This window comes from Bufo bufo, chromosome 3 (genome assembly GCF_905171765.1).
Source record: "Bufo bufo chromosome 3, aBufBuf1.1, whole genome shotgun sequence".
In the NCBI taxonomy this organism is placed as follows: domain Eukaryota; kingdom Metazoa; phylum Chordata; class Amphibia; order Anura; family Bufonidae; genus Bufo; species Bufo bufo.
Window position 1 is genome coordinate 99,571,445 of NC_053391.1, and position 72,089 is coordinate 99,643,533.

Consider the following 72,089-nt stretch of genomic DNA (forward strand, 5'->3'; position numbering starts at 1 on the left):
ACAGTGCCCTTGCATCTGCCTCCTGAGACTGAAAGCTGCTTCCTCAGCCTATACACCAACACTAGTGTGAATGACTCTGCCTGTGAAAAGTGGAAGAGAAAATACCCCCTGGTAGTAAAAAACCCCAAACCAGGTGAAGGCATAACCATATATCCCGGTAACTACACCTGTTACTTTAACCGTGGCAGTCAGAAATTCTTGGGCAACTTCACAAAGGGGTACTGCTTATCCTACAGCAACCTGTCCACTGAAACACATAATCAGAGGGTATCTTTGGGGGACATCTATTGGATCTGTGGAGACGGAAAAATAAGAACTAGGTTAGAAGGCAATTGGTCCAGTGAATGCACCCTAGCAAAAGCCATAATGCCCCTTCACATACTAGAAGATGACCCCACCGTTAGAGGGTATACTCAAAAAACCTATTTAGGGAGGTCAAAAAGGGAGGCCTCCCCACAGGGGAGCTTTGACCCACATGTGTATAGACGCAATAGGAGTCCCAAGGGGGGTCCCCAACGAGTTTAAGGCCAGAGATCAGGTGGCAGCTGGATTTGAATCCCTACTCCCAATAGTGACAATCAACAAGAACGTCAACTGGATAAACTACATATATTATAATCAGCAAAGATTTGTAAACTACACCTGTGATGCCCTAAAAGGAATTGCAGAACAGTTAGAGGCTACTTCAGATGTGGCCTTTCAGAACAGGATGGCCCTTGATATGATCCTAGCTGAGACTGGGGGAGTTTGTAAAATGATTGGGGAAACTTGCTGCACCTACATCCCAGATAACACTGGCCCCAAAGGGAAGGTAACTGAAGCAATAACCTCTCAGAGGAATTAAAACGCAACTCAGGGATAACAGACCCATGGGATGAGTACTTTGGAAGGTTCAAAAACTGGAAATCCTTCCTCACCCAGATAGGTATGGTGATAGTCTTGATGCTAGTATTAATGTCAGTAGTGTTATGTTGCATTGTACCCTGTGTCTGAAAAATATGTGAAAATATTGTGACCTCAACTACTGAACAGCCTATCATGCTGCTATATGGTGAAGAAGAAATGGAAACCAAAAAATTCAACACAGTTCCCCCACCAATTACGATGTCGTACCGAGATAGGGAAAGATGAATCCCAGGGTACTATCATAAGTCCGATTAACCGGGAGTCTGACCAAAAGGGGTAGGTTGTCGCCACTGTGGGTGAAGAGGATTGCGAATGGTATTCCCAAGGGTTCACTAGGCAGGGAAAGTTCTACAATCAAGAATCCAAGGGGGGACTGTTGTGGAATATAATTGACACTTGCTTGTCACTTACAAAATGGTGTCTGTCCGAGAGACAACCCCCAGTATGCATTCTATGATTGAAACTATTTGCAGCTAAGACTTGAAATGGTCAGGAATTCCTCTGAGTCTAGCAAATAGCATTTATCATGTAGAGAAAGTTACTACAAGGCACTTACTAATGTATTGTGAATGTCCAAATTCCCTCCTTTGCTGGCCGGATTCATTTTTTCTTCACATTATACACTACTCGAATCCAGTGGTTACAACCACCCTGCAATCTAGCAGTGGTGGTCGTGCTTGCACACTATAGGAAAATGCTCCAGCCTATTGCACTAACAAATCCTCCTGAATTATTTTAAAGCAGTGTATAAGTCCATATGTCCCCCAGTGTGTGGTGGAGGAAAGCTTTGCTTTAGTGGGCCCCAAATAAATGGAGTACTCCGTACTTCTGGAACCCTTAATCTGGCCCTACCTCCATATGAAATGGCATTTGCCGGCTCCATCCTGATTCGGAAACCATTCTTCTACTAAACATCTTATGTCCCGCACTCTCCTTTGATATACTTTTAAGTGTGAAAAAATATCATGTAAAACAGGCGGCTGGTCAATGATTCTGCTCCACTCAAATGAGTTCAAAACTTAGTGGAGGACTAAGGAGCATACTGAACCAATGAGGATATGGAGTAATTTGAAACATAGCTTTTACTAGTTCCAAAAATAAAATAAATGAGGCTCAAACGATTAACCATAAATTGGTAATAAGGAAAAAATGTAAATCTTACCATCCTGGATCTTTCTGTCCGTAAATAATAATATCTTGGCGGGACGCTGTGATTGTTACATAGGGACAATAAGTATCTTACCCTTAAAAAACACTGTGTAAGTAGGGAAGGGGCTATATGTCCCTGCCTCACAAACACAGAGCACCCGCCCCATGGGAATAAAGTGAGGGCTTTTTAGGGATACGGCCACTGAAGGGACAGATTCCGGACGAGGTCACCCCTATCGGAGCGGGTGCTCTGTGTTTGTGACGCAAGATTTGCAGGATAATTACTACCCCTTTGGACTTGGAAAGAAAGAATCAGCAACACACGCCAGAGGTGGTAAGAATTTATTTTTTTTCCTTATCACCAATTTATGGTTAATCGTTTGAGCCTCATTTATTTTATTTTTGGAACTAATAAAAGATATGTTTTAAATTACTCCATATCCTCATTGGTTCAGTATATTGTATGGTTTTGAGGAGATTTTGCTGTTGTAATACTTACCAGCTTGAGTGATAACATGAAGACTAAGGAGCAGCATAGCACTGGCAGGGCCGGATTTGCATTAAAAAATCAACTCTGGCACAAAAAAAAAAAAAAAGAAAATAAAAAACAGCCCTTGTCCCCCTCCCCCAAGATATAGTGTAAAAATAAATGCCTACAACCTCAATCTCTGGCTTTATATTAGGAGTAATTTGGATAGGAGAGCGTCAGGGGTGGATTGACCATAGACCTTACAGGGAAATTTCCTGGTGGACCGATGCCCAGAGGGCCAGCCATTGGAAGTTTTTGGGGATGCATTTTGTACTTCTGGCAGTATTTTGTGATGGACTGTGGTATTCGGCTCTGTTGGGGTGATGGTCCTGCCTATTAACTAGTGAGGAGCCTGAGGACCAATCAGATTCAAGCATATGTGATGATATCACAGAAGCTAGTGACATCACCAAGTTCTGAGTCTAGGAAAACCACTGGCTGACTTTACCTTGGCCAAATTAACTGTGAATACACAGAGAGACAGATTGGCTTTTGCTTTTGCTGAGCAAATCTTTTCTTTGCATCATGGAGATCAAGGGTTTGGCATTCTTGCCTATCTTCTTGTCCATATGGATGCTATTAGGTCTCTGTTCCACGACCACCATTACTGTCATCTTAGGCCATTCAAAATATCCATACATCAGGTAAGAGGGGACGGGGGCCAGATTCCTGACTGTGTAGTATAATTATTAGTATTACTGCGGTTTCATTCCTGGGAGGGTATTATTACATTAGAATTACTATTAGTGGATTATTAATAAGCTCCATCTTATTGTTCATGTGGGAAATATCACAATGACTATAAGTCTATAGAACATCAATGTGTCCACTATAAATGTCATAATAATAATAATGGTGGTGATGATAGTAATAATTATTCATTTCTTAACAAGTTTTACCCAGTTCCTCTGCTTCTCCGCAGGGACTATATCACTGGGTGTACTGGGGAAGTAATAGATATATAGCAGGGCAGGTAAAAGTGCATAAATTCTCCTCTGCTCTTGATGAGACATTTCCGACTCATGTCCTAGTAACTTCCAATATTTTGCTTTATTTCACAGTAACACGGGAGAAGAGTTCCCCGAATCGGTGGTCTTCACAGTCGTCTTCATGGTTATATCCATTGTAGGTAAGTGGATGCAGCTTCCTATAGGGAGACTACATGATGAAGATCTCAGTGACTCCAGATCTATGATCACTATCCAGCACTGAGCGGTGGCCATCACTAGAGATTGTAATCATCATTGACTCCTGAAGGTTATTGCAAGTGTTTATAGAAATGACCTATGGAAATCTCTGACTGATAACATGTATTGTCTATTTCAGGAGCTGGCATCGCTTCCGTCAAATACAGGTTCATGATCATTCATTCTGAGCCATCAGAGAAGCGACATATCATCGGCCAGAGAATCCTCTATGCCATGGGATGGCTTGCGTGTATTGGGACAGCCTTGACCGGCGCATTTTCGGTTAGTCAGATTTTATATAAAGTATAAATACACAGAGGAATCAGAACAATTACATGTAGAGGGGTCAATGCTTGGGCCCGGTGTTACATATATACTGGGCTGGGGCCCCATTTAGTGTTTGTTCCAGAGAAAACATAGGGGCGGAATTTCTATTTGAAAATGTGCATTTTGCACCAAAAAACTGGTGTCCATGTGTAGCATCACATTTGCCAAGTGTTTTACACACTTTGCTAAGCTTTTTATGCCTTTTCCGATAAGGAGGAGTGTCGCCTAAAGGAAAGGGGTGCGGCCTAAATGCATCTTCATGTGCGACAAAACGCACCAAAATCTTGACAATTTTTTTTTGTAAAACTATAAAGTATAAGATACATTTCTGTCCTGAATCTGGGTCCATACACCAGAATAGTAAATTTGTCTAATAACAAGACTGTAATTCGTATTCTTAGTGTAAATTGTGACACTATTAGTAAATCTCCCCCATAGTGTCTGATGCTCAGTGGCATAGTGCCGAATGAAGCATACATTACCATGATACCCCCTGGTAACTATCCTTAGGTATTACTGCCCCTGTGTAATTGCACTCCACCTGCGGACTCTGCTCTTCTGCATTCTCAGATCTCCATAACGAGCTCATTGTGACATTTATATCTCTCTCTACATTCTAGTTGAAGACCAATCCCCTCGTCCACAGGATCAGCGCAGGAGTGGCATTTTTCAGTTTTGCCATTTACAACCTGTGTCAATCTGTATGCCTGTACAAGAGATCCCTCAGCAGTCGTTGCATGTGCCACATTAGACTGGCATCAACCTTGGTGACCATTGTGGCACTGCTAATCTGTATCCTTTTATAGCCGGCTGGTACAATTATTTGTGTAGATATATTTGCATTTTAAGTTATTAAGAAATACAAGTTACATTTTAATAACATTTTGGTTTGTCCTAAGCGGGAGTTTTTTGGCGTTTTGGCCTTAGTATATCTATATTGATTTCCCTAAGACCTTCCAAGTGGATAACAATATACGTCTTAATGTTGTGTGCTGGATACACTGGTGATTATCTGCTTCCAGTGACTTCATTGCAGCATGGATGAGACATGACAATATAGAAAACACAATATTAATAGACTTCTGTTACTTCTCCTTAACATCTCCTTCCAGTTGCTGTAGGTTTGGGCAGCTTCTTCCTTCTATGTACCACTGATAGCTGTAAAGAGGTGAGTTTATGTCTCTATTTGCCATCTTAAGTAACCACATGTGTCCTATGTAATAGTGATATAGAAACTCTTAGTGGATATGTGATCCTCCCACCCAACTCTATACCAGAACCACTGGTGAGTACTGCTGGGCACTAATATCTTCTATTCCATCCCTCTCTCTTCTGCAGATCTTCTCTATAACAGGCCTGGTGGGTGAGTGGACGGGATTCTTCGGCTTGACAGTTTACCCTGTCATGAATTATACAGATTTCCAGGTGAGTAGATTATACATGAAGGTCTCATGCACCCAGTAAGCTTTTTAATAATAATATATTGAAGAAAGCCATTTCATGATAAATGACCCTTTTCTTTTATTCTCAGTGTTTGTCATTAGAGTTGTCCCGAGAAGGCATCTCCATCGTTCTGAGGAAAAAGACCCAGGACCCTGAAAACCCCCAATAAAATCTAAGGTTAAGAACCAGGGGCGGAGTGCCAGGAAGACAACTAAAACCATCTGGACATTGCTGGATTTAATACCGAACATGGCATTTACCGGACTTTCCGCAGTTAGATATATATTTTATCTGCTGCATAAAGAGACAGATTCCAGGCTTGGTCTCTGTTCTCACCACTGGACATGGCATTTACCGGACTTTCCGCAGTCAGATATATATTTTATCTGCTGCATCAAGAGACAGATTCCAGGCTTGGTCTCTGTTCTCACCATTGGACATGGCAATTACCGGACTTTCCGCAGTTAGATATATATTATATCTGCTGCATCAAGAGACAGATTCCAGGCTTGGTCTCTGTTCTCGCTACTGGATATGACACTTACCGGACTTTCCGCAGTCAGATGTATATTTAATCTGCTGCATCAAGAGACAGATTCCGGGCTCGGTCTCTGTTCTCAATTCTGGACATGGCATTTACCTGATTGTCCAGAGCTACTTCACATAAAATGTTGACTTTTTACCCCTTTGCCCAGGGGAGGGGCAGTCCTTCAGCCATGGCTCCCTAGAGGTTTCCTCCACTAGGGGTTTTTCCTCTCCTGAGTGTTGAAGGACGACTCTTTGTGAGTTAGGGGTTTTCCATCAACAGGGCCATTTCAAAATTTCTGCCCTTTTAATAAATAAAAGTCACCAGATGAGGTAGCAAACAATGTGTCCGTGTCTCTTTATCATTCATTGTAGGCAACTTATTATAACTAATATTAGATAATAGAGGATGGGAAACTTCTTGGTGGTGACCAGACCAATCTCTGGAAGTGACATAAATAGTGTGGTAATGGCAAGGATAGATTTTTCTATATAAGTAAACAGCATGTAAGCAGTGGTTGTCATTTTATGGGCATTATAAATGACATCTTTTTGGAAAAAAGGTACAAAACACAGAAGACATGCAAATATTCCAATCACAAGTCATCTCTGTTTTGGACCCACTCCTGTTTTCAATTGGCCTTAGCAATACTGATCAATTACTGACCAAATGCTGGAAAAATAAACAGTGACGTCAACACAAACTTACTGCTGACATTCTCTCCACTCTGTCATGGGGGCCATACTTGTATCAGCGTGTAACAGAACTGGTTCTCTAGCAATCTATATGGAATCAGCAGACGGTGTAAAAAGATAGGGCTCTTTCACCCTATAGTAGAATCTTGGGCCACTGTAGGTTAAGTCCTTGACATGTAAGGCTGATTCTAAGTGTGAACTGATTCTAAGTGTGACGCCTGTCAACGGCCTGTCATACGAATGCACAATAATTGTTTCACTACCACAGCGGACTAGCTATGAATGTTTCTGCAATGCACAGTGATGTACACCCATATACACGCACCCTGCAGCCGGCAAATAGCTGAATTTTAACGCGCTTCATCACTAATTAATTCTAATTGAATTTGTTGGAAAAATTCAAGGAAGCGTCCGAATCAAATTTTTGAAAACTTCACTCATCTCTAGTAAAAACATATACATGGATAATTTAATATGACCTATTCTAAGGGAGCATTCACACGACCGTATCCATTTTGCAGACCTCAAATTGTAGATCCGCAAAACATGAATACCAGCCTTGTGCATTCCGCATTTGTGGATCAGCACGTCTTGCCCTTTGTTGGAAATGCTTATTCTTGTCTGCTAAACGGATAAGAATAGGACATGCTCTATTTTTATTTAATTTTTTTTACAGGGCCCACTGTAATGAATGGGTCCCCATCTGATCCGCAAAAAATGCTGATCTGATGTGGACCGAAAATACGGTCGTGTGAATGCTCTTTCGGTGTTTCAATGGAGCCTCATGGTTACTTCTGCTGTTTGCAATATCTCTTTTGTTAAGCTTTACTTTTTGCATATTTTTGCTCTGTGACAGCATATGTGCTTTATTCTTGCGTGTGACATCACAGTTCATATACTTTGTGCCGCATTTTTTGTATTGGCACACATAAGAGGATATTTTTGTACTGTAATGGGATTGAGCTGCAAAAAGGCCATGTGACCAATGGATATGATATCAAAAGAGGAGGACGAGGCTGAGATTCTGGAAGTAAGACTCCTACAGATCACATATTGATGACTTTAAAGCTATTTTTAATTTTGGTGCTGTATTTCTGTAGTGAGCTTGGTTCTGGCACTGTATTTGACTTATAGGCTTAATTCTGGTGCTGCATTTATGTAGTGAACTTGGTTATGGTGTAGTATTTGTGTTATGAGCTTTGTTCTAGTGCTGTATCTACATTCTGTGCTTAGTTTCAGCATTGTAATTATGTAGTTCTAGCACTGCATTTGTGCAGGGCTGTGGAGTCGGTAGATAAATGCTCTGACTCCAACTCCGACTCCTCAGTTTTTGGTACTTCCGACTCAGATTCCCAGACGACTCTGTATTTAATATGCGAATGTATTTTATACATTCCTTGAAGGAAAGAAAGGCAACATACATGTCATTACCACAGAACTACTGGCTAGGAAGCTGCTGCCTTCTCCTTTGTGCTGATCTTCTGCTGAAGATCGGGCTGTGGGGGTATCCAGGACGGGGCAGGGGAAGGGGCATTTATTGTAAAACATGTTTTCCCTAGTAGAATCCCATAGTCATGTTTAAAGTTTAAGCTAACAATCTGAGTTTACAAGGTTTTATAGCCTTAGCTGAATGACAGCAGTTTTTCAAATGGTTTACAGCTTCAGTCTGAACTATTGACTATCCATTCCCTTCACTTATACAAGTGTCTAGTCCTGCAAAAAACATATTTACTTAACCAGTTATCAGTGAGAGGCTAGGTTAACCATGGGCGTTGCGTTCCCTGTAACAGCGGAACACAACACAATGCAAAGTATAAGTATTGCCGCTCCTTAACTGTGCGTTGCGTGCCATATAGTGAAGCATATGAAAAGCATGCTTCTTCATGGTCACTTAACGTGTTCGTTTTGTGGTAACGTGACGCACTGCATGCATTGGCCTTTATTCTTACAGTAAAGAGGTACCGTATTTTTCACAAAAGTGGGGGGAAAATAGCAGTGCGTTTTATGAGGCGATTGCTGCGACCGTCCGGTGAATAGGCTGAGAGGGAGGAGGGGCTGGGGGCCGGCATCTGTTTCTGTAATGGCAGCGGGGCCCGGTGCAGTCACTGTATTCTACTACACCGGGCCCCGCTCACTGTAGTATACAGTAATCATATCTAACTTGTGGGTATTGTTAAAGTATTCCAATCATCTTAAATCTAGCGCTGTACTACTTACTACTAACTTCTTGGCAGTCAGGTGGCTGGGTGGGTGCTCGTAGCGTAGCTCACTTTATTAATAAAGCAGGCACCGGGCCTCGCTGCCATTACAGAAACAGATGCCGACCCCATTCACTACACAGGGACACTGTTATGGGGGGGGGGATCTGTGGATGACACAAGATAAGACGCTATATATGTGTCATCCACAGATGCCCCCACAATGATCCCCCATAACAGTGCCATCCACAGACCACCATTAGTTCAAAACCCACCAAAAGCACACGTTTTGGTTCAAAATATTTTTTTTCTTATTTTCCTCCTCAAAAACCTAGGTGCGTCTTATAGGGCGAAAAATACCGTAATTAATTATAACTTTTTGTGAATTGGGACATTTAAACTTGCTTTTTTTATTTTTTTATTCCAATTTAAATCTAGTAGGAGTCGGAGTATTTTTTGCCGACTGACTCCAGGTACCCAATATTGCCTCCGACTCCTCGACTCCACAGCCCTGCATTTGTGTGCTAAATATGCATCTGATGCTGTACTTTGATCTGAAAATACGGTCGTGTGAATGCTCTTTCGGTGTTTCAATGGAGCCTCATGGTTACTTCTGCTGTTTGCAATATCTCTTTTGTTAAGCTTTACTTTTTGCATATTTTTGCTCTGTGACAGCATATGTGCTTTATTCTTGCGTGTGACATCACAGTTCATATACTTTGTGCCGCATTTTTTGTATTGGCACACATAAGAGGATATTTTTGTACTGTAATGGGATTGAGCTGCAAAAAGGCCATGTGACCAATGGATATGATATCAAAAGAGGAGGACGAGGCTGAGATTCTGGAAGTAAGACTCCTACAGATCACATATTGATGACTTTAAAGCTATTTTTAATTTTGGTGCTGTATTTCTGTAGTGAGCTTGGTTCTGGCACTGTATTTGACTTATAGGCTTAATTCTGGTGCTGCATTTATGTAGTGAACTTGGTTATGGTGTAGTATTTGTGTTATGAGCTTTGTTCTAGTGCTGTATCTACATTCTGTGCTTAGTTTCAGCATTGTAATTATGTAGTTCTAGCACTGCATTTGTGCAGGGCTGTGGAGTCGGTAGATAAATGCTCTGACTCCAACTCCGACTCCTCAGTTTTTGGTACTTCCGACTCAGATTCCCAGACGACTCTGTATTTAATATGCGAATGTATTTTATACATTCCTTGAAGGAAAGAAAGGCAACATACATGTCATTACCACAGAACTACTGGCTAGGAAGCTGCTGCCTTCTCCTTTGTGCTGATCTTCTGCTGAAGATCGGGCTGTGGGGGTATCCAGGACGGGGCAGGGGAAGGGGCATTTATTGTAAAACATGTTTTCCCTAGTAGAATCCCATAGTCATGTTTAAAGTTTAAGCTAACAATCTGAGTTTACAAGGTTTTATAGCCTTAGCTGAATGACAGCAGTTTTTCAAATGGTTTACAGCTTCAGTCTGAACTATTGACTATCCATTCCCTTCACTTATACAAGTGTCTAGTCCTGCAAAAAACATATTTACTTAACCAGTTATCAGTGAGAGGCTAGGTTAACCATGGGCGTTGCGTTCCCTGTAACAGCGGAACACAACACAATGCAAAGTATAAGTATTGCCGCTCCTTAACTGTGCGTTGCGTGCCATATAGTGAAGCATATGAAAAGCATGCTTCTTCATGGTCACTTAACGTGTTCGTTTTGTGGTAACGTGACGCACTGCATGCATTGGCCTTTATTCTTACAGTAGAGAGGTACCGTATTTTTCACAAAAGTGGGGGGAAAATAGCAGTGCGTTTTATGAGGCGATTGCTGCGACCGTCCGGTAAATAGGCTGAGAGGGAGGAGGGGCTGGGGGCCGGCATCTGTTTCTGTAATGGCAGCGGGACCCGGTGCAGTCACTGTATTCTACTACACCGGGCCCCGCTCACTGTAGTATACAGTAATCATATCTAACTTGTGGGTATTGTTAAAGTATTCCAATCATCTTAAATCTAGCGCTGTACTACTTACTACTAACTTCTTGGCAGTCAGGTGGCTGGGTGGGTGCTCGTAGCGTAGCTCACTTTATTAATAAAGCAGGCACCGGGCCTCGCTGCCATTACAGAAACAGATGCCGACCCCATTCACTACACAGGGACACTGTTATGGGGGGGGGGATCTGTGGATGACACAAGATAAGACGCTATAAATGTGTCATCCACAGATGCCCCCACAATGATCCCCCATAACAGTGCCATCCACAGACCACCATTAGTTCAAAACCCACCAAAAGCACACGTTTTGGTTCAAAATATTTTTTTTCTTATTTTCCTCCTCAAAAACCTAGGTGCGTCTTATAGGGCGAAAAATACCGTAATTAATTATAACTTTTTCTGAATTGGGACATTTAAACTTGCTTTTTTTATTTTTTTATTCCAATTTAAATCTAGTAGGAGTCGGAGTATTTTTTGCCGACTGACTCCAGGTACCCAATATTGCCTCCGACTCCTCGACTCCACAGCCCTGCATTTGTGTGCTAAATATGCATCTGATGCTGTACTTTGATCTGATACTATCTATCCACATCTGCGTGGTCGGGTCCTCTGTCACAGATTCTGTCAAAAAGACCAGTCAAAAAAGTCCTGCATGCTGGATTTTTTTTGTGTCTGGTAAAGAAGCAGCATCCAGAGCAGACCCAGTTATAGTTAATGGCGCTTGCTTTGTTCTTTTACTTTAAGATTTGTGCTCAATTTAGCACTTCCATTATATTTGTTCTTCTGCTCCGGTGAAAGCAGAAGACCAGAGTGTGATAACGCTCTTGTGAACCCAACCTAACAGCAATAGTGCTGTGCCCTCTGTATATCTTTTACCCTTCTCTCAGTGCTTAGTTAACGCCCTGCCCATTTATATAATGAGGGGAAGGTACAAAAGATGCCAGACCGAGCAAAAATGCACTAAAAAATGTCAAGATTTTGGTATCATGGTGCTATAGTACTAGCATATTATGTATATAGGTAAAAAACTATTTTTATGAAAAAAACTTTTTAAACAGTTGAAATAAAAGTTGAAAATTAAAATAAAATAAGGTCCCTGCTGTGGTTTACACGGAAGGTTGAAGGCAAAGGTTAACCACTTCCCATCTGGGCCCTTTGCCCCCTTCCTGACCAGGCCAAATTTTGCAAAACGGACATATCTCACTTTATGTGGTAATAACTTTGGAACGCCTTTATTTATCCAAGTCATTCAGAGATTGTTTTCTCGTGACACATTGTACTTCATGATAGTCATAAATTTGAGTCAAAATATTTCACCTTTATTTATGAAAAAATCCCAAATTTACCCAAAAATGTAAAAAAAATCGCAATTTTCTAAATTTCAATTTCTCTGCTTTTAAAACAGAAAGTGATACCTCATAAAATATTTATTATTTAACATTCCCCATATGTCTACTTTATGTTGGCATCATTTTGGAAATGTCATTTTATTTTTTTAGGACGTTAGAAGGCTTAGAAGTTTAGAAGCAATTCTTCAAATTTTTAAGAAAATTGCCAAAACCCACTTTATAAGGACCAGTTCAGGTCTGAAGTCACTTTGTGGGGCCTACATAGTGGATACCCCCATAAATGACCCCATTGTAGAAACTACACCCCTCAAGGTATTCAAAACCGATTTTACAAACTTTGTTAACCCTTTAGGCGTTCCACAAGAATTAAAGGAAAATGGAGATCAAATTTTTAAATTTCACTTTTTTGGCAGATTTTCCATTTTAATCAATTTTTTTCTCTAACACATCGATGGTTAACAGCCAAACAAAACTCAATATTTATTACCCAGATTCTGCGGTTTACAGAAACACCCCACATGTGGTCGTAAACTGCTGTATGGGCACACGGCAGGGCGCAGAAGGAAAGGAACTCCACATGGTTTTTAGATGCCATGTCCCATTTGAAGCCCCCTGATGCACCCTTACAGTAGAAACTCCCAAGAAGTGACCCCATTTTGGAAACTAGGAGATAAGGTGCCAGTTTTATTAGTACTATTTTTGGGTACATATGATTTTTTGATCATTCAATATAACACTTTATGGGGCAAGGTGACCAAAAAATTGGTTGTTTTAGCACAGTTTCTATTTATTTATTTTTACAGCGTTCACCTTAGGGGTTCAGTCAAGTGACATTTTTATAGAGCAGATTGTTACGGACGTAGCGATACCTAATATGTATACTTTTTCTCATTTATTAAAGTTTTACACAATAATAGCATTTTTGAAACCAAAAAATTATGTTTTAATGTGTCCATGTTCTGAGAGCTATAGTTTTTTTATTTTTTGAGAGATTTTCTTATGTAGGGGCTCATTTTTTGCGGGATGAGGTGACGGTTTTATTGGTACCATTTTGTGGGACATACGCGTTTTTGATCACTTGGTGTTGCACCTTTTGTGATGCAAGGTGACAAAAATTGCTTGTTTTGACACAGTTTTTTTTTTTTTTTTTTTACGGTGTTCACCCGAGGGGTTAGGTCATGTGATATTTTTATAGAGCTGGTTTTTACGGACGCGGCAATACCTAATATGTATACTTTTTTTTATTTGTTTCACTTTAACACAATAATAGCATTTTTGAAACCAAAAAAATTATGTTTTAGTGTCTCCATGTTCTAAGAGCTATAGTTTTTTTATTTTTTGAGAGATTTTCTTATGTAGGGGCTCATTTTTTGCGGGATGAGGTGACGGTTTTATTGGTACCATTTTGTGGGACATACGCGTTTTTGATCACTTGGTGTTGCACCTTTTGTGATGCAAGGTGACAAAAATTGCTTGTTTTGACACAGTTTTTTTTATTTATTTTTTACGGTGTTCATCCGAGGGGTTAGGTCATGTGATATTTTTATAGAGCTGGTTTTTACGGACGCGGCAATACTAAATATGTCTATTTTACTTTATTTTTTCTATTTTAATTTTTTTTTTTTTATTCCTAACTTGGGAACTTTTTTTTTTTTTTACATGTGAAACTTTATTTTATTTTATTTTTTCAACCCTTTATTTTTTTTATTTTTTTTTACACTTTTCGTCCCCCATAAGGTCATACAAGACCTCTGGGGGACATTTACTTCACTTTTTCTTTTTTTTTTCACAGTTGATTTCTCCTGTAACTGGGGCTGACATAGTAGCCCCAGTTACAGGACAAATGCACCCCTATAGAGGCTGTACAGCAGCAATCCAGCGCTGTACAGCCTCACAGCAGGGCTGATCGAGGTCTCTGAGAGACCTCACACAGCCCCTGCACTCTCCGGTCACGGCGGTCACATGACCGCCGGGCCGGAACAGGAAGCGCACAGCGCTTCCTGCTCTGCAGACACAGCGCTCGGTGAGCGCTGTGTCTGCAGCGATCGTGAAGGCAGGGACACCTGGGCACTGTCCCTGCCTTGTCTTAGGGTTGCCCTGCTGTCACTGACAGCGGGCAACCCGATCAGCAGCTGCACGATTAGCGTGCAGCTGCTATTTCTGACAGGACGTTTTAAAACGTGCTGTCAGAAATAGACGTCCACCCATAGGACGTTTATATCCTATGGGCGGACGTGAGGCGGTTAAAAACAAGGAATAGAATGGATGAGAAAACATCCAGTGAGGCACTTACTTCACTGGGGGGTCGTCAACAGGATAAGCATAAAACACCTGTGACGATTCCCCCCTGGCCAGGATCGTGTGTAGAGTCTCAGTGAATGATGGCAGCAGGCAGTGTGCTTCTGATCAAATCACCTTTAATGGAAAATATGTGGCTCAACGCGTTTCGGGGATCAAGATTTCTCCTTCATCATGAGCAAGTGGCTATCTGTCACAGATTCTGTCAAAAAGACCAGACAAAAAAGTCCTGCATGCTGGATTTTTTTGTGTCTGGTAAAGAAGCAGCATCCAGAGCAGACCCAGTTATAGTTAATGGCGCTTGCTTCGTTCTTTTACTTTAAGATTTGTGCTCAATTTAGCACTTCCATTATATTTGTTCTTCTGCTCCGGTGAAAGCAGAAGACCAGAGTGTGATAACGCTCTTGTGAACCCAACCTAACAGCAATAGTGCTGTGCCCTCTGTATATCTTTTACCCTTCTCTCAGTGCTTAGTTAACGCCCTGCCCATTTATATAATGGACATGTAGGTCTGTAATTAAGTTATACGTTTAGTGAGTAGGTATGTATAGAGAAGAGTTGGCAACTCTCCTGAAACATACAGGAGGCTCCCAAAAAGGGAAGACCTCCTGAATTCCCAGAGGGGTTTGTAAATCCCCTCACAGGGCATGAAGGACACATCATGAAAGGGGTGGGGGCATACATGGAAGGTGGTGGAGTCTTAGGAAAAGGAGTGTGTCCACAATTTTCAAAAATTTCAGGGTGCAACCACTTATTTGTAGCAGCTCCCGTCCCAGCCACCTCATATCTGCACTGCATGGTTGTGTAGGTTGTTGGATATTGCTCAGCATCCTAGTCTTCTAGACCACCCCACAACACCAAGGCCTACAGATGCATGTACCTTGCGCAAAGTGTGAACACAGCCTTAGCACAGCAAGGTTAAAGAAACTATCTGTATTGGAATCTGTGAAACAATGATTGTTCTTATACCTGCAGTTACAGTTTAGTATGGACGCAGTTTCCTTATAAAATTAGCTGATCGCCGCTGGTCTGGCTTCTCTCACCTCAGGCAGGGGCAGCTGTGGCCAAGCAACATTACATGCTCGTTTTTTATTCAAATCAATGCCTGTTCATATGGGCCCACCAGGAAAGGAGTTCTATGAAGTCCCTATGAAGTAGTAGGACATATGGACAAGGGTTGTTCTGGACATTTATAGCGTATCAACAGCATATGGCAATTATGTCCAATAGGTGCACCTCCCACCTCTTGTACCCACTACCCTCTCAAGAATGGGGCTCCACCATGAATGGAGAGTACACCCCGCAGCTTTTTCCATTCACTGCTATGGGACTACTGAATATAGCTGAGCCCTTGCAGCTCAATTCATGGAAGACTTGTATTTTTGAGACAGATGTCGGTCCAACCTTTTTGGCACCCACATCTAAGGAATATTTATGGCATATCTTGTCGCCATACCACAAATGGTCAGATGGGACAACCTCTTTACAAGCATATACATACATTACAATGTAAGTATAACAGAATATCTGCAGTTTTATCAAGCTAGATAAACGTATGATAAGGATAATATAAAAGTGACAAAAACAAAACAAAACATGGGATAAGGACAAAAAATAAATAAAATTGAGAACCACAATTGAATTTTTTTTAATATAATTTTAAAAACCATTTGCTGCAGAGACGATAATACAGAATGATATTTTTTTCAACTGCAGTCATGCTCACGGATCAGTCCGGCCCTTTGCTGCCATAACATAAAATATGAAATAACAATAATAATAATAATAATAAATGACACAAGGGTGCAACATCCAAACTGTGCCCCATATTTCACTGTTAATTGCTCTTCAAAGTGTACTTTGTGGGACCCTGGAGAAATCCTCAGGGAAGTCAACACTGTATGGTTAAGAAGACTGAAAGACCTAGACCAATCTGAGTCCTATCATAACTCGGAGTGAGTGAAGTCAGTCCGTGGAGGTTCACTAGGTTTCATGAAGATACCTTCCATCACTTTCCAGTAGTTATGTGGACCTGCGTAGGTCATGCCATGCACTTCTCTCTGTCCATTTATAGGACGCCCATATTGTTCTCCTGTGACAGACAGCAGTACGTTTGTAGACGCGTGCTTGAACCTCACTTCTTCATTGCGCTGCCAGAATTCCCCATTGCAGAGTACAGTCCAGTCATCTAAGATATCTCCTTCTCCATCGTCTCCAAATGCACTGACCTCCTGCCAATAAACAAGGGAGAAATAGGTCAGGGATTACAATAAAGGAGTTTTCCCACTGACAATACATATCCCCTTATCCACAAGTGTCTGGTCCCTGAACGGAGGTCCAAAAGTGCCCCATGAGAATGGAGCAGTGGTTTGCATGTATGACCACCACACCATCAACAGTCCCGTAGAAGTGAATAGAATAACTGCTGTGGTCACGTGCTGGGTGCTTGAAAACAAAAGGACCACCAAAGTGTCGGTGATTGATATCCAGGAAGAGGTGAGTGTGTTTCTTTTTCTGCTCGATAACATTTATAGCTGATTTATTTTTATTTTTTTATGACCACATTAAAGTGGTTGTCCACAGCTGAAGAAATATTAGAAGTGATAAAGAACCTCCCTAATCGCAAGTCACCTGGTCCTGATGGTCTGCCATACCTTTACTACAAGACATACGTAGACACCCTCCCTCCGTACATGGTCAAGATATTTAATTCTTTCCTGGAGGGCTCTCCTATACCAGAGACAATGCTTCAATCCTTCATCACCCTTATTCCAAAACCTGAGAAGGATCATATGGATTGCTCCAACTATCGTCCTATAGCCCTCCTTAATTCAGACTTAAAGATATTTACGAAACTTCTGGCGAACAGGCTTGCTAGCCTGCTCCCGAGCTTGATCCATAAAGATCAAGTCGGCTTTGTATTAAATCACCAAGGGGGTGATAACACGAGAAGGGCTATAGATTTGATAGACATCATTAACAGACGGAAACAGCAGGCGTTAATATTGGGCCTGGATACAGAAAAGGCCTTTGACCGCCTAAGCTGGCCTTTTTTGTTTTTTACATTGCGGTGTTTTGGTATAGGGGGGCCTTTTATGAATGCCATTTGTGCTCTTTATACCCGCCCAACGGCCTTTGTAAAAACGACACATGCCCAGTCCAACATGATAACTATTCGGAACGGAACTCGACAGGGTTGCCTGCTATCCCCCCTACTCTTCGTACTCTGCATAGAGCCTTTAGCAGCATTAATACGGGCCCACCCTGATATTCAAGGAGTAGAGGTCAATAAGGTGACCTTTAAATTATCACTCTTCGCTGACGATATACTTCTTGCCTGTCACGGCTGAGGATGGGGAAAATCCTCAGCCGTGCGATGCCAGATGATGATGTTGTGGCTGCTCGGCCAGGACAACAGGATTAGGGAGCAGGTCACCTCCTGAAGCGTCCCTAACGCTGACCCTGTCTCCTACCTGCATGGGCCGACCTTGATGGTAGGAGGACCCATGCGCAGGAACCTCGGATCCCTAACTCACCCTCCGACCGGTCCCTGGGCTAGGAGTCAAGGTAAGATGGCCTGTTCCTACTGGACACGGAGGAACAGGGGTCTCACTGGCCAAGCTGCAGGGAAAAGGGGAACACAAACAGTCTTACGGATATGGCAGGTGAACTATCCGAGTTCGACCTACCTGCCACAGCCTTGCTGACTGGATCCCTGTGCAAACAGGAATCCAGATCCATAAGCTGCACTAAACAACATAAGGAAAATCCCAACAGACATCACATAGACATCACACATAAAGATGAACATAACCTAAATGTGACATTATATTTTGTGAACCACAAGGGTGGCTCTCACTGGCAGTTGGTAAACACAGGAGGCTGCTCCAGCTAAGCATGTCTGGAGCAACCTACTGAGCCATGCCAAACACCAAGGCTATATAGGCCTAAGAGGCCACACCCAACAGTCAGACACACCCAGTGACATCACACACACTGGGAAGGGAGTTAACCCTTCCAGCACCACAGGAAAGGGAAAACACCAACTTAAAGGGGAAGTGTCAAAACGAAAGTCACACTGTGGCTGTTGCCGCAAGCAACGACATGGGTGGCTACCATGTCCTGGGAGTCAGCCCGAAGGCCGGGACACTGCCACCACATGTACACACTATACAAAACGTTGCTGCGAGCAGCCACAGTGAAGGGAAAGGTCTCAGTGCACACGTAACATAAACAGTGCACACCATACATACATACACACACACCTAACAAAGCGGTAGCTAGGTGTAACCGCATGAAGATGCCGCAAGCTGCCTAGCACCAGCTCAGGCTGCTATCTGCAACAATCTGCAAACACTTGTTGCCCGCGGCAACCACAAGTGAGGCCACACACAAGCAGCCCTCACCTGTGGTTGAACAACCAAAAACAAACCGCAGGCAACCGCATGCGGTTAAGGAGTCACGGTCATGGCCATGGCCATGGCCGTGACATTGCCTTGACAAACCTACATACCTCGTTACCAAACCTATTCCAGACGTTAAGGGAATATGGCAGACTATCTGGCTATAAGATTAATACATCTAAAACAGAGGCTTTATCTATTAATATTCCACCAGATATATTGAGTACTCTGCAAAGCAGTTTCCATTTCAAGTGGAATGATACTACCCTTAAATATTTGGGAGTGAAATTAACAAAAACATATAATACTCTCTATGCCCATAATTTTTTACCCATTTTTCGGGAACTTAATTCGCTCATGACTAAGTGGATGCCCCTGCCGATTTCTCTACTAGGGCGCATTGCAGCGGTCAAAATGACCATATTGCCCAAATTATTATATGTGATGGAAACTATTCCAGTTCCCATACCTAAGAAGGATTTGAGAGCCTTGCAGTCTTCCATCCTCAGGTTTGTCTGGCATGGCAAAAGACACAGAATTTCTTGCAGCACTCTTACCGCCCTCAAGTCGCAAGGTGGTCTTGGACTCCCTGATGTAACTACATACTACTGGGCGACACATCTACGTCGTATCCCCGCATGGTCTTCCCTCCTAGCATTCTCTAGATGGATGGAAATTGAGAAGCTATGGTTGGCCCCTACTCACCCTAATGCCCTCCTGTGGTCACCATTACCGGCCAACTGTATGGCCCACTTGTTGGGTCCTATGTCCCTAACATATAATATCTGGAAAAGTTGCAAACAGAAATTCCCATTGGTATCCGATAAATCTTCCATGACCTCGTTTTTATTTAATCCCTTATTCCCATTAGGGTTACAGCACACCTTTTTTAAGCCATGGTTTTCTAACAAACTATTTAGATTTGGAGAAAATGAACAGATGGCTCACTATGAACAATCACGCTAGGTGCTCTGGACAAAAAGAGTCACCCCTTGCTCTTATTAACCACTTAAGGACCACAGGTTTATACCCCCCTAAAGACCAGGCCCTTTTTTACAAATCGGCACTCCACAACTTTAGCGGTTTATTGCTCGGTCATGCAACTTACTACCCAAATGAATTTTACCTCCTTTTCTTCTCACTAATAGAGCTTTCATTTGGTGGTATTTTATTGCTGCTGACATTTTTACTTTTTTTGTTATTAATTGAAATTTAAAGATTTTTTAGCAAAAAAATGACATTTTTCACTTTCAGTTTTCAAATTTTGCAAAAAAAACGACATCCATATATAAATTTTGCTCTAAATTTATTGTTTTACATGTCTTTGATAAAAAAAAATGTTTGGGTAAAAAAAAATGGTTTGGGTAAAAGTTATAGCGTTTACAAACTATGGTACAAAAATGTGAATTTCCGCTTTTTGAAGCAGCTCTGACTTTCTGAGCACCTGTCATGTTTCCTGAGGTTCTACAATGTCCAGACAGTATAAACACCCCACAAATGACCCCATTTCGGAAAGTAGACACCCTAAGGTATTCGCTGATGGGCATAGTGAGTTCATAGAACTTTTTATTTTTTGTCACAAGTTAGCGGAAAATGATGATTTTTTTTTTTTTTCTTACAAAGTCTCATATTCCACTAACTTGTGACAAAAAATAAAAACTTCCATGAACTCACTATGCCCATCAGCGAATACCTTGGGGTGTCTTCTTTCCAAAATGGGGTCACTTGTGGGGTAGTTATACTGCCCTGGCATTCTAGGGGCCCAAATGTGTGGTAAGGAGTTTGAAATCAAATTCTGTAATAAATGGCCGGTGAAATCCGAAAGGTGCTCTTTGGAATTTGGGCCCCTTTGCCCACCTAGGCTGCAAAAAAGTGTCACACATGTGGTATCTCCGTATTCAGGAGAAGTTGGGGAATGTGTTCTGGGGTGTCATTTTACATATACCCATGCTGGGTGAGATAAATATCTTGGTCAAATGCCAACTTTGTATAAAAAAATGGGAAAAGTTGTCTTTTGCCAAGATATTTCTCTCACCCAGCATGGGTATATGTAAAATGACACCCCAAAACACATTCCCCAACTTCTCCTGAATACGGAGTTACCACATGTGTGACACTTTTTTGCAGCCTAGGTGGGCAAAGGGGCCCATATTCCAAAGAGCACCTTTCGGATTTCACTGGTCATTTTTTACAGAATTTGATTTCAAACTCCTTACCACACATTTGGGCCCCTAGAATGCCAGGGCAGTATAACTACCCCACAAGTGACCCCATTTTGGAAAGAAGACACCCCAAGGTATTCGCTGATGGGCATAGTGAGTTCATGGAAGTTTTTTATTTTTTGTCACAAGTTAGTGGAATATGAGACTTTGTAAGGGAAAAAAATAAAAATAAAAAAATCATCATTTTCCGCTAACTTGTGACAAAAAATATAAAAGTCTAGGAACTCGCCATGCCCCTCATGGAATACCTTGGGGTGTCTTCTTTCCAAAATGGGGTCACTTGTGGGGTAGTTATACTGCCCTGGCATTTTCCAGGGGCCCTAATGTGTGGTAAGTAGGTAAATGACCTGTGAAATCCTAAAGGTGCTCTTTGGAATGTGGGCCCCTTTGCCCACCTAGGCTGCAAAAAAGTGTCACACATGTGGTATTGCCGTATTCAGGAGAAGTTGGGCAATGTGTTTTGGGGTGTCTTTTTACATATACTCATGCTGGGTGAGAGAAATATCTCGGCAAAAGACAACTTTTCCCATTTTTTTTATACAAAGTTGGCATTTGAACAAGATATTTATCTCACCCAGCATGGGTATATGTAAAATGACACCCCAAAACACATTGCCCAACTTCTCCTGAGTACGGCGATACCACATGTGTGACACTTTTTTGCAGCCTAGATGCGCAAAGGGGCCCACATTCATTTTATGAGGGCATTTTTAGATATTTGGATCCCAGACTTCTTCTCACGCTTTAGGACCCCTAGAATGCCAGGGCAGTATAAATACCCCACATGTGACCCCATTTTGGAAAGAAGACACCCCAAGGTATTCAATGAGGGGCATGGCGAGTTCATAAAAAATTTTTTTTTTTTTGCACAAGTTAGCAGAAATTGATATATATTATTTTTTCTCACAAAGTCTCCCTTTCCGCTAACTTGGGACAAAAATTTCAATCTTTCATGGACTCAATATGCCCCTCACGGAATACCTTGGGGTGTCTTCTTTCCGAAATGGGGTCACATGTGGGGTATTTATACTGCCCTGGCATTCTAGGGGCCCTAAAGCGTGAGAAGAAGTCTGGAATATAAATGTCTAAAAAATTTTACGCATTTGGATTCCGTGAGGGGTATGGTGAGTTCATGTGAGATTTTATTTTTTGACACAAGTTAGTGGAATATGAGACTTTGTAAGAAAAAAAAATTAATTTCCGCTAACTTGGGCCAAAAAAATGTCTGAATGGAGCCTTACAGGGGGGTGATCAATGACAGGGGGGTGATCAATGACAGGGGGGTGATCAGGGAGTCTATATGGGTGATCACCACAGTCATTGATCACCCCCCTGTAAGGCTCCATTCAGTTGTCCGTATGCGTTTTGCGGATCCGATCCATGTATCAGTGGATCCGTAAAAATCATGCGGACGTCTGAATGGAGCCTTACAGGGGGGTGATCAATGACAGGGGGGTGATCAATGACAGGGGGGTGATCACTGACAGGGGGGTGATCAATGACAGGGGGGTGATCAGGGAGTCCATATGGGGTGATCACCACAGTCATTGATCACGCCCCTGTAAGGCTCCATTCAGACGTCCGTATGCGTTTTGCGGATCCGATCCATCTATCAGTGGATCCGTAAAAATCATGCGGACATCTGAATGGAGCTTTACAGGGGGGTGATCAATGACAGGGGGGTAATCAATGACAGGGGGGTGATCAGGGAGTCTATATGGGGTGATCACCACAGTCATTGATCACGCCCCTGTAAGGCTCCATTCAGACGTCCGTATGCGTTTTGCGGATCCGATCCATCTATCAGTGGATCCGTAAAAATCATGCGGACATCTGAATGGAGCTTTACAGGGGGGTGATCAATGACAGGGGGGTAATCAATGACAGGGGGGTGATCAGGGAGTCTATATGGGGTGATCACCACAGTCATTGATCACGCCCCTGTAAGGCTCCATTCAGACGTCCGTATGCGTTTTGCGGATCCGATCCATCTATCAGTGGATCCGTAAAAATCATGCGGACATCTGAATGGAGCTTTACAGGGGGGTGATCAATGACAGGGGGGTAATCAATGACAGGGGGGTGATCAGGGATTCTATATGGGGTGATCACCACAGTCATTGATCACGCCCCTGTAAGGCTCCATTCAAACGTCCGTATGCGTTTTGCGGATCCGATCCATCTATCAGTGGATCCGTAAAAATCATGCGGACATCTGAATGGAGCTTTACAGGGGGGTGATCAATGACAGGGGGGTAATCAATGACAGGGGGGTGATCAGGGAGTCTATATGGGGTGATCAGGGGTGATCAAGGGTGAATAAGGGGTTAATAAGTGACAGGGGGGGGGTGTAGTGTAGTGGTGCTTGGTGCAACATATTACTGAGCTACCTGTGTCCTCTGGTGGTCGATCCAAACAAAGGGGACCACCAGAGGACCAGGTAGCAGGTATATTAGACGCTGTTATCAAAACAGCGTCTAATATACCTGTTAGGGGTTAAAAAAAATCACATCTCCAGCCTGCCAGCGAACGATCGCCGCTGGCAGGCTGGAGATCCACTCTCTTACCTTCTGTTCCTGTGAGCGCGCGCCTGTGTGCGCGCGTTCACAGGAAATCTCGGCTCACGCGAGATGACGCCAATCGGCGTTAGCGTAGCCTGGGGGAGCCGCAGAGATGACGCCTTTCGGCGTTAGCTTAGCGGCAAGTGGTTAAAGTAAATAGTGAATGGAAATTGGACCGGCACTCAAAACACCAAGAGAGATGTGGAACCAAACTTATTTATTCAAACACAATAAAATAAATCGAGTGTATATACTGGCATCAATAATACAGTTTTATCGATAGAATATCGATTATAAAAAAATTAGAATTTTTTATAATCGATATTCTATCGATAAAACTGTATTATTGATGCCAGTATATATACACTCGATTTAAATTATTTAGATTTGCTGATATAGTGGAGTATAGGACCCTTGAGATTATACCATTTGAGTCGCTTAGGGAAAAATACGATCTACCTGAATCCTCTAGATGGCAGCATATACAAATTCAACACCTGCTTAGAACCTTATTTAAAAGGTTTCTGTCACCCCGCAAAACTCATTTTTTTTTTTTTGGATAGTTAGATTCCTCATAGTGCGATATAGGAGAATATAATGCTCTTACTTACTTTCATGCGGCCGATTCTTTATAAAACGAACTTTTATAATATGTAAATGAGGGCTCTACCAGCAAGTAGGGCGTCTACTTGCTGGTAGCTGCTGCAGAAATCCGCCCCCTCGCCGTGTTGATTGACAGGGCCAGCCGTGATCTCCTCCTCCGGCCGGCCCTGTCAGTAATTCAAAAATCGCGCGCCTCGCGTCATTCGGCGCAGGCGCTCTGAGATGAGGAGGCTCGTATCCTCAGCACTCCCTCAGTGCGCCTGCGCCGATGACGTCTTCTCCTTCGGTGATGTCTGCAGCAGCTACCAGCAAGTAGACGCCCTACTTGCTGGTAGAGCCCTCATTTACATATTATAAAAGTTCGTTTTATAAAGAATCGGCCGCATGAAAGTAAGTAAGAGCATTATATTCTCCTATATCGCACTATGAGGAATCTAACTATCCCAAAAAAAAAAAAAGAGTTTTGCGGGGTGACAGAAACCCTTTAAAGACACGAAGGTATCTACTCCGACAATGTTTGAGTGATTATGTAAACTCTCGACCTCCACCAAAGGTCTCATATCAGACATGTATGTTCTTCTCTCAACTCCGGAATCCCCACGGATTATACGCCATGCATATATGTCTAAATGGGAGAGATATTTGGAGAGGGAAATACCACAGAGTGACTGGAAGCTTATATGGCGTAGAGCGGCAATGACATCCACATGTGTGACTTATAGTGAGAATTCATATAAGCTTTTGATGTTTTGGTATCAAACACCCCAGTTGCTTAAACACTTGAATCCTACTGTTTCTAATACATGTTGGAGGTGCGGCTCTGGTCCAGGGTCTTTGTTTCACATTTTCTGGGACTGTCATGCTATATTCCCACTATGGAGGGAAACCTGTTTCCTGAGGCGATGTGAGGTAATTCAACAAACTTTATTCAGACACAAACAATATAACAAAGGTTATAAACTGTCATATCTATATAGCCTACAGGTGGCAGTAAACATGTTAACATGTATAACTCCTAACATCCTCCCTTTCTTGTGAAATCAAGTAAGAGATAACATAAGATGATTGGATACCACAATACATTCCAAAGGTGACAATGTTTTTTATAATGTATCTTGCATACAAAATCCTTATATCTTGTTGGTGTTCTAATAACCCTAGTTCTAGTACGTCTTGGTGTGGCAGGAGCTTCACATTGTTGCATATGATCATCCATCCCTGTTTCTTTGGGAGTTGTCTCATCTGGAGATGTACCTGGTGTAATCACTTCACTTATTTCAATGTCAGATTTGTCATCTGCAGTCCTCAGAAACTTCCTATTCCTTCTGTACAACTGTCCATTTACTTCCACTTTATAAGATCGTGGAGCAACTTTCTCCAAACAAATACCTTGTCGCCAAATTTCATCTGTTGACGACGGCGATGGTTGTATTCGCACTGGCTGACCAATGCTTAGTTGGGGAAGTTCCTTGGCTCCTTTATCATAATATGCCTTTGCTTTTTTGCGTCTTTCAGTTAGGTTCTCGACCACTCCTTTTATAACCTTTGGAAACAGCAGTTTCTGAGCAGTCGGAAGTAAAGTCCTGGTCCTTCTTGACATTAGCCGTTGTACAGGACTACTGCTGGTGCCTTCTGATGGGGTATTTCTCCAGTCAAGAACCGCTTTCCAGATATCCTTGTCATCTCGTTTAGCTTTCTTTATGAGTGTTTTTGCTATTTTTACAGTAGCTTCAGCTTTACCGTTGGACTGACTGTGATATGGGGATGATGTAAGATGTTCAAATTCCCACTCTCTACAAAATCGTGCAAACTCTGAGCTGACAAACTGTGGTCCGTTATCTGTAATTACAGAATCAGGGATTCCATGTCTGCTAAAATGTGCTTTGCAACAATCTATAATTGTTTTAGAGGTGGTATCAGAAACTAAATCAATTTCCCAGAAATCTGAATAATAATCAACAATTATTAAGTAATCTTGTCCTGTTAAGGAAAATAAGTCCATGCCTAGTTTGCTCCAGGGTAGAGTGGGCAATTTGTGAGTCATCAGAGGTTCTTTTGTTTGTTTACGCATATACTCATTGCAAGTATTACAGTTCTTTATTGCCTCTATAATCTCTGGGCCCATGTGTGGCCAAAAGATGACATCCTTGGCCTTGCGAAGGCATGCTTCTATTCCTAAGTGGCTAGAATGAGTCCTCGCTATCATTTCTGGGCGCATGTTTTTTGGTATGATGACTCTGTGTCCTTTATACAGAATTCCATTTTGTATGCTTATCTCATCTCTAAAGCCCCAGTAGTCCCTGATACAAATCAGTATTTTTTCTTTCTGGTCTGGCCATCCTGTAAGAACAGTAGTTTTTAATGCTTGCAAGACTTCATTTTGAACTTCTGAATTTGTTGTAGGCGCAAATCAGACACTCTTAGATATTCTGCAAAGTTTATCTCTTCCAGTTCCTTAGAAAAGGCATCCTCTGATTGCATCAAGAAAATCTCATAATCTGGGGTGTCCTTGTCCATTGTTTTGTGAGGTAATGCTGCTCTTGATAAGAAGTCTGCAATATACATTTCTGATCCTTTTTTATAAACCACATTAAGGTTGTATTTTTGCAACTGTAGCATCATGCGCTGTAGACGTTTTGGTGCTAGTAGGAGAGGTTTTTAAAAAATGCTCTCTAGTGGCTTATGATCAGTCTCAATGTTAATAATATTTTTTCCATGTAAGTACTGATTAAACTTCTGGCATGCATATACAATGGCAAGATATTCCTTTTCAATCTGGGCATATCTTTGTTCTGTTGAAGACAGTGTACGTGATGCAAACGTCACTGGCTGACCTCCTTGCAAAAGTGTTGCTCCAAGACCTTTTTCACTGGCATCACATTGGACTGTTACTTCTTCATTGACATTGTAGTATCTCAAAACTGGATGTTTAGTAACAATATCTTTTATTTGCTTGAGGGCTTCATCATGGCTGGATTGCCAGGCCCACAAGCTGTCTTTGTCTGTCAGTCTGCGTAGTGGTTCACATACATCCGAAAGATGTGGTAAGAATTTTGAAAGGTAGTTTACAAACCCTAGCAGTCTCTGAACTGCTTGTACATTGTCAGGCTTTGGTACCTCTAAAATTGCTCTGACTTTTTCGAGATCAGGACGCAGGCCTTCTGCTGTGAGTAAATGTCCCATGTATGGTACCGAAGATAGCCTCAATCTCAGCTTCTTTTTATTGAATTTTAGGTTCAGCTTTCGTGCTCTCTCTAAGAGTCCAATCAAATTCTTGTCATGATCCTTTGTGGCCTCCTCTGTAGTGTCACCACAGCCATACACCAATATATCATCTGCAATAACTTCCACTCCGGGCAGGTCTTCTACTGCTTCATGTTGTCTACGTTGATATTCTTCTGGTGCAGTAGCAATCCCAAAAGGCATGCGTAGCCATCGGTAACGCTCAAAGGGAGTCCAGAATGTAGTGAGATAACTGCTTTTAGTGTCCAGTTTTACTTGCCAGAAGCCATCCTTAGCATCTAAGACAGAAAATACTTTTGCATTTGTTAAACTTGGCAGGATTTCCTCTATAGTGGGCATTGGATAATGTGAGCGTTTTAGTGCTTTATTTAAGTCTTTGGGATCGATGCATATTCGCAGATTGCCTGGTTTCTTAACAGCAACCATACTACTTATCCATGTCGTAGGTTCTATGACCTTTTTTATCACTCCCAGTGTCTCTAATCTCTCTATATTCGCCTTTAAGTCTGCTTTAAGTGGAGCCGGCACTCTACGTGGTTGGTGTTGAACAGGAGGTATTGCTTCATCTATTTCTAGGTGATACTCTCCAGGTAGACACCCTAGTCCTTTGAAAATGTCTCTATATTCAGTTGTGATCATTTCATAAGAAAAGGGTTAGGTTGTAGTTGTTTGCTGGTCATCATGTATTAATACATTATGTTCTACATTCAGTGTAAGGAGGCCCATTTTCTGACATGTTTCTGCTGAGAGAAGTGGTTTGTGTTTACCTTGGACAACTTGGAATTGCAGTGTATATGTTTTATCTTTATATGTACAATTTAGATTACATTGGCCCATAGGTATCATATAGGTATCATTGTACCATTTTAATTTGAAATTACTCTTCTGTAATGTTGGCTTTCCTTCTTTAACAATTTTGCAATAGTCTTTGTATGTCATAAGGTTGCAGGTGGCCCCACAGTCTAACTGACAGTGTAACCTTCCCCCTGCTTCTCTGTCAATGCTGAGTTCTAGTGGTACAAACCACTGTGACCCTGGACTGCTTACTGCTCCTATTTTATGAATAATAGTGAATACTGATTCTTCTGAGCTGCTGCTCTTGATCTGTGCAGCCATATGTATTCTGGCATGTGCTTTCTGCCTGCATACTCTAGAAAAATGCTTTTGCTTTTTGCATTTACTACAGGTTTCTCCATATGCAGGACAGTGGTCTCTCCCCCAGGGGTGGTTGTTTCCACAGTATCTACATCTGATTGTTTTTACTTTGCTTTCTTTCATGGGCTTTTTATAGGTTTTAGCAGTATAATGTACAGCTTCAGTTTCACTTTTGCTTTTATGCATTGCTTGTATTTGCATTTCTGTAAGTTCATGGCTTCTACACATATCAATGGCTCTCTGTAGGTTCAGGTCTGGTACTCTGAGCATTCGCTTTCTAGCATTAATGTCTTTTGATCCCAGAACTATTCTGTCTCTGATAAGTTCATCATGTAATACTCCAAACTCACATGTAGCGGCTAGCTGCCTCAGTCTAGTCACATACTGATCTATAGTTTCCAATGGGCCTTGGTTTGTGGTATTGAATATGTACCTCTCATAAATGATGTTACGTGAAGGCATAAAATGGCTCTGTAATGCATCCAGAGTTTTCTCTATGTCCTGCTTGTCGGCATCAGAGAGTGAGAGGTGCTGATAAATACGCAGACCGTCTCTCCCCATCACTGAGCGCAGTGTCGCTATCCTTACCTTGGAGTCTTTCTTATCAAGTTCAGTTGCCACCTCATAATCTTCCCACTGGGATTTGAAATATGTCCAGTTAACTGCCAGGTCCCCTTTACAGTCCATGGGAGACGGCACAGGGAAGTTGTTTGCAGCCATTTTCTGTAACACGGTGTGTCTCTTATTAATAAATTACCAGAGAAACTATTCTTGTTGATCTTTTGTTCTGATATTAGGACTTTAGTGGTTTCTACAACACCAAAGCCCTCTCCACTTCTGACACCATGTTTCCTGAGGTGATGTGAGGTAATTCAACAAACTTTATTCAGACACAAACAATATAACAAAGGTTATAAACTGTCATATCTATATAGCCTACAGGTGGCAGTAAACATGTTAACATGTATAACTCCTAACAAAACCCAACACCTTATTCTGCAACTAACTAATGTAAAATTCTCACTCGACACTTATATGTTTTTACTGAACATGCCTCCAACGGTACTAAAGAAACATGTACTCTACTTAGTGCTTCGTATATTGTCGGCAACTAGACGCCTTATAGCTAAATACTGGAAAAGACAGGACATACCGACTCGGCCTGACCTAATCTCCAGTGTTATGGATGTTAGACGAATGGAACACCTAACCGCGCTTTTCAATAACACTACAGACAAATTTCATAAAGTATGGCAGCCGTGGGACACATTCACAGAGATCATTGTGTAGCATTCCTCCCCCCCCCTCTCTACCCTCTTGTGTCTTGTCTTTTGACCATTGTAACTCAATTGTTATATATTACATAAACATATTCGAGGACTGTTCTTGTCCAGTTATATTACTATTGGGTTCAGCCTCTTTGGTTGTAAACTAGCCTGCTCAAATCTACCTTTCTATTGATTGTGGTTTATACCAATATGTGTTGGCAGAAATGGAACTGCTTGGTATGCATTTTTGAAAATTATTTGCAATGTCAAATCTTTCATGTATGCTGGTCACTTGGATGTTAACAGATTTCACAAAGAAATGTTTATGTTTCTTATATACCGTATTTTTCGCTTTATAAGACGCACCTGATTATAAGACGCACCTAGGTTTTTGAGGAGGAAAATAAGAAAAAAAATATTTTGAACCAAAAGGTGTGCTTTTGGTGGATTTTGAACTAATGGTCTGGGGATGACACTGTTATGGGGCTCTGTGGATGACGCACTGTTATGGGGGGGATCTATGGATGATGCACTGTTATGGGGGGGATCTATGGATGATGCACTGTTATGGGGGGGAATCTGTGGATGATGCACTGTTATGGGGGGGGTCTATGGATGATGCACTGTTATGGCGGATGTGTGCTGTGAAACATAGGACCATGAGGGGGGCCAGCATAAGATGCTATATGTGTGGGTGACACACATATAGCATCTTATGCTGGTCCCCCTCATGGCCCTATGTTTCACAGCATTACAGTACTTTATTGTTTGAATGTAAAATATTTCTTTAATCCTGAATTAATCGCTCTCCTTTTGATAAACTAGCTGACACGGATGTATCGCGGGCCGCTATGCTGTACAGTGTAGCCGGCGATACATCAGTCACAGTGCGGGGATGGCGGAGGGGCTGGAGGCAACTCACAGCGGGGCCCGGTGCAGTCACTGTAGTACACCGGGCCCTGTGCACAGAAGTCTCTTAGTATGTAAAATCTTTCATTAATGCTTTATACCATAAATCGCTCTCCTTTTGATAAACTTTACTAGCCTAATCGCCTGCATCAGTACTCACTATGAATGTAGCGTGCGGTCCCTCCGGCGCATGACTTCATCCTGCTCCTGCTTCATTAATGAAGTGGGAGGAGCGTGACGTCAGTCACACGCCGGCCGGACCGCACGCTACATTCATAGTGAGTACTGATGCAGGCGATTAGGCTAGTAAAGTTTATCAAAAGGAGAGCGATTTATGGTATAAAGCATTAATGAAAGATTTTACATACTAAGAGACTTCTGTGCGCGGGGCCCGGTGTACTACAGTGACTGCACCGGGCCCGCTGTGAGTTGCCTCCAGCCCCTCCTCCCTCCCCGCACTGTGACTGTATCGCCGGCCACACTGTGCAGAATAGCGGCCCGCGATACATCCGTGTCAGCCCTGTAAAAAAAGTCAACCATCGTTTTATAAGACGCACTGTCATTTTCCCCCCACTTTTGGGGGGGAAAAAGTGCGTCTTATAAAGCGAAAAATACGGTACTTCCTTCAATAAAAAGACAATTATAAAAATAAAAAAAAGTGGTTGTCCGGGTTCAGCTCTGTCATTTTTTTCCCTCTCTGATAATATATATTACAAAGTTTCTTATATTCACCCATAGAAATGATTTATACAGTTTGCTGAAGGTACGGTAACCATTTAAAGCATTCCTTAGTTTTTGTAAAACTTTAGCTGTAGTACCACTTTAAATCATTATCCCATAGACCAGGGGTGCACACAACCTTTTTTGGTCTGAGGGCCGCATTGTCACAACGCTCTATTTCAAGGGGCCGCAAATAAAAATAAATGTTGATGAGCGCTCATTTGCATCAGCCTATTACACAGGCCAATGTAAAGTGATTGGGGAGGAGTGATCGCCATCACAGTCCTTCCTCCTTCATTTAGTTATATTGATTATCGGCAGCACATCCCTGATTACACAAAGATGTGCGGCGCGATTATACCGGCCAGTTATTATGAATGAGCGTTCTTATGAAGAGATTTCCCAGTGAAAATGAATTTCGAACACGTTGCTGCAGCATGGCCCCTTAAATCAAAGTTAAACTTACCTGCTCCCCTACCGGTGCGGTCCTCCGCACTGCCCCTGCTGCATCCATTTTCCGGTACCCGCGCTGTTTTCACCTGGCTGTGCATGGCCATGGTCACATACACCTCTCAAGCCAATGACTGGCTTCAGCAGTGATGTGGCCACAAGCAGCATGTCACCACTGAAGCCAATCATTGACTGGAGAGGCGTATGTGACCATGGCCATGCACTGCCAGGTGTAAACAGCGCGGGAACCGGAAGATGGAGGCAGCGCAAAAGACCAGGGCGGCATGGAGCATGTAAATATAAATCTTTTAATTCAGGGGCAGTGCTGCAGGAACCTGTTAAAAAGTCTTTTTTACAGAAAAAACCCAGTAAAAGTGGCGACATTTCCTTCCATCCTGCCTCCTATTCATAAATCAGAGCTTTCCTTTACTGCAGAGGCTGGCGCTCATTGGTTATTACCACCTCCTGCCCCCCAGTTACAGGCGCCATGTATTAACCAGTAAGCACTTTACCTTACTAGTGGGGAAAGTGCTTATTGGTTAACACTTTAATAACCAGGCCTAAACAGTCAATTTTTTTGTGAGCGCACGTGGTGGTTCAAACATTTGGAACTTTATGTTTTATGTGTCGTGACTACCGAAATAATTTTTGCAACAATTTTTTACTTGACACATAGGGCCTTATAATTTATTTATTTTTTTTATTTGGGGGAAAAAAACTGTACAAAACATTTTTTTAAAGTATTTTCAAACTATAGCTCTTTATTCTTTAAATATGAAAAAATTGACACCAAAATAAATTACTCTAATTAGTTCCCTATTTTGTGTCAGTTGTTTTGTTATCTAATAATATGTATGGTTTCACGTGAATAGGGCGATAATGGTGACCGTTTTGGTTGGTGTGGGTGTTTTGTCTTCTATGTATTTTATTATTTTTTTGTGTTTTTAACCTAATTTTTAATATATTTCTGCTACTAAATATATCCCCCAAAAGGTAATAAAAAGACCTTTGGGGGGACACTGACACTTTGTTAATTTTTCACTTTTTCCTTTTATTTGTATTTTATTATATTTTTTTTTATAACTGGTTTATTACTTTTTTTTTTTTTATACACTGCTCAAAAAAATAAAGGGAACACAAAAATAACACATCCTAGATCTGAATTAATTAAATATTCTTCTGAAATACTTTGTTCTTTACATAGTTGAATGTGCTGACAACAAAATCACACAAAGATTAAAAAATGGAAATCAAATTTTTCAACCCATGGAGGTCTGGATTTGGAGTCACACTCAAAATTAAAGTGGAAAAACACACTACAGGCTGATCCAACTTTGATGTAATGTCCTTAAAACAAGTCAAAATGAGGCTCAGTAGTGTGTGTGGCCTCCACGTGCCTGTATGACCTCCCTACAACGCCTGTGCATGCTCCTGATGAGGTGGCGGACGATCTCCTGAGGGATCTCCTCCCAGACCTGGACTAAAGCATCTGCCAACTCCTGGACAGTCTGTGGTGCAACGTGACGTTGGTGGATAGAGCGTGACATGATGTCCCAGATGTGCTCAATTGGATTCAGGTCTGGGGAACGGGCAGGCCAGTCTATAGCATCAATGCCTTCGTCTTGCAGGAACTGCTGACACACTCCAGCCACATGAGGTCTAGCATTGTCTTGCATTAGGAGGAACCCAGGGCCAACCGCACCAGCATATGGTCTCACAAGGGGTCTGAGGATCTCATCTCGGTACCTAATGGCAGTCAGACTACCTCTGGCGAGCACATGGAGGGCTGTGCGGCCCTCCAAAGAAATGCCACCCCACACCATTACTGACCCAATGCCAAACCGGTCATGCTGGAGGATGTTGCAGGCAGCAGAACATTCTCCACAGCGTCTCAAGACTCTGTCACGTCTGTCACATGTGCTCAGTGTTAACCTGCTTTCATGTGTGAAGAGCACAGGGCGCCAGTGGCGAATTTGCCAATCTTGGTGTTCTCTGCAAATGCCAAACATCCTGCATGGTGTTGGGCTGTAAGCACAACCCCCACCTGTGGACGTCGGCCCTCATATCACCTTCATGGAGTCTGTTTCTGACCGTTTGAGCAGACACATGCACATTTGTGGCCTGCTGGAGGTCATTTTGCAGGGCTCTGGCAGTGCTCCTCCTGTTCCTCCTTGCACAAAGGCGGAGGTAGCGGTCCTGCTGCTAGGTTGTTGCCCTCCTACGGCCTCCTCCACGTCTCCTGATGTACTGGCCTGTCTCCTGGTAGCGCCTCCATGCTCTGGACACTACGCTGACAGACACAGCAAACCTTCTTGCCACAGCTCGCATTGATGTGCCATCCTGGATAAGCTGCACTACCTGAGCCACTTGTGTGGGTTGTAGACTCCGTCTCATGCTACCACTAGAGTGAAAGCACCGCCAGCATTCAAAAGTGACCAAAACATCAGCCAGGAAGCATAGGAACTGAGAAGTGGACTGTGGTCACCACCTGCAGAACCACTCCTTTATTGGGGGTGTCTTGCTAATTGCCTATAATTTCCACCTGTTGTCTATCCCATTTGCACAACAGCATGTGAAATTGATTGTCACTCAGTGTTGCTTCCTAAGTGGACAGTTTGATTTCACAGAAGTGTGATTGACTTGGAGTTACATTGTGTTGTTTAAGTGTTCCCTTTATTTTTTTGAGCAGTGTATATTTTTGCCACATAATACCGTATTTTTCACCCCACAAGACGCCCCCCCCCCCCCCCCAAAAGTGGGGAGAAACGCCCCTGCATCTTATGGGGCGAATACTAATGAAGAGCTTCCATTATGGAAGCGCTCATTAGTACCGGAGGACCGGGAAGCGGTGTAGTCTCTGTACTCACCGCTTCCTGGTCCTCAGCTGTCGGCTGTGCAGGGATGCGCACAGAGTGAGTGCGCTCTGTGATCTCACGCTGTGCGCAGCCTTCACAGCACAGCTGACAGCAGGAGGAAGTGGATCGAATTTTAAAGTTTTCTGTGGCATGGGGGCTCATATGGGAGCTACTAAGAGGCATGGGGGCACATATGGTGGCTGCACATAGGCATGGGGGCTGCTAAGAGGAATGGGGGCTCATATAGGGGCTGATGAGAGGCAATGGGGGCTAATGAGAGGCAATGCAGCTCTTATCTGAGGTCTGATTGGGGGTCATTCACATTGGGGTCTGATCTGAGGTCTTATTAACATTGGGGGTCTGATAGGGGCTGTGAGCTGAGGTCTGATTAATATTGAGGTTCTGACTGCTGGTCTGACCTGAGGGTTAATGAAAAATATTTTTTTCTTATTGTTCTCCTTTAAAAAAATATGGGTATGTCCTCCAAGGGGTCATAAAAAGACTGTTGGGGGACAATGAACTGCCTTACCAAACACGGCAGGTGGCAGTCCGGACATCGTTGGGGCACATCAGTGACATCCCTCTTCACCAATAAGAGAGCCTTTGTGATTTATCCAGCCCCAAGCATGGCCTGCCTTACTGTATCACCCAGGACATAGTACATTTGTTTATCTATTTTTTTATCTATGATGTTATTTACAACTATTATCCTCCTCTAACCGACCCCCTGATGAACCGTGGTGGGGAAATGCGTCGGGGTTAAAATTGACATTATTATTTGTGTGAAATTTCTAACGTGCAGGGTTGTACAGGGCCAGACAGGGCAGGCACGGGGACAGGGAGATCCCACCATCATCCCTGGGCAAAGGGTTAACCTAGGGCGGGTACAGGGAGAGAATCATCCCCAGCACCCATCAAAAGTGCCCTAACCTTCCCCCAAAACCTATACCTATCACTAATGTCACAAGTGCCCTTGTGGAATTTGCACTATTTACATCTTATTAATTTCACCTATTCACGGTGGTAGCTGGGCGACATCATGTCCTGATATTTTTCGGTCACCCAGTTATCACAGGGTGATGTGTTTTGCTTTTTAATTGAACCAATAAAAGTTACATTTTAAAGGGTCCAAACCTCTAGGCTAATATTGGGGGACAATGAACACTATTATTTTGCACTTTTTTTTATTTTACTTGTAGTTTATTATTTTTTTTTAAATGTTTTAAATAGTTTTCTATAATTTTTTTTATTTTTATATACGTATATATTTTTGCAACACAAAATGTCCCCCAATGGATCATAAAAATGTTCTTTTATTTATTTTTTTAAAATAATTTTTTAACATTTTTTTTTTTAATATATATATTTTTTCCACATAATTTGTCCCCAAGAGGTCACTGAAAGACCTTTAGGAGACAATAGGAGATTTTTTTGCACTAGTTCCACTGTAACTGGTACATCCAAAGGAGCCCAAGTTACAGGGAAATCAACCTGCTTCGTACAAGACAGAGCTGAGCAGGGTCTCCTGACCCTCCAGGCTCTGCTCTCCTCTGCCTAAAGCCGGGTCCATCCTGCATAGTCCACCGCTCACCTATCTGAGGAGAAGGCAGAAGCGCTGATACACTGCTTCTGCCTTCTCCTTGGCTCGCCTAATGTCACGACAGCCGTGAACAGACCTGCTCCTGTTACAGTGCGGGAGCAGAAGCTGTAATGCTGTCTCGTGTGACGCTCATGGCAGAAACATAGCTGATCACATGATCATCTGTGTTTCTGTCCAGGAGGATGGGGGCGGCAAACCTTGGCTCTGGGGGCCGCATGCGGCCCGCCGGCTGTGCACCCCTGCCATAGACAGTCTACAGGTTTTAAAGGAAAACTAACCTTTTATATAACTTTTTTAAACAATTCTAAATAGCATATGATTAATTTCTGTAATACAATTTATTTTCTTTACTGTTTTATGATAAAATAGGCCTCCGAAATTTAGGCTGCTATAGCTCTTTCAAATCTGTACACTGCTGACATGTATGCCGTGTATGGAGTCCACAAAACTGCATGCACAGTGAGCTCTGTACTGGCAGGAGTGCACATAGCTGCTCTGCCTGTGTCTGATCCTCACAGCTAAAACCTGGCATAACATATAGGCCTCATGCACACGACCGTTCCGTTTTTTGCTGTACGCAAAACACGGAAGCCGCCCGTGTGCCTTCCGCAATTTGCGGAACGGAACAGGCGGCCCATTGTAAAAATGCCTATTCTTGTCTGCAAAACAGACACGAATAGAACATGTTATATTTTTTTTGCGTGGCCACGGAACGGAGCAACGGATGCGGACAGCACACAGAGTGCTGTCCGCATCTTTGGCGGCCCCATTGCAGTGAATGGGTCCGCACCCAAGCCGCAAATACTGCGGCTTGGATGCGGACCAAAACAACGGTTGTGTGCATGAGGCATAAGGTGCAGGTGTCCCGGAACCATGTACTAAGCAGTGCTTTTAGCCGAGTGGACCGGGCACAGGCAGGGGCTCTGCATAGAACACTGCTGCTCCTGCCTGAGCCCGCTCTGCTCAGCTAAAGCCTGGTATAGCACATCGATTCAGGAGACCTCGCACCTACGAGCTATGCCAGGCTTTAGCGGAGCAGAGCGGGCACAGGCAGAAGTAGCAATGTGTGCCCCTATGCCTGCAGTTACAGAGGAAGCTGTACATCGCGTATACATGTCAGCAATGTACAGATTCCGGAGCGCTATAGACACTCTGAACTTTAGGGGCCAATTTGGTCATTAAAAGAGTGAAATAAACACAGTATCATATTTTTCGAACTATAAGACGAAAAAAAGTGGGGGAAAATGGCAGTGTTTCTTATAGTCCAAATGATAATGAACACTTCCATTATGGATGCAAAGGGCACAGGGATCTATAAGGGAAGCGCAGCATTGGCTTTACTCACCACTCCTCTGCACTGTGTCCTGACTGCTTACAGCAGGCGCACACTATAACCTGATGCTGTGTGATGTCACGTCATAGTGCAGCACTGGGCTTGGAAGACGACTAGGGAGCGGCGAGTGCAGGACGAGGCTCCGGTCTGGAGCAGAAGAGGTAAGTTTTGCTTGTTTTTGGTCTGATGGTGCTTGGGGGTTTGATCTGAAGAGGAATGGGGGTCTAATACAGAGGTCGGAGGAATAATGGAAAATATATTATAGCCCGAAAAATATGGTATATTACAGAAGTGCCCTCCGCACTCTCTGAGGGATACATGCGGCAGCCAATGGCTGCACAAATCTGCTGATTATCCATCAATTTTACCCGCAAAATTCTGTGGTCAATGGCTGTTACATATGAGCAGTGTTTTGGCTGCACGCAGATGTCGCACTGTGGTTTACATCCGAAAATTATGTTTATGTGACTGAGAAGTTTTGTGAACATTGAAAGGAGATTACAGGAAGGTGAGGAAGAAGATACGTTCCCCAGATAAACAGTACGATCTTTTCCAAGATTTTAGGAGTGCTCTTGGATTTTTCAATACTACATTCTTGGGAGCCACATCTGTGATTAAATATCACACTAATATTACTTGCTTTGGGACCAATATGAAAAATTAAATTTAAGGTGATCGGAACTAGATTTGTTTTTTCTTTTCCTGTGTAAAAATCCATGTTTGTCTGCCGCCCACTGCTTTGTTGCAACTCCCTGGCTCTATTCACTGGACTTCTGGTCCCTGTCTGTCCAATTTCCGCATGGATCGTGTCACGTGCTCCATTGCAGCCAATGATTGGCCTCAGCGGTAATGTGTCCCCAAGATGCACATCATGTGACAGGACATGCTTCTTTGGGACATGACACCGCTGAGGCCAGTCACTGGCTGCAGTGGAGCACATGACCTAATCCGTGCAGAAGCTGACAGAAAAATGGAAAAAAATTAATTTATATAATTTTTTGTTATCATGGAACCCACCTGGTTTCCTGATAATGGAGATGTGAAGTGATGGCTGTGTAGATTTCGTCCTGTATTGACATGTGTTAGACGGATAGAGTGTCCACATTTAACCAATGTTCCTCTTTCACAAACAGTCGACGTCTTCCCACGGATTCGCCAGTAACTGTTACCATCGTCTGCGGCCGTAACTCCAGTCACCGACTGCTGCCCACTGCCTGGGGTGAGGAGATAAGGAACAATCACTTTGGACACCTAAAGCTTTTAGATGTAGAATAAAAAGGAGACAAAAACTGCGCCAGAAATGCGTTTCATGTGGTTCGGGCGTCGGAGGAATCTTTACTTGTTAGTTAGTTCAAGGTTCCTTACGTTGAGTCAGGGGTGATGTCAATTACCGTCTCTGCGGTTATGTCCATAACTATGCGTGTTGATCAGCTGATATTTCCGATATGATGAGGTGTCTTTTTCAATATAAGGATCCCAACCGCTATACGCGTTTCAAAGTCTCTGACCTCTTCCTCAGTAGCTACGGTAATTGACATCACCCCTGACTCAACGTAAGGAACCTTGAACTAACTAACCAGTAAAGATTCCTCCGACGCCCGAACCACATGGAACGCTAGTAAGACGCAGGACGCCAGCTACACGTGGGGCGCACAGTAATAAGTTGTGAGCAGGTTCCAACTACCACGGGCTGATACGTACAAGCCGGACTTCAAATAGTGAGTACAATTGAACATTTACACTCACGGATATACCGCATAAGACTGTGAACTGTTCTTACCAATAATATAATATACGATTGAGACTCTGAAGCGCTAGGAACATAGGTTCAGCGTTTATAAGGACACATGAGAATTTTTATATAAATTTTTAAATATGTTTTAGAGATATTGGATATATATCTGAAGTCATCAATTCCAACAAACCGCGATATTTCACAACAGACCGAGATATTTTGTATTTTATATATTTTATATACTGTCTATAGACCTAGACCTGATGTATAGCAACAGATATTGAGTGCCCACTATAAAACATATTTATAATTCTTAACCCCCTATTGTGGTCAGGGTGAACCACACTTTAGTTAGAGCACCTACCCTAGCAATCAGAAGGGTGAGCCACTATAAATCTATACTATTTATCTAGCTTTCCATGTATGACTGTGAATATAGAGATAGCGGGCATAGTTTCTTATTTTTTGGAGGATTTAAACGGAAGTATAAAAAGGTATACAAATGCATACCTACCAAGTGTATGCCAACAGTACAGATTTGGCATACGTTTGGCTGTTAGTCTATGGGCACCTCTGCATAAACACATCCTTGGGCTCATGCACACGACCTTGCCCATATTGTGGCCCGCAAATAGTGGGTCCACAATATATGGGCACCGGCCGTGTGAAGATACAGTGAGATGCAGAATGGAAGCACGGATCAGAAGCCCACGGAAACACTGTGCAGTGCTTCCGTAGGTTTTCTGTCCGCGCCTCTACACTGCAAAAAAGTGAATAGGTGCGCATCCGCAGATGGCGGGCACATGGTGCCGTCTGCAGCACAGGCATGGCCGGCAGGCGGTTGTATGCATGAGCCCTTAGTGACAGGTATTTGGGCAAACAAATGTTTGGCATGTCTGGGAGCAGCTTATTCCCCTCTTCCATATGAAGTAAACATGTGTTATGGAATATAATGGACACTTGCTTGTCACTTACAAAATAGTGTCTGTCCGAGAGACAACCCCCAGTATGCATTCTATGATTGAAACTATTTGCAGCAAAGACTTGAAACTGTCAGGAATTCTATCATACATATGCCTTAGGCTTCTTTTACACTACCGTATGGCTATTTGCGGTCCGTTTTTCACGGATCCGTTGTTCCGTTTATTGTTTCTGTTGTGTTTCCGTTTCAGTTCAGTTTTTCTGTTCCGTTTTTCCGTATGGCATATACAGTATACAGTAGAACAAATTTGTTCACACCGGGTTTTCTCCGCTGTGGATAGGGTTCCCACCCCAGAGTGTAGTTTAACAAAAATCACAGCAGTGAGAGGTATTCTTTGATTGCAATTTATTTTTTGCAGGTAATATGCGACATTCATGTGAACGCGTTTTCGGCTGTATTAGCCTTCATCAGACACTATAGAACAGAGAATATCAGTGTCATATACATATATACACAAAGCATATACATAAACTTATGTAATACACCGTAGGTGACAATAAATCAAAAGGTACATAAAAGGTAAAACAAAAGGAAAAAGAACAAACAAGCACAATAAAGCAAAAAAATGGCAAGCAGATAATTCATGAGGGATCATCCTGATGTAGAATTCCAATTCAATAGCTACATAATATCACGCTGGCATATAACATAGGACTTGTATGGCGATGCGGAGGTGCCTGAAGAGATTGATTAAGGAAAAAAACAGATCTATAAGGGTCCTCTAATGCTGTCCATTCTAATAAGTTATAGCCTGAGATAGTCACTGGTATGGTAATGAGAACAACATATCAAACAGTAGATAACCCCTAGTATGATAATGAAGATGACATAACAATCAGATAACAAGATAGCCTAATGAGTCACAAGTTAAAATGGATAACCACAGGTATGGTGATAAGGATAACATATCTGGCAGGTAAGTAACTCCAAGTATGATAAAAAAGATGTCATATCAATCTGTCATATAGATAGCTTAATCCCCACTCAGGAGGACCTACCATTGCCGCTGGAGATTGAGGGAGAGAATGTAGGACACACAGGTGTAGATTGGGTGCTGTCAGCACCAGTGGTTTGCGATGTGTGCCCATAGCAGTGTGATCCACTGCTTTAAATGTGTGCCGGAGAGCGCGCCAAGCGAGGGGGGCGGATCTGGGCAATGGAGCACGTGTGACGCCGTGCGTTCCATTGGCCGGAAGTGAACCTGCAAATGGAACGCATCGGGTCACGTGACTGCGTTCCAACGACCGGAAGTGAATCGGTCTGTTGGATGGAGTCATCTGAAACACCACTGGGGACTTGAAAAAGAAACCAAAGGATAAGGAATTGTGTGGAATAGAATAATGGAGGGAAAAGGAAGATATGGACATGACATAATGTAGTTATATGTGAAGGGAAAATATACTGTGTACATGGCCAAATGTGGAAGTATATACTGGTATATAGGGAGGGATATAGGGAGGGATCATCCTGATGTAGAATTCCAATTCAATAGCTACATAATATCACGCTGGCATATAACATAGGACTTGTATGGCGATGCGGAGGTGCCTGAAGAGATTGATTAAGGAAAAAAACAGATCTATAAGGGTCCTCTAATGCTGTCCATTCTAATAAGTTATAGCCTGAGATAGTCACTGGTATGGTAATGAGAACAACATATCAAACAGTAGATAACCCCTAGTATGATAATGAAGATGACATAACAATCAGATAACAAGATAGCCTAATGAGTCACAAGTTAAAATGGATAACCACAGGTATGGTGATAAGGATAACATATCTGGCAGGTAAGTAACTCCAAGTATGATAAAAAAGATGTCATATCAATCTGTCTCTGCACATTTCACAATCATTTAAACTCCATTTGGCCAGAGCTCCAGTTCACCATCCACCATAGCAACTCATCAATAGCCTATCTGGACACAGTTGTCACCATAAATCCCCAGGGCAAACTCCAAACAGACCTTTATCGCAAACCGACTGACCGCAATAGCCTACTTCATTTCTCTAGTTTCCATCCACCCATGACAAAAAAATCCTTACCATGTTCACAATTCAAAAGAATACAAACCATAGTAGACGATCCCGCCATATTAACAAAAAGGGAGGATGAGATGAAACAGAGGTTTAGGTCCAGGGGTTACCCAGAACAGACCCTCAAGATTGATATCAAAAATGAGAATCCAAGAAACAACAACAAACGTATCCCATTTGTCCACACCTTTCATCCAAGTACCAACAAAGTCTTACATATCATCCGCAACCACTGGCCAATTCTCAAGAAGGCATATCCTAAAATAGAGGAATTTCATAACCCAGTGCTTTCATGCAATCGTCGTCCCCGCAATCTACGAGATAACCTGGTGAGGGCAGACCTGGGTTCCGATACACGTTTACCTAGACAGATCTTTTTACAGACCCAAAGAAAAGGCACATTCCCATGCCTCACATGTTCCCAGTGTTCCAATGTACAGAAAGGTTCCCAATTTACGCACCCCCAAACTGGTAAAACGTTTAACATAAACGGCTTTTTTACCTGTGACACAGACTTTGTAATCTACCTTATAAAATGCCCTTGCGGAATGGCTTATGTAGGCGAAACTACTCAGAAAGCCCGAGACAGGATCTGCCAACACAAATCTACAATTCGGAGGAAAAACCTTCTGCTACCAGTCCCGGCACATTTTGATAAACATAAACACTCCATATCCCAATTAAAATATCAGGTAATAGAGCAGGTACCTCCACCCCGTAGAGGGGGCAACAGGATCAGAAATCTCAAATTCTTAGAGGCCTACTGGATACACACACTACAGACGCTTCATCCTAAAGGAATGAACAAAGAGTACGAGATCCAATGTTTATTATAATGTGGTTATGTGTATATATCCAATTATCATATTAACCTTGATTTTCCCCTTTTTCTGACAGGCTTCCTGATCCCCACCTCTTGGACCACGTGCCGTCTACTGTATCCTTTACCTACATTTCCTACTAACTTACATCAATATTATACCATGTCACATTACACAATAATCGTAGTACACTAGTTCTGTATACACACTGTTCGACATTACCAGTATATACTTCCACATTTGGCCATGTACACAGTATATTTTCCCTTCACATATAACTACATTATGTCATGTCCATATCTTCCTTTTCCCTCCATTATTCTATTCCACACAATTCCTTATCCTTTGGTTTCTTTTTCAAGTCCCCAGTGGTGTTTCAGATGACTCCATCCAACAGACCGATTCACTTCCGGTCGTTGGAACGCAGTCACGTGACCCGATGCGTTCCATTTGCAGGTTCACTTCCGGCCAATGGAACGCACGGCGTCACACATGCTCCATTGCCCAGATCCGCCCCCCTCGCTTGGCGCGCTCTCCGGCACACATTTAAAGCAGTGGATCACACTGCTATGGGCACACATCGCAAACCACTGGTGCTGACAGCACCCAATCTACACCTGTGTGTCCTACATTCTCTCCCTCAATCTCCAGCGGCAATGGTAGGTCCTCCTGAGTGGGGATTAAGCTATCTATATGACAGATTGATATGACATCTTTTTTATCATACTTGGAGTTACTTACCTGCCAGATATGTTATCCTTATCACCATACCTGTGGTTATCCATTTTAACTTGTGACTCATTAGGCTATCTTGTTATCTGATTGTTATGTCATCTTCATTATCATACTAGGGGTTATCTACTGTTTGATATGTTGTTCTCATTACCATACCAGTGACTATCTCAGGCTATAACTTATTAGAATGGACAGCATTAGAGGACCCTTATAGATCTGGTTTTTTCCTTAATCAATCTCTTCAGGCACCTCCGCATCGCCATACAAGTCCTATGTTATATGCCAGCGTGATATTATGTAGCTATTGAATTGGAATTCTACATCAGGATGGTCCCTCATGAATTATCTGCTTGCCATTTTTTTGCTTTATTGTGCTTGTTTGTTCTTTTTCCTTTTGTTTTACCTTTTATGTACCTTTTGATTTATTGTCACCTACGGTGTATTACATAAGTTTATGTATATGCTTTGTGTATATATGTATATGACACTGATATTCTCTGTTCTATAGTGTCTGATGAAGGCTAATACAGCCGAAAACGCGTTCACATGAATGTCGCATATTACCTGCAAAAAATAAATTGCAATCAAAGAATACCTCTCACTGCTGTGATTTTTGTTAATATACAGTATACAGTAATTACATAGAGCAAATTAGGCTGGGCATAACATTTTCAATAGATGGTTCCGCAAAAAACTGAACGGATACGGAAGACATACGGATGCATTTCCGTATGCATTCTGTTTTTTTTGCGGACCCATTGACTTTAATAGAGCCACGGAACATGATTTGCGGACAAATATAGGACATGTTCTATCTTTGCACGGAATGGAGATACGGAAACACTGAAACGGAATGTATACGGAGTACATTCCGTTTTTTTTGCGGACCCATTGAATTGAATGGTTCCGTATACGGACCGTATACGGAACGTAAAAAACGGCCCGCAAAACGGAAAAAAAACCGTAGTGTGAAAGAGGCCTTAAACTTATTTCCTGTTTACATTCCTTCTTGCTAAAAGACCAATCATGTGAGCCCACTCCTCCCACTAATATGGAAGGTATATAATGTGAAGCCCCCACCTAATAAATTAGAGTTATGCTTTGACCTTATCTAGAGTGTCAGTGTTATTTCTCTCGCCATGCATGCACGTATCTATTTATCTAATTTGGAGCAGTGTATCAACCTACCTGACCATTGATCAGAACCAGAACATTTTGGCGCCCGACGTGTGGGGCTCGAAGGTTGGACCCCCCTGATCTCCGTACCCCCGGAGAACAGACATAGTAGGGGCGCACCACCGGACACCGGGATCGCTACCCGTGATATGAGGTAAGAAAACTGAGTAATCTTGCCTATACTGTGTCCCCTGGTGTAGCCTCTTGTCATCTGTCTGAGGAAGGGGTGCGGTAGCAGTTGGGGTGCCTTTGAGGGCACGCAAGTAAGAACCCCACAGTAATTGATGAGATTTTGATACACTGTGTTTTATGTGTTGCGTTGCTCTGATTTCGTTATGACCTTGAGCACCTGTGTATAAACTACCGAGTTACAAGGAAGCCTACCTTATTAGCCTACATCGCGGTACAGCCAGAGGCATCCTCCTTTGTGCTTCAAGCTTTCAGGAATATCTGTCCTGCTCAATCTATCTCCTACAGTTCCTGGCCGAATTGGGCTGCAAAGTATCTCAAACCAAACTCCAATTGTGTTTACCCAAGGTAGTCTTTCTTGGACACTGTATTGCCCAAGGTAGTAAACTGCCGACCCTGGTTCCCCAATGCCTCAGTACTGATGCAGCCCCTATATTACTGTATTCCCCGAAATGCAACCTCTCCGTTCCAGTTAACATGGGAGACAAATGAGTCCTTTGACAAGTTGAAGACAGCAATTGCAACCGCTCCGGTCCTTGGGATTCCTAACTACAGCCTTCCCTTCAGGCTATATGTCATCAAGGTCACGCTACTGGAGTTCTTACCCAAACTCACCAAACACCTCACTGCACAACGCCACCTCCGGCTGCAGTGTAGTCTGTCCCTGCCAGATAATGTCACCATTCAGAAATGTCACATACTTAACCCTGCTACACTCCTTCCTCTTCCAAGGGGGGAGTATACTAGAGATTCAGGAGATGCTTCTGAAGATTTTATTGATCTGCATGCTGAAGAAGATCTTCAGGAGGAAGAATTTTGGACCTCAAATGACTCTCTTTGCCAGGAACAGGATCATGATTGCATCACAATGATGGAAGCTGAAGTAGGGACACCACCATCGGTCCAAGACACTCCTCTGACAAACCCTTCTTTGTGGACGGCTCAAGGTACGTCGATGACAAAGGGAAATCCCATACAGGCATGGTAGTCACTAGTGAGCATGAAGTGCTGTGTGCAAAACAATTGCGCCCAGACCAGTCAGCACAGGAGGCTGAACTCATTGCCCTCACCGAAGCCTTCCCTTATGGCAAAAGATTCCACCGCTAATATCTACATGGATTCCAGATATGCCTTTGGAGTGGTTCATGACTTTGGACTAATATGGAAGGCATGGGATTAGATCACAGCCGCAGGAACCCCAATCAAAAATGCCTCAGCAGTAGCGGCTCTAATGGCAGCAGCACTCCTGCCCGCGCAAGTGGCAGTGATCAAGGTAAAGGCCCATACACATACCTGAGGCCAAATGGAAATGCCCTAGCTGATCAAACCGCGAAGAGAGCAGCAATGGAAGAGGGAAAAGGAAACCTGGTTGAAAGAGTCAGCCCTCGAAGACTAATCCGGACTCAGGGAAAGAGAGTATGCCTACCCAGAACTCTCTATACCCTAATAGCCTCAATAGCTCAAGGACCCACCCACCAATCCAAAACCATCATGAAAGAGCTAATTGATAAAATATGGGTGGCCCCAGGGATCACCCCCGTCCTGGTGAGACATACTCAAGCGTGCCCCATCTGCGCAGAGTGTAATCCAGGTAGAACCGAGCCCAAAGGCCTTATATCTTTTTCAGAGGATACAAATCGACCATATCCAGATACCAATGTGCCAAGGGTTTCAATATGTGCTGGTAGTGATAGACTTGTTTTCTGGGTGGCCAGAAGCCTACCCCGTCCGAAATCAGACAGCAACTACTACTGCTAAAAAACTGATGCAGGAGCTTGTCTGTAGGTTCGGAGTACCTGAGGTCATTGATAGTGTTCAGGGCGCAGCATTCACTGCCAGATTAGCCCAAGAAGTCTGGGAAATGGTAGGGTCGCACCTGGCGTATAACACCCCCTACAGGCCCCAAAGCAGCGGCAAAGTTGAAATATTGAACGGGGTGTTGAAGTAAAAAATGTTGAAGATGACCAGGGAGACAGGGCTCAATTGGGTTCAGTGCTTGCCTATAGCACTCTTTTAAGTTAGGCACACACCAAGGCCTCCACACAAACTGACACCATACAAGATCCTATTTGGGACAGGGCCAAGGATGGGACAGTATTTCCTGCAAAAGTTGCAAATGCATTATGAATATGTTGCCAAATATGTGATAGCTCTGAGTAAACAATTGTCTAACATACATGCACAAGTTTTCTCTTCCATTCCAGATCCTAACTCCCTAGAAGGAAGCCACACTCTGAAACCCGGAGAGTGGGTGGTGGTCAAAAAGCATATCAGAAGCACCCTCGAACCACGATATGAGGGACCTTACCAGGTGCTGCTGACCACCCCAACTTCTGTAAAACTCGAGGGGAGACCTAACTGGATCCACGCATCACATTGCAAAAGAATACGAGTGCCAGCTCCAGATATCAAGGGAAACACCGCTGAATCTGCATGATGCCTGTTGCAAGTTATCGCTCTGCTACTTTTTGTCTACACCTACACGGTCACATATACACAGAATCTTCCAAAGACAGGAGGACAAGTGGCCATCACCCAACAAAAATAGAAGGATGGCTACATATTGACCACTTTCTGGTTTAATTCCTCCAGCACTCACGTGGCTACCTTCAAATTCGATTACTGCAGTCTAGTATTGTGCCCAATGCCAGTATGGCAATGTAGCATATACCAAACGGGCAGCCATAGATCTACATACATCTGTGTCACTGATAACTAGTATGGGGAACAGTGTAACTCATGGGGAGCAGTTAGGTGGAACACGGGTGACCCATGGGGATACAGACCTCAGAGTGCCCGAGACAAAAAAGACAAAATAGGTAAATCCTTGCTTACCCGCATGACGCTGTTTAAGAGTGGAAGATGCCACCCAAGTGGACAAACAGGCTCCAACATGCCACTTACCCTCACAATAGAAAACCCCAGCCCCAATGAGGCAGGGACATACCTTATAGGCACCTGGATGGGGGCAACTGCTGGGGACATGGGCATGTTCCACCTCAAAGACCTACATAATCTCACAAAGATAGAGAAGGGTCCATCCAAACCCTACACTACCTCCCTTAGGCAGATGACAGTAATAGCAGACCCCACCTTTGAAGATACTATGGCCACCAATACAGGATTTTCTGACACTAACCTGTGGTTAGAATGGATGAAATACAATGCTGACACACACAATAAGACGAACTGTTACATATGCAAGGGGGGGGGGGGCACGCCCACACCTAAGCACAGTGCCCTTGCATCTGCCTCCTGAGACTGAAAGCTGCTTCCTCAGCCTATACACCAACACTAGTGTGAATGACTCTGCCTGTGAAAAGTGGAAGAGAAAATACCCCCTGGTAGTAAAAAACCCCAAACCAGGTGAAGGCATAACCATATATCCCGGTAACTACACCTGTTACTTTAACCGTGGCAGTCAGAAATTCTTGGGCAACTTCACAAAGGGGTACTGCTTATCCTACAGCAACCTGTCCACTGAAACACATAATCAGAGGGTATCTTTGGGGGACATCTATTGGATCTGTGGAGACGGAAAAATAAGAACTAGGTTAGAAGGCAATTGGTCCAGTGAATGCGCCCTAGCAAAAGCCATAATGCCCCTTCACATACTAGAAGATGACCCCACCGTTAGAGGGTATACTCAAAAAACCTATTTAGGGAGGTCAAAAAGGGAGGCCTCCCCACAGGGGAGCTTTGACCCACATGTGTATAGACGCAATAGGAGTCCCAAGGGGGGTCCCCAACGAGTTTAAGGCCAGAGATCAGGTGGCAGCTGGATTTGAATCCCTACTCCCAATAGTGACAATCAACAAGAACGTCAACTGGATAAACTACATATATTATAATCAGCAAAGATTTGTAAACTACACCTGTGATGCCCTAAAAGGAATTGCAGAACAGTTAGAGGCTACTTCAGATGTGGCCTTTCAGAACAGGATGGCCCTTGATATGATCCTAGCTGAGACTGGGGGAGTTTGTAAAATGATTGGGGAAACTTGCTGCACCTACATCCCAGATAACACTGGCCCCAAAGGGAAGGTAACTGAAGCAATAACCTCTCAGAGGAATTAAAACGCAACTCAGGGATAACAGACCCATGGGATGAGTACTTTGGAAGGTTCAAAAACTGGAAATCCTTCCTCACCCAGATAGGTATGGTGATAGTCTTGATGCTAGTATTAATGTCAGTAGTGTTATGTTGCATTGTACCCTGTGTCTGAAAAATATGTGAAAATATTGTGACCTCAACTACTGAACAGCCTATCATGCTGCTATATGGTGAAGAAGAAATGGAAACCAAAAAATTCAACACAGTTCCCCCACCAATTACGATGTCGTACCGAGATAGGGAAAGATGAATCCCAGGGTACTATCATAAGTCCGATTAACCGGGAGTCTGACCAAAAGGGGTAGGTTGTCGCCACTGTGGGTGAAGAGGATTGCGAATGGTATTCCCAAGGGTTCACTAGGCAGGGAAAGTTCTACAATCAAGAATCCAAGGGGGGACTGTTGTGGAATATAATTGACACTTGCTTGTCACTTACAAAATGGTGTCTGTCCGAGAGACAACCCCCAGTATGCATTCTATGATTGAAACTATTTGCAGCTAAGACTTGAAATGGTCAGGAATTCCTCTGAGTCTAGCAAATAGCATTTATCATGTAGAGAAAGTTACTACAAGGCACTTACTAATGTATTGTGAATGTCCAAATTCCCTCCTTTGCTGGCCGGATTCATTTTTTCTTCACATTATACACTACTCGAATCCAGTGGTTACAACCACCCTGCAATCTAGCAGTGGTGGTCGTGCTTGCACACTATAGGAAAATGCTCCAGCCTATTGCACTAACAAATCCTCCTGAATTATTTTAAAGCAGTGTATAAGTCCATATGTCCCCCAGTGTGTGGTGGAGGAAAGCTTTGCTTTAGTGGGCCCCAAATAAATGGAGTACTCCGTACTTCTGGAACCCTTAATCTGGCCCTACCTCCATATGAAATGGCATTTGCCGGCTCCATCCTGATCCGGAAACCATTCTTTTACTGAACATCTTATGTCCCGCACTCTCCTTTGATATACTTTCAAGTGTGAAAAAATATCATGTAAAACAGGCGGCTGGTCAATGATTCTGCTCCACTCAAATGAGTTCAAAACTTAGTGGAGGACTAAGGAGCATACAGAACCAATGAGGATATGGAGTAATTTGAAACATAGCTTTTACTAGTTCCAAAAATAAAATAAATGAGGCTCAAACGATTAACCATAAATTGGTAATAAGGAAAAAATGTAAATCTTACCATCCTGGATCTTTCTGTCCGTAAATAATAATATCTTGGCGGGACGCTGTGATTGTTACATAGGGACAATAAGTATCTTACCCTTAAAAAACACTGTGTAAGTAGGGAAGGGGCTATATGTCCCTGCCTCACAAACACAGAGCACCCGCCCCATGGGAATAAAGTGAGGGCTTTTTAGGGATACGGCCACTGAAGGGACAGATTCCGGACGAGGTCACCCCTATCGGAGCGGGTGCTCTGTGTTTGTGACGCAAGATTTGCAGGATAATTACTACCCCTTTGGACTTGGAAAGAAAGAATCAGCAACACACGCCAGAGGTGGTAAGAATTTATTTTTTTTCCTTATCACCAATTTATGGTTAATCGTTTGAGCCTCATTTATTTTATTTTTGGAACTAATAAAAGATATGTTTTAAATTACTCCATATCCTCATTGGTTCAGTATATTGTATGGTTTTGAGGAGATTTTGCTGTTGTAATACTTGCAATATTTGCATTAAAAAATCAACTCTGGCACAAAAAAAAAAAAAAAAAAACACCAGCCCTTGTCCCCCTCCCCCAAGATATAGTGTAAAAATAAATGCCTACAACCTTAATCTCTGGCTTTATATTAGGAGTAATTTGGATAGGAGAGCGTCAGGGGTGGATTGACCATAGACCTTACAGGGAAATTTCCTGGTGGACCGATGCCCAGAGGGCCAGCCATTGGAAGTTTTTGGGGATGCATTTTGTGCTTCTGGCAGTATTTTGTGATGGACTGTGGTATTTGGCTCTATTGGGGTGATGGTCCTGCCTATTAACTAGTGAGGAGCCTGAGGACCAATCAGATTCAAGCATATGTGATGATATCACAGAAGCTAGTGACATCACCAAGTTCTGAGTCTAGGAAAACCACTGGCTGACTTTACCTTGGCCAAATTAACTGTGAATACACAGAGAGACAGATTGGCTTTTGCTTTTGCTGAGCAAATCTTTTCTTTGCATCATGGAGATCAAGGGTTTGGCATTCTTGCCTATCTTCTTGTCCATATGGATGCTATTAGGTCTCTGTTCCACGACCACCATTACTGTCATCTTAGGCCATTCAAAATATCCATACATCAGGTAAGAGGGGACGGGGGCCAGATTCCTGACTATGTAGTATAATTATTAGTATTACTGCGGTTTCATTCCTGGGAGGGTATTATTACATTAGAATTACTATTAGTGGATTATTAATAAGCTCCATCTTAATGTTCATGTGGGAAATATCACAATGACTATAAGTCTATAGAACATCAATGTGTCCACTATAAATGTCATAATAATAATAATGGTGGTGATGATAGTAATAATTATTCATTTCTTAACAAGTTTTACCCAGTTCCTCTGCTTCTCCGCAGGGACTATATCACTGGGTGTACTGGGGAAGTAATAGATATATAGCAGGGCAGGTAAAAGTGCATAAATTCTCCTCTGCTCTTGTTGAGACATTTCCGACTCATGTCCTAGTAACTTCCAATATTTTGCTTTATTTCACAGTAACACGGGAGAAGAGTTCCCCGAATCGGTGGTCTTCACAGTCGTCTTCATGGTTATATCCATTGTAGGTAAGTGGATGCAGCTTCCTATAGGGAGACTACATGATGAAGATCTCAGTGACTCCAGATCTATGATCACTATCCAGCACTGGGCGGTGGCCATCACTAGAGATTGTAATCATCATTGACTCCTGAAGGTTATTGCAAGTGTTTATAGAAATGACCTATGGAAATCTCTGACTGATAACATGTATTGTCTATTTCAGGAGCTGGCATTGCTTCCGTCAAATACAGGTTCATGATCATTCATTCTGAGCCATCAGAGAAGCGACATATCATCGGCCAGAGAATCCTCTATGCCATGGGATGGCTTGCGTGTATTGGGACAGCCTTGACCGGCGCATTTTCGGTTAGTCAGATTTTATATAAAGTATAAATACACAGAGGAATCAGAACAATTACATGTAGAGGGGTCAATGCTTGGGCCCGGTGTTACATATATACTGGGCTGGGGCCCCATTTAGTGTTTGTTCCATAGAAAACATAGGGGCGGAATTTCTATTTGAAAATGTGCATTTTGCACCAAAAAACTGGTGTCCATGTGTAGCATCACATTTGCCAAGTGTTTTACACACTTTGCTAAGCTTTTTATGCCTTTTCCGATAAGGAGGAGTGTCGCCTAAAGGAAAGGGGTGCGGCCTAAATGCATCTTCATGTGCGACAAAACGCACCAAAATCTTGACAATTTTTTTGTTGTAAAACTATAAAGTATAAGATACATTTCTGTCCTGAATCTGGGTCCATACACCAGAATAGTAAATTTGTCTAATAACAAGACTGTAATTCGTATTCTTAGGGCTCTTTCACACTTGCGTTATTGTCTTCCGGCATAGAGTTCCGTCGTCGGGACTCTATGCCGGAAGAATACTGATCAGGATTATCCTAATGCATTCTGAATGGAGAGTAATCCGTTCAGGATGCATCAGGATGTCTTCAGTTCCGGTACGGAACGTTTTTTGGCCGGAGAAAATACCGCAGCATGCTGCGCTTTTTGCTCCGGCCAAAAATCCTGAAGACTTGCCGCAAGGCCGGATCCGGGATCAATGCCCATTGAAAGGCATTGATCCGGATCCGGCCTTAAGCTAAACGTCGTTTCGGCGCATTGCCGGACCCGACGTTTAGCTTTTTCTGAATAGTTACCATGGCTACCGGGACGCTAAAGTCCTGACAGCCATGGTAAGTGTAGCGGGGAGCAGGGGAGCAGCATACTTACCGTCCGTGCGGCTCCCCGGGCGCTCCAGAGTGACGTCAGGGCGCCCCAAGCGCATGGATCACGTGATCACATGGATCACGTCATCCATGCGCATGGGGCGCTCTGACGTCATTCTGGAGCGCCCGGGGAGCCGCACGGACTGTAAGTATACCGCTCCCCCGCTCCCCGCTACTACTATGGCAACCAGGACTTTAATAGCGTCCTGGGTGCCATAGTAACACTGAAAGCATTTGGAAGACGGTTCCGTCTTCAAATGCTTTCAGTACACTTGCGTTGTTACGGATCCGGCAGGCACCTCCGGCAACGGAAGTGCATGCCGGATCCCAACAACGCAAGTGTGAAAGAGGCCTTAGTGTAAATTGTGACACTATTAGTAAATCTCCCCCATAGTGTCTGATGCTCAGTGGCATAGTGCCGAATGAAGCATACATTACCATGATACCCCCTGGTAACTATCCTTAGGTATTACTGCCCCTGTGTAATTGCACTCCACCTGCGGACTCTGCTCTTCTGCATTCTCAGATCTCCATAACGAGCTCATTGTGACATTTATATCTCTCTCTACATTCTAGTTGAAGACCAATCCCCTCGTCCACAGGATCAGCGCAGGAGTGGCATTTTTCAGTTTTGCCATTTACAACCTGTGTCAATCTGTATGCCTGTACAAGAGATCCCTCAGCAGTCGTTGCATGTGCCACATTAGACTGGCATCAACCTTGGTGACCATTGTGGCACTGCTAATCTGTATCCTTTTATAGCCGGCTGGTACAATTATTTTTTGTAGATATATTTGCATTTTAAGTTATTAAGAAATACAAGTTACATTTTAATAACATTTTGGTTTGTCCTAAGCGGGAGTTTTTTGGCGTTTTGGCCTTAGTATATCTATATTGATTTCCCTAAGACCTTCCAAGTGGATAACAATATACGTCTTAATGTTGTGTGCTGGATACACTGGTGATTATCTGCTTCCAGTGACTTCATTGCAGCATAGATGAGACATGACAATATAGAAAACACAATATTAATAGACTTCTGTTACTTCTCCTTAACATCTCCTTCCAGTTGCTGTAGGTTTGGGCAGCTTCTTCCTTCTATGTACCACTGATAGCTGTAAAGAGGTGAGTTTATGTCTCTATTTGCCATCTTAAGTAACCACATGTGTCCTATGTAATAGTGATATAGAAACTCATGGTGGATATGTGATCCTCCCACCCAACTCCATACCAGAACCACTGGTGAGTACTGCTGGGCACTAATATCTTCTATTCCATCCCTCTCTCTTCTGCAGATCTTCTCTATAACAGGCCTGGTGGGTGAGTGGACGGGATTCTTCGGCTTGACAGTTTACCCTGTCATGAATTATACAGATTTCCAGGTGAGTAGATTATACATGAAGGTCTCATGCACCCAGTAAGCTTTTTAATGATAATATATTGAAGAAAGCCATTTCATGATAAATGACCCTTTTCTTTTATTCTCAGTGTTTGTCATTAGAGTTGTCCCGAGAAGGCATCTCCATCGTTCTGAGGAAAAAGACCCAGGACCCTGAAAACCCCCAATAAAATCTAAGGTTAAGAACCAGGGGCGGAGTGCCAGGAAGACAACTAAAACCATCTGGACATTGCTGGATTTAATACCGAACATGGCATTTACCGGACTTTCCGCAGTTAGATATATATTTTATCTGCTGCATCAAGAGACAGATTCCAGGCTTGGTCTCTGTTCTCACCACTGGACATGGCATTTACCGGACTTTCCGCAGTCAGATATATATTTTATCTGCTGCATCAAGAGACAGATTCCAGGCTTGGTCTCTGTTCTCACCATTGGACATGGCAATTACCGGACTTTCCGCAGTTAGATATATATTATATCTGCTGCATCAAGAGACAGATTCCAGGCTTGGTCTCTGTTCTCGCTACTGGATATGACACTTACCGGACTTTCCGCAGTCAGATGTATATTTAATCTGCTGCATCAAGAGACAGATTCCGGGCTCGGTCTCTGTTCTCAATTCTGGACATGGCATTTACCTGATTGTCCAGAGCTACTTCACATAAAATGTTGACTTTTTACCCCTTTGCCCAGGGGAGGGGCAGTCCTTCAGCCATGGCTCCCTAGAGGTTTCCTCCACTGGGGGTTTTTCCTCTCCTGAGTGTTGAAGGACGACTCTTTGTGAGTTAGGGGTTTTCCATCAACAGGGCCATTTCAAAATTTCTGCCCTTTTAATAAATAAAAGTCACCAGATGAGGTAGCAAACAATGTGTCCGTGTCTCTTTATCATTCATTGTAGGCAACTTATTATAACTAATATTAGATAATAGAGGATGGGAAACTTCTTGGTGGTGACCAGACCAATCTCTGGAAGTGACATAAATAGTGTGGTAATGGCAAGGATAGATTTTTCTATATAAGTAAACAGCATGTAAGCAGTGGTTGTCATTTTATGGGCATTATAAATGACATCTTTTTGGAAAAAATATAAAGAGATATCAAAAATACCCAGATTTTACACTTCTGATCTGTCAGAAGAACTGAAAAATGAAAAACACAACAGATTCTGTCTTTGGAGCATCCATAAGGTCTCTATCACACGGTCAGTATTTTGCATCAGGATTTGCTCATGATTTGGAAGCTAAAAGCAGGAGTGGGTACAAAACACAGAAGACATGCAAATATTCCAATCACAAGTCATCTCTGTTTTGGACCCACTCCTGTTTTCAATTGGCCTTAGCAATAATGATCAATTACTGACCAAATGCTGGAAAAATAAACAGTGACGTCAACACAAACTTACTGCTGACATTCTCTCCACTCTGTCATGGGGGCCATACTTGTATCAGCGTGTAACAGAACTGGTTCTCTAGCAATCTATATGGAATCAGCAGACGGTGTAAAAAGATAGGGCTCTTTCACCCTATAGTAGAATCTTGGGCCACTGTAGGTTAAGTCCTTGACATGTAAGGGCTCTTTCACACCTGCGTTCTTGTCTTCCGGCATAGAGTTCCGTCGTCGGGGCTCTATGCCGGAAGAATCCTGATCAGGATTATCCTAATGCATTCTGAATGGAGAGAAATCCGTTCAGGATGCATCAGGATGCATCAGGATGTCTTCAGTTCCGGAACGGAACGTTTTTTGGCCGGAGAAAATACCGCAGCATGCTGCGCTTTTTGCTCCGGCCAAAAATCCGGAACACTTGCCGCAAGGCCGGATCCGGAATTAATGCCCATTGAAAGGCATTGATCCGGATCCGGCCTTAAGCTAAACGTCGTTTCGGCGCATTGCCGGAGCCGACATTTAGCTTTTTCAGAGTGGTTACCATGGCTGCCGGGACGCTAAAGTCCTGGCAGCCATGGTAAAGTGTAGTGGGGAGCGGGGGAGCGGTATACTTACAGTCCGTGCGGCTCCCGGGGCGCTCCAGAGTGACGTCAGGGCGCCCCAAGCGCATGGATCATGTGATCACATGGATCACGTCATCCATGCGCATGGGGCGCTCTGACGTCATTCTGGAGCGCCCCGGGAGCCGCACGGACTGTAAGTATACCGCTCCCCCGCTCCCCGCTCCTACTATGGCAACCAGGACTTTAATAGCGTCCTGGGTGCCATAGTAACACTGAACGCATTTGGAAGACGGTTCCGTCTTCAAATGCTTTCAGTACACTTGCGTTTTTCCGGATCCGGCGTGTAATTCCGGCAAGTGGAGTACACGCCGGATCCGGACAACGCAAGTGTGAAAGAGGCCTAAGGCTGATTCTAAGTGTGAACTGATTCTAAGTTTGACGCCTGTCAACGGCCTGTCATACGAATGCACAATAATTGTTTCACTACCACAGCGGACTAGCTATGAATGTTTCTGCAATGCACAGTGATGTACACCCATATACACGCACCCTGCAGCCGGCAAATAGCTGATTTTTAACGCGCTTCATCACTAATTAATTCTAATTGAATTTGTTGGAAAAATTCAAGGAAGCGTCCGAATCAAATTTTTGAAAACTTCACTCATCTCTAGTAAAAACATATACATGGATAATTTAATATGACCTATTCTAAGGGAGCATTCACACGACCGTATCCATTTTGCAGACCTCAAATTGTAGATCCGCAAAACATGAATACCAGCCTTGTGCATTCCGCATTTGTGGATCAGCACGTCTTGCCCTTTGTTGGAAATGCTTATTCTTGTCTGCTAAACGGATAAGAATAGGACATGCTCTATTTTTATTAAATTTTTTTACAGGGCCCACTGTAATGAATGGGTCCCCATCTGATCCGCAAAAAATGCTGATCTGATGTGGACCGAAAATACGGTCGTGTGAATGCTCTTTCAGTGTTTCAATGGAGCCTCATGGTTACTTCTGCTGTTTGCAATATCTCTTTTGTTAAGCTTTACTTTTTGCATATTTTTGCTCTGTGACAGCATATGTGCTTTATTCTTGCGTGTGACATCACAGTTCGTATACTTTGTGCGCATTTTTTGTATTGGCACACATAAGAGGATATTTTTGTACTGTAATGGGATTGAGCTGCAAAAAGGCCATGTGACCAATGGATATGATATCAAAAGAGGAGGAAGAGGCTGAGATTCTGGAAGTAAGACTCCTACAGATCACATATTGATGACTTTAAAGCTATTTTTAATTTTGGTGCTGTATTTCTGTAGTGAGCTTGGTTCTGGCCCTGTATTTGACTTATAGGCTTAATTCTGGTGCTGCATTTATGTAGTGAACTTGGTTATGGTGTAGTATTTGTGTTATGAGCTTTGTTCTAGTGCTGTATCTACATTCTGTGCTTAGTTTCAGCATTGTAATTATGTAGTTCTAGCACTGCATTTGTGCAGGGCTGTGGAGTCGGTAGATAAATGCTCTGACTCCAACTCCGACTCCTCAGTTTTTGGTACTTCCGACTCAGATTCCCAGACGACTCTGTATTTAATATGCGAATGTATTTTATACATTCCTTGAAGGAAAGAAAGGCAACATACATGTCATTACCACAGAACTACTGGCTAGGAAGCTGCTGCCTTCTCCTTTGTGCTGATCTTCTGCTGAAGATCGGGCTGTGGGGGTATCCAGGACGGGGCAGGGGAAGGGGCATTTATTGTAAAACATGTTTTCCCTAGTAGAATCCCATAGTCATGTTTAAAGTTTAAGCTAACAATCTGAGTTTACAAGGTTTTATAGCCTTAGCTGAATGACAGCAGTTTTTCAAATGGTTTACAGCTTCAGTCTGAACTATTGACTATCCATTCCCTTCACTTATACAAGTGTCTAGTCCTGCAAAAAACATATTTACTTAACCAGTTATCAGTGAGAGGCTAGGTTAACCATGGGCGTTGCGTTCCCTGTAACAGCGGAACACAACACAATGCAAAGTATAAGTATTGCCGCTCCTTAACTGTGCGTTGCGTGCCATATAGTGAAGCATATGAAAAGCATGCTTCTTCATGGTCACTTAACGTGTTCGTTTTGTGGTAACGTGACGCACTGCATGCATTGGCCTTTATTCTTACAGTAGAGAGGTACCGTATTTTTCACAAAAGTGGGGGGAAAATAGCAGTGCGTTTTATGAGGCGATTGCTGCGACCGTCCGGTGAATAGGCTGAGAGGGAGGAGGGGCTGGGGGCCGGCATCTGTTTCTGTAATGGCAGCGGGGCCCGGTGCAGTCACTGTATTCTACTACACCGGGCCCCGCTCACTGTAGTATACAGTAATCATATCTAACTTGTGGGTATTGTTAAAGTATTCCAATCATCTTAAATCTAGCGCTGTACTACTTACTACTAACTTCTTGGCAGTCAGGTGGCTGGGTGGGTGCTCGTAGCGTAGCTCACTTTATTAATAAAGCAGGCACCGGGCCTCGCTGCCATTACAGAAACAGATGCCGGCCCCCATTCACTACACAGGGACACTGTTATGGGGGGGGGGATCTGTGGATGACACAAGATAAGACGCTATATATGTGTCATCCACAGATGCCCCCACAATGATCCCCCATAACAGTGCCATCCACAGACCACCATTAGTTCAAAACCCACCAAAAGCACACGTTTTGATTCAAAATATTTTTTTTCTTATTTTCCTCCTCAAAAACCTAGGTGCGTCTTATAGGGCGAAAAATACCGTAATTAATTATAACTTTTTGTGAATTGGGACATTTAAACTTGCTTTTTTTATTTTTTTATTCCAATTTAAATCTAGTAGGAGTCGGAGTATTTTTTGCCGACTGACTCCAGGTACCCAATATTGCCTCCGACTCCTCGACTCCACAGCCCTGCATTTGTGTGCTAAATATGCATCTGATGCTGTACTTTGATCTGATACTATCTATCCACATCTGCGTTGTCGGGTCCTCTGTCACAGATTCTGTCAAAAAGACCAGTCAAAAAAGTCCTGCATGCTGGATTTTTTTTGTGTCTGGTAAAGAAGCAGCATCCAGAGCAGACCCAGTTATAGTTAATGGCGCTTGCTTTGTTCTTTTACTTTAAGATTTGTGCTCAATTTAGCACTTCCATTATATTTGTTCTTCTGCTCCGGTGAAAGCAGAAGACCAGAGTGTGATAACGCTCTTGTGAACCCAACCTAACAGCAATAGTGCTGTGCCCTCTGTATATCTTTTACCCTTATCTCAGTGCTTAGTTAACGCCCTGCCCATTTATATAATGAGGGGAAGGTACAAAAGACGCCAGACCGAGCAAAAATGCACTAAAAAATGTCAAGATTTTGGTATCATGGTGCTATAGTACTAGCATATTATGTATATAGGTAAAAAACTATTTTTATGAAAAAAACTTTTTAAACAGTTGAAATAAAAGTTGAAAATTTAAATAAAATAAGGTCCCTGCTGTGGTTTACATGGAAGGTTGAAGGCAAAGGTTAAAAACAAGGAATAGAATGGATGAGAAAACATCCAGTGAGGCACTTACTTCACTGGGGGGTCGTCAACAGGATAAGCATAAAACACCTGTGACGATTTTCCCCTGGCCAGGATCGTGTGTAGAGTCTCAGTGAATGATGGCAGCAGGCAGTGTGCTTCTGATCAAATCACCTTTAATGGAAAATATGTGGCTCAACGCGTTTCGGGGATCAAGATTTCTCCTTCATCATGAGCAAGTGGCTATCTGTCACAGATTCTGTCAAAAAGACCAGACAAAAAAGTCCTGCATGCTGGATTTTTTTGTGTCTGGTAAAGAAGCAGCATCCAGAGCAGACCCAGTTATAGTTAATGGCGCTTGCTTCGTTCTTTTACTTTAAGATTTGTGCTCAATTTAGCACTTCCATTATATTTGTTCTTCTGCTCCGGTGAAAGCAGAAGACCAGAGTGTGATAATGCTCTTGTGAACCCAACCTAACAGCAATAGTGCTGTGCCCTCTGTATATCTTTTACCCTTCTCTCAGTGCTTAGTTAACGCCCTGCCCATTTATATAATGGACATGTAGGTCTGTAATTAAGTTATACGTTTAGTGAGTAGGTATGTATAGAGAAGAGTTGGCAACTCTCCTGAAACATACAGGAGGCTCCCAAAAAGGGAAGACCTCCTGAATTCCCAGAGGGGTTTGTAAATCCCCTCACAGGGCATGAAGGACACATCATGAAAGGGGTGGGGGCATACATGGAAGGTGGTGGAGTCTTAGGAAAAGGAGTGTGTCCACAATTTTCAAAAATTTCAGGGTGCAACCACTTATTTGTAGCAGCTCCCGTCCCAGCCACCTCATATCTGCACTGCATGGTTGTGTAGGTTGTTGGATATTGCTCAGCATCCTAGTCTTCTAGACCACCCCACAACACCAAGGCCTACAGATGCATATACCCTGCGCAAAGTGTGAACACAGCCTTAGCACAGCAAGGTTAAAGAAACTATCTGTATTGGAATCTGTGAAACAATGATTGTTCTTATACCTGCAGTTACAGTTTAGTATGGACGCAGTTTCCTTATAAAATTAGCTGATCGCCGCTGGTCTGGCTTCTCTCACCTCAGGCAGGGGCAGCTGTGGCCAAGCAACATTACATGCTCGTTTTTTATTCAAATCAATGCCTGTTCATATGGGCCTACCAGGAAAGGAGTTCTATGAAGTCCCTATGATGTAGTAGGACATATGGACAAGGGTTGTTCTGGACATTTATAGCGTATCAACAGCATATGGCAATTATGTCCAATAGGTGCACCTCCCACCTCTTGTACCCACTACCCTCTCAAGAATGGGGCTCCACCATGAATGGAGAGTACACCCCACAGCTTTTTCCATTCACTGCTATGGGACTACTGAATATAGCTGAGCCCTTGCAGCTCAATTCATGGAAGACTTGTATTTTTGAGACAGATGTCGGTCCAACCTTTTTGGCACCCACATCTAAGGAATATTTATGGCATATCTTGTCGCCATACCACAAATGGTCAGATGGGACAACCTCTTTACAAGCATATACATACATTACAATGTAAGTATAACAGAATATCTGCAGTTTTATCAAGCTAGATAAACGTATGATAAGGATAATATAAAAGTGACAAAAACAAAACATGGGATAAGGACAAAAAATAAATAAAATTGAGAACCACAATTGAATTTTTTTTAATATAATTTTAAAAACCATTTGCTGCAGAGACGATAATACAGAATGATATTTTTTTCAACTGCAGTCATGCTCACGGATCAGTCCGGCCCTTTGCTGCCATAACATAAAATATGAAATAACAATAATAATAATAATAAATGACACAAGGGTGCAACATCCAAACTGTGCCCCATATTTCACTGTTAATTGCTCTTCAAAGTGTACTTTGTGGGACCCTGGAGAAATCCTCAGGGAAGTCAACACTGTATGGTTAAGAAGACTGAAAGACCTAGACCAGTCTGAGTCCTATCATAACTCGGAGTGAGTGAAGTCAGTCCGTGGAGGTTCACTAGGTTTCATGAAGATACCTTCCATCACTTTCCAGTAGTTATGTGGACCTGCGTAGGTCATGCCATGCACTTCTCTCTGTCCATTTATAGGACGCCCATATTGTTCTCCTGTGACAGACAGCAGTACGTTTGTAGACGCGTGCTTGAACCTCACTTCTTCATTGCGCTGCCAGAATTCCCCATTGCAGAGTACAGTCCAGTCATCTAAGATATCTCCTTCTCCATCGTCTCCAAATGCACTGACCTCCTGCCAATAAACAAGGGAGAAATAGGTCAGGGATTACAATAAAGGAGTTTTCCCACTGACAATACATATCCCCTTATCCACAAGTGTCTGGTCCCTGAACGGAGGTCCAAAAGTGCCCCATGAGAATGGAGCAGTGGTTTGCATGTATGACCACCACACCATCAACAGTCCCGTAGAAGTGAATAGAATAACTGCTGTGGTCACGTGCTGGGTGCTTGAAAACAAAAGGACCACCAAAGTGTCGGTGATTGATATCCAGGAAAAGGAAGAGGTGAGTGTGTTTCTTTTTCTGCTCGATAACATTTATAGCTGATTTTTTATTTTTTTTTATGACCACATTAACCACCTCAGCCCCCAGTGCTTAAACACCCTGAAAGACCAGGCCACTTTTTACACTTCTGACCTACACTACTTTCACCGTTTATTGCTCGGTCATGCAACTTACCACCCAAATGAATTTTACCTCCTTTTCTTCTCACTAATAGAGCTTTCATTTGGTGGTATTTCATTGCTGCTGACATTTTAACTTTTTTTGTTATTAATCGAAATTTAACGATTTTTTTGCAAAAAAATGACATTTTTCACTTTCAGTTGTCAAATTTTGCAGAAAAAACGAGATCCATATATAAATTTTGCTCTAAATTTATTGTTATACATGTCTTTGATAAAAAAAAAATGTTTGGGTAAAAAAAAAATGGTTTGGGTAAAAGTTATAGCGTTTACAAACTATGGTACAAAAATGTGAATTTCCGCTTTTTGAAGCAGCTCTGACTTTCTGAGCACCTGTCATGTTTCCTGAGGTTCTACAATGGCCAGACAGTACAAACACCCCACAAATGACCCCATTTCGGAAAGTACACACCCTAAGGTATTCGCTCATGGGCATAGTGAGTTCATAGAACTTTTTATTTTTTGTCACAAGTTAGCGGAAAATGATGATTTTTTTTTTTTTTTTTATTTTCTTACAAAGTCTCATATTCCACTAACTTGTGACAAAAAATAAAAAGTTCTATGAACTCACTATGCCAATCAGCGAATACCTTGGGGTCTCTTCTTTCCAAAATGGGGTCACTTGTGGGGTAGTTATACTGCCCTGGCATTCTAGGGGCCCAAATGTGTGGTAAGGAGTTTGAAATCAAATTCTGTAAAAAATGACCTGTGAAATCCGAAAGGTGCTCTTTGAATATGGGCCCCTTTGCCCACCTAGGCTGCAAAAAAGTGTCACACATCTGGTATCTCCGTACTCAGGAGAAGGTGGGGAATGTGTTTTGGGGTGTCATTTTATATATACCCATGCTGGGTGAGAGAAATATCTTGGCAAAAGACAACTTTTCCCATTTTTTTATACAAAGTTGGCATTTGACCAAGATATTTATCTCAGCGAATACCTTGGGGTCTCTTCTTTCCAAAATGGGGTCACTTGTGGGGTAGTTATACTGCCCTGGCATTCTAGGGGCCCAAATGTGTGGTAAGGAGTTTGAAATCAAATTCTTTTTACATATACCCATGCTGGGTGAGATAAATATCTTGGTCAAATGCCAACTTTGTATAAAAAAATGGGAAAAGTTGTCTTTTGCCAAGATATTTCTCTCACCCAGCATGGGTATATATAAAATGACACACCAAAACACATTCCCCACCTTCTCCTGAGTACGGAGATACCAGATGTGTGACACTTTTTTGCAGCCTAGGTGGGCAAAGGGGCCCATATTCCAAAGAGCACCTTTCGGATTTCACAGGTCATTTTTTACAGAATTTGATTTCAAACTCCTTACCACACATTTGGGCCCCTAGAATGCCAGGGCAGTATAACTACCCCACAAGTGACCCCATTTTGGAAAGAAGACACCCCAAGGTATTCCGTGAGGGGCATGGCGAGTTCCTAGAATTTTTTATTTTTTGTCACAAGTTAGTGGAAAATTATGATTTTTTTTTTTTTCCTACAAAGTCTCATATTCCACTAACTTGTGACAAAAAATAAAAACTTCCATGAACTCACTATGCCCATCAGCGAATACCTTGGGGTCTCTTCTTTCCGAAATGGGGTCACTTGTGGGGTAGTTATACTGCCCTGGCATTCTAGGGGCCCAAATGTGTGGTAAGGAGTTTGAAATCAAACTCAGTAAAAAATGACCTGTGAAATCCGAAAGGTGCTCTTTGGAATGTGGGCCCCTTTGCCCACCTAGGCTGCAAAAAAGTGTCACACATCTGGTATCTCCGTACTCAGGAGAAGTTGAGGAATGTGTTTTGGGGTGTCTTTTTACATATACCCATGCTGGGTGAGATAAATATCTTGGTCAAATGCCAACTTTGTATAAAAAAATGGGAAAAGTTGTCTTTTGCCAAGATAGTTCTCTCACCCAGCATGGGTATATGTAAAATGACACCCCAAAACACATTCCCCACCTTTTCCTGAGTACGGAGATACCAGATGTGTGACACTTTTTTGCAGCCTAGGTGGGCAAAGGGGCCCATATTCCAAAGAGCACCTTTCGGATTTCACAGGTCATTTTTTACAGAATTTGATTTCAAACTCCTTACCACACATTTGGGCCCCTAGAATGCCAGGGCAGTATAACTACCCCACAAGTGACCCCATTTTGGAAAGAAGAGACCCCAAGGTATTCGCTGATGGGCATAGTGAGTTCATGGAAGTTTTTTGTCACAAGTTAGTGTAATATGAGACTTTGTATGAAAAAAAAAAAAAAAAATCATCATTTTCCACTAACTTGTGACAAAAAAAAAAAAATTCTAGGAACTTGCCATGCCCCTCACGGAATACCTTGGGGTGTCTTCTTTCCAAAATGGGGTCACTTGTGGGGTAGTTATACTGCCCTGGCATTTTCCAGGGGCCCTAATGTGTGGTAAGTAGGTAAATGACCTGTGAAATCCGAAAGGTGCTCTTTGGAATGTGGGCCCCTTTGCCCACCTAGGCTGCAAAAAAGTGTCACACATCTGGTATCTCCGTACTCAGGAGAAGGTGGGGAATGTGTTTTGTGGTGTCATTTTACATATACCCATGCTGGGTGAGAGAAATATCTTGGCAAAAGACAACTTTTCCCATTTTTTTATACAAAGTTGGCATTTGACCAAGATATTTATCTCACCCAGCATGGGTATATGTAAAAAGACACCCCAAAACACATTCCTCAACTTCTCCTGAATACAAAGATACCAGATGTGTGACACTTTTTTGCAGCCTAGGTGGGCAAAGGGGCCCAAATTCCTTTTAGGAGGGCATTTTTAGACATTTGGATACCAGACTTCTTCTCACGCTTTGGGGCCCCTAAAATGCCAGGGCAGTATAAATACCCCACATGTGACCCCATTTTGGAAAGAAGACACCCCAAGGTATTCAATGAGGGGCATGGTGAGTTCATTGAAAAAAAAAATTTTTGGCACAAGTTAGCGGAAATTGATTTTTTTGATTTTGTTCTCACAAAGTCTCCCTTTCCGCTAACTTGGGACAAAAATTTCAATCTTTCATGGACTCAATATGCCCCTCAGCGAATACCTTGGGGTGTCTTCTTTCCAAAATGGTGTTATTTGTGGGGTGTTTGTACTGCCCTGGCATTTGAGGGTCTCCGCAATCATTACATGTATGCCCAGCATTAGGAGTTTCTGCTATTCTCCTTATATTGAGCATACGGGTAATGAGATTTTTTTTTTCCGTTCAGCCTCTGGGCTGAAAGAAAAAAATGAACGGCACAGATTTCTTCATTCGCATCGATCAATGTGGATGAAAAAATCTCTGCCAAAAAAAGAAAAAGGAGGGGAAAGGCGTCTGCCAGGACATAGGAGCTCCGCCCAACATCCATACCCACTTCAGCTCGTATGCCCTGGCAAACCAGATTTCTCCATTCACATCAATCGATGTGGATGAATAAATCATTGCCGGGATTTTTTTTTTTTATATATACAAAGTGTTTGCCAAAGTATATGAACACCGCCACCTCCTCAGCTCATATGCCTCGGCAAATGTATCTTTTACTGCAGAGGAGAAATCTCGTCTTGCAGCGCCGCATACACCGACTTGCGTGTAATCTGACAGCAGCGCAATGCTTCTGTCCGAATGCACATCAGTGCTGCAGCTGGTCGATCGGTTGGTCCACCTGGAAGGTAAAAAAAACAAAACAAAAAAGAAAAAACCAGGCCGCAAAGCAATAACTTTATTAACTTTAGAACAGAACATATTAACTTTTTTTAACTTTTTTAACTTTTTTACTTACCGGTAATTTTTTTTTTGTTTAGTTTTTTTTACTTTTATAGAACAAACCTCTCCTTCCCCATGGGACAATGTGCAAAGCGCAAATCGCCCAAAGATGTGGCGAAGTACGTTATGCACTTTATCCCAGGTGAAAGGAGAGGTTTGCAGCAGCTGTGAGAGAAAGGGCCCTAATAGCCCTGTGTGCCTGTCCTGGTGAGATGTGATCCCTATGCTAGGTGTACCTGTGTGTTGTACTTCCGGAAACACTCACCATAGCATAGGGCAGGGTGGTCCGGACAGTCAGGACAGAAATAGCGGGTGTCACGCCTTATTCCACTCCTGCTACAGACACGACATTTTTTTCGGGGTGGCGGTTGGGTTGAGGTACCAGCGACACTGGGGAAATGTCGCTCGTGTAGACGGCTAACTACACTGGTGGATGGGGCCACGGAACCTCCCGGATAAATGAGGTTCTCGATGATCTCTTCCTGGAATTTGAGGAAGGATCCTGTTCTCCCAGCCTTACTGTAGAGAACAAAACTATTATAGGCAGCCAATTGAATTAAATATACAGACACCTTCTTATACCAGCGTCTGGTTCTGCGGGAAACTAAATAGGGAGCCAACATCTGGTCATTGAAGTCCACCCCTCCCATGAGCGCATTATAGTCGTGGACTGAGAGGGGCTTTTCAATGACACGGGTTGCCCTTTCAATTTGGATTGTCGTGTCTGCGTGAATGGAGGAGAGCATGTAAACGTCACGCTTGTCTCTCCATTTCACCGCGAGCAGTTCTTCGTTACACAAGGCAGCCCTCTCCCCCCTTGCAAGACGGGTGGTTACAAGCCGTTGGGGAAGCCCACGCGACTAGTTCGCGCGGTGCCACAGGCGCAAATCCGTTCTAGAAACAAATGCCTAAAGAGGGCCACACTTGTGTAAAAATTGTCCACATAAAGATGGTACCCCTTGCCGAATAAGGGTGACACCAAGTCCCAGACTGTCTTCCCACTGCTCCCCAGGTAGTCAGGGCAACCGACCGGCTCCAGGGTCTGATCTTTTCCCTCATAGATCCGAAATTTGTGGGTATAGCCTGTGGCCCTTTCACAGAGCTTATACAATTTGACCCCATACCGGGCACGCTTGCTTGGGATGTATTGTTTGAAGCCAAGGCGCCCGGTAAAATGTATTAGGGACTCGTCTACGCAGATGTTTTGCTCGGGGGTATACAAATCTGCAAATTTCTGGTTGAAATGGTCTATGAGGGGCCGAATTTTGTGGAGCCGGTCAAAAGCTGGGTGGCCTCTGGGACGGGAGGTGGTGTTGTCGCTAAAGTGCAGGAAACGCAGGATGGTCTCAAATCGTGTCCTGAACATAGCAGCAGAGAACATGGGCATGTGATGAATCGGGTTCGTGGACCAATATGACCGCAATTCATGCTTTTTAGTTAGACCCATGTTGAGGAGAAGGCCCAGAAAAATTTTAAGTTCGGAAACTTGGACTGGTTTCCACCGGAAAGACTGGGCATAAGAGCTTCCCGGGTTGGCGGATATAAATTGTGTGGCATACCGGTTTGTCTCTGCCACGACTAAGTCCAAGAGCTCCGCAGTCAAGAACAGCTCAAAAAATCCCAGGGCCGAACCGATTTGAGCCGTCTCAACCCGAACTCCAGACTGGGCGGTGAAAGGGGGAACTACAGGTGCGGCTGAAGTTGGTGACTGCCAATCAGGGTTTGCCAGCACCTCAGGGATTCTAGGGGCTCTACGGGCCTGTCTGCGCGGTGGCTGCGACGAGGTAACTAGTGCACGTGCCACCATACCAGCTTCAACTGCCCTTCTGGTGCTCGCCACGTCAACATGTTGTACGGCAGTGCTGGTACTAGGTCCAGGAAGGGCTGCGCTGCTGGTGTATGCCTCACCACGTGATCCGGCAGCGACAGCCCCACTCTGCTGCTCTTGAAGCGGATCCTGCATAACCTGTGGTCTAGCGACACGGGGCCGGGTACGCCTGGTGCTGCCAGGGACCTCCACCTCCTCGTCCGAACTTTGGGTCAGAGAGCCACTGCTTTCCACAGGTTCATATTCTGACCCGCTAGATTCGTCAGATGAGGGTTCCCACTCCTCATCCGACTGGGTCAGAATCCTGTAGGCCTCTTCAGAAGAATACCCCCTGTTTGACATTTTGGACTACTAAATTTAGGGGTATTACCTGAGACTACCCAAGAAAAAAAGCAAGCCTGTCTTACAAAGGGGAGGCTAGCGAAGTACCGGAGGCCGCTGCGGTTGATAAAAAATATCAAAACTGATTTTTTTATCGCCGCAGTGCGTGTAAAGTGAATGTGCAGTGATCAAAAAACAAATTTTTTTTTGTCACTGCGGTGGGGCGGGCGTGGGTGAACGCACGTGTGGGCGACCGATCAGGCCTGATCGGGCAAACACTGCGTTTTGAGTGGAGGGCGAACTAAGGTGACACTAATACTATTATAGATCTGACCGTGATCAGTTTTGATCACTTACAGATACTATAAAAGTACAAATGCTGATTAGCGATACGCTAAACAGCGAATAAAAGTGACTGCGGTGCGGTGGGCTGGGCGCTAACTGACGCTAACTACCTAACCAAGGAGCCTAAACTATCCCTAAAACCTAACAGCCAATACTAGTGGAAAAAAAAAGTGACAGTTTACACTGATCACTTTTTGTCTTTCACTAAGTGATTGACAGGGGGCGATCAAGGGGTTAATTAGGATGATGGGGGTGATGGAAGGTGATCAGGGGCTAAGGTGTAGTGTTGGTGGGTACTCACAGTGATCTCTGCTTCTCTGCTGGATCCAACCGACGAAAAGGACCAGCAGAGAAGCAGAGAAGCCATATAACAGATCATATTTATTAATATGATCTGTTATCTGGCTTCTGATTTGATTTTTTGAAAATCGCCAGCCTGCCAGCCAATGATAGTGGCTGGCAGACTGGTGACGAAATACTTCTTTAACTTTTGCCGGCCCGCGATGCGCATGCGCGGGCCGGCAATGCACGAAATCTCGCGTCTCGCGAGAGGACGCACCGGCGCGTCCACCCAGAACAACAGGACCGCCGCAAAGACGCAATCCTGCGTACGGCGGTCCTGAGGAGGTTAAAGTGGTTGTCCACAGCTGAAGAAATATTAGAAGTGATAAAGAACCTCCCTAATCGCAAGTCACCTGGTCCTGATGGTCTGCCATACCTTTACTACAAGACATACGTAGACACCTTCCCTCCGTACATGGCCAAGATATTTAATTCTTTCCTGGAGGGCTCTCCTATACCAGAGACAATGCTTCAATCCTTCATCACCCTTATTCCAAAACCTGAGAAGGATCATATGGATTGCTCCAACTATCGTTCTATAGCCCTCCTTAATTCAGACTTAAAGATATTTACGAAACTTCTTGCGAACAGGCTTGCTAGCCTGCTCCCGAGCTTGATCCATAAAGATCAAGTCGGCTTTGTATTAAATCACCAAGGGGGCGATAATACGAGAAGGGCTATAGATTTGATAGACATCATTAACAGACGGAAACAGCAGGCGTTAATATTGGGCCTGGATGCAGAAAAGGCCTTTGACCGCCTAAGCTGGCCTTTTTTGTTTTTTACATTGCGGTGTTTTGGTATAGGGGGGCCTTTTATGAATGCCATTTGTGCTCTTTATACCCGCCCAACGGCTTTTGTAAAAACGACACATGCCCAGTCCAACATGATAACTATTCGGAACGGAACTCGACAGGGTTGCCTGCTATCCCCCCTACTCTTCGTACTCTGCATAGAGCCTTTAGCAGCATTAATACGGGCCCACCCTGATATTCAAGGAGTAGAGGTCAATAAGGTGACCTTTAAATTATCACTCTTCGCTGACGATATACTTCTTGCCTGTCACGGCTGAGGATGGGGAAAATCCTCAGCCGTGCGATGCCAGATGATGTTGTGGCTGCTCGGCCAGGACAACAGGATTAGGGAGCAGGTCACCTCCTAAAGTGTCCCTAACGCTGACCCTGTCTCCTACCTGCATGGGCCGACCTTGATGGTAGGAGGACCCATGCGCAGGAACCTCGGATCCCTAACTCACCCTCTGACCGGTCCCTGGGCTAGGAGTCAAGGTAAGACGGCCTGTTCCTACTGGACACGGAGGAACAGGGGTCTCACTGGCCAAGCTGCAGGGAAAAGGGGAACACAAACAGTCTTACGGATATGGCAGGTGAACTATCCGAGTTCGACCTACCTGCCACAGCCTTGCTGACTGGATCCCTGTGCAAACAGGAATCCAGATCCATAAGCTGCACTAAACAACATAAGGAAAATCCCAACAGACATCACATAGACATCACACATAAAGATGAACATAACCTAAATGTGACATTATATTTTATGAACCACAAGGGTGGCTCTCACTGGCAGTTGGTAAACACATAGCTGGAGCAACCTACTGAGCCATGCCAAACACCAAGGCTATATAGGCCTAAGAGGCCACACCCAACAGTCAGACACACCCAGTGACATCACACACACTGGGAAGGGAGTTAACCCTTCCAGCACCACAGGAAAGGGAAAACACCAACTTAAAGGGGAAGTGTCAAAACGAAAGTCACACTGTGGCTGTTGCCACAAGCAACGACATGGGTGGCTACCATGTCCTGGAAGTCAGCCCGAAGGCCGGGACACTGCCACCACATGTACACACTATACAAAACGTTGCTGCGAGCAGCCACAGTGAAGGGAAAGGTCTCAGTGCACACTTAACATAAACAGTGCACACCATACATACATATACACACACCTAACATAGCGGTAGCTAGGTGTAACCGCATGAAGATGCCGCAAGCTGCCTAGCACCAGCTCAGGCTGCTATCTGCGACAATCTGCAAACACTTGTTGCCCGCGGCAACCACAAGTGAGGCCACACACAAGCAGCCCTCACCTGTGGTTGAACAACCAAAAACAAACCGCAGGCAACCGCATGCGGTTAAGGAGTCACGGTCATGGCCATGGCCGTGACATTGCCTT

At 43.3% G+C, this 72,089-nt stretch overlaps 2 protein-coding genes across 2 annotated transcripts; one reads left to right on the top strand and one right to left on the bottom strand.

The window, feature by feature from the left end:
* Positions 1-16,254: 16,254 nt before the first annotated feature.
* Positions 16,255-48,591, bottom strand: LOC120993638 (stromal cell-derived factor 2-like). Its single transcript, XM_040422116.1, has 3 exons — positions 48,505-48,591; positions 38,946-39,179; positions 16,255-16,837 (listed from the first exon to the last, which is right to left on the bottom strand). Exons 1-3 carry the CDS (start codon positions 48,589-48,591, stop codon positions 16,550-16,552), a joined length of 609 nt encoding a protein of 202 aa, XP_040278050.1. The 3' UTR covers positions 16,255-16,549.
* Positions 48,592-49,881: 1,290 nt separating this feature from the next.
* On the top strand, positions 49,882-55,934 carry LOC120993639. Its single transcript, XM_040422117.1, has 7 exons — positions 49,882-50,015; positions 52,393-52,490; positions 52,688-52,830; positions 54,267-54,438; positions 54,760-54,815; positions 54,986-55,072; positions 55,179-55,934. The coding sequence occupies exons 1-7, from the start codon at positions 49,882-49,884 to the stop codon at positions 55,257-55,259; spliced, it is 771 nt and encodes a 256-aa protein (XP_040278051.1). The 3' UTR covers positions 55,260-55,934.
* The last annotated feature ends 16,155 nt before the right edge of the window (positions 55,935-72,089 follow it).

What these genes read in the sequence shown, in the direction of transcription:
- LOC120993639 (XM_040422117.1), top strand. Translation starts at nt 49,882, where the DNA reads ATGGTGAAGAAGAAATGGAAACCAAAAAATTCAACACAGTTCCCCCAC. An exon ending in CATTGTGGCACTGCTAATCT is followed by an intron (nt 54,439 to 54,759) that starts GTATCCTTTTAT and finishes ATCTCCTTCCAG; the next exon opens with TTGCTGTAGGTTTGGGCAGC. An exon ending in CCACTGATAGCTGTAAAGAG is followed by an intron (nt 54,816 to 54,985) that starts GTGAGTTTATGT and finishes TCTCTTCTGCAG; the next exon opens with ATCTTCTCTATAACAGGCCT.
- LOC120993638 (XM_040422116.1), bottom strand. Translation starts at nt 48,591, where the DNA reads ATGCCCATGTCCCCAGCAGTTGCCCCCATCCAGGTGCCTATAAGGTAT. An exon ending in TGGGGTTTTCTATTGTGAGG is followed by an intron (nt 39,180 to 48,504) that starts GTAAGTGGCATG and finishes TAAAAGCTTTAG; the next exon opens with GTGTCCAAAGTGATTGTTCC. An exon ending in CTCCATTATCAGGAAACCAG is followed by an intron (nt 16,838 to 38,945) that starts GTGGGTTCCATG and finishes GTTTATTGGCAG; the next exon opens with GAGGTCAGTGCATTTGGAGA.